This window comes from Dipodomys ordii, unplaced genomic scaffold (genome assembly GCF_000151885.1).
Source record: "Dipodomys ordii isolate 6190 unplaced genomic scaffold, Dord_2.0 Scaffold58, whole genome shotgun sequence".
Lineage (NCBI taxonomy): Eukaryota > Metazoa > Chordata > Mammalia > Rodentia > Heteromyidae > Dipodomys > Dipodomys ordii.
Genome location: NW_012267274.1, coordinates 8341018 through 8413106, shown reverse-complemented (window position 1 = coordinate 8413106; position 72089 = coordinate 8341018). Strand labels below are relative to the sequence as shown.

The following is a 72089-nucleotide window of genomic DNA, read 5'->3' as shown; positions in this document are numbered from 1 at the left end:
GGGGTGGGGTGGTCATGAAATGTGATGTAGGAAGAGTGTGAAAGATCCCAGGACAGACCTGAGTAGATTATGGAAAAGTTGTATCAATATCTTTACTCTGAATGTAATGCTTGTTATTAATGTCGTCTAGGACGGTGTTGGTTTTCAGTGTTGCCACATCACGCTGGTATCTCATATTGAACCTGGAGTTAATAGGAACTCCTTGACCTTTTTGTGTTTTACCTCCGATGACTTCTTAACTCAAGAAACCTCTAAGGTTTAAATCCGAATAGTTTCTAGCTGAGCTGATAATTGCTGCAATCAAGTGGTAGGTGTAGTCCAAAGTTTTCATAATGTAAAAAAACAAAAAAACAAGCAAATGTGAGATTTCCAGGCTTTAGAGTCACTTTAGTAGGGATCAACTAACATTTCTTGAATGACCAGATGGAAAGATGGCCATAGTGATGCAAAATTGTGGATAGGAGATCCGAAGGAATTTGCATAACCAGTCGGGATTAGGGCATCAGTCTTGAACACTGGAGAGAAGCAACATTTCCCTCTTTTGTACTGTGTCTTATGCCAGAGGACTTATCTACCTTTTCTCACTTTGCCTTTAAAACCAAGGTATGCTACCTAAAGGTCCAGACATCCTACAGTGCTACCTGGGGGAGGCTCAGCTCCAGCTCCAGGACAGGAACTGCAAACACATCTCTCTCCTACCCAATGTCCACAGATAGTTCTAAATGCAGAAGCTTCTATGTTGTCTTAATAATGACAATCAGCACTTAATGAGTATTGAGTATGCTCTGGGTCCTCTTCTAAGTGTTTTAAATATATGAACTCATTTGATACTTGATGACCAGAAAGATAAAGGAATCCAGGCAGGGAAAAAGCAAACGCCCTGCTCAAGTTCATGTACTGAATAAGTAAAAGTGAGACTTAACTAGGTGATCCAGCACCAATGTGTATTTTTAACAGCCACGTCATGCTGATCCTTATCTACAAACCTGAAGTCCAGAAATACCTGCATCTAGATAGGCATCGTCCAAGATTGCTATCTTCGCTTTCTTGTTTGTGTCTCTCCAACCAGAACCTTAGCTCCCATGTTTACTATCACACACGATTCTTTCATTTTAAATTACGTAAAAGATAATTGGGTGAATGGTCATCAGACGTGTAGAATAATCAGGTCGATTGTATGAAAAACACAGTGATTTTGCAGCTAAAGATGTCCACCCTGGATTTTGTTTTCTCAATTCACAGTTCTGGAGACCTCTAAAAGGAACCTTATTAGGAGGAAATGTGCTTTGTACTTAGGATGGATGGAACTGTGGATGGTATTGATTTTGGTAAGACAGCCAGTTAAGAACAGCTTTAATGACCTGGTCCTAGGGGCTGTGTGTGAATTAACGGTCAGAGAGCAGTGTCCTTGTCTATGCCAACACTTTCTCAATTCATTTCTATTGATAGCAGGAAACTCGATAGGGAATTGGTGTCCTAAGGAATAAATGGTGCTTGTTTGGATTCGAGAAGGAACTATTTTCATTGTCTATTAAGTCAACATCAGTAGTTCATAACAAAAAGGTGCTTTTCATTCCCCCTAGCTGGTGTTTGGCAGTCACCAGAGATATTTTGTTGTCTCACCTGGGGTGAAGCATGTGGCTGGCATCTAGAGGTAGAGATCAAGGTTGCGCTAAAGATTCTATACTGCTCGGGAGCCCTAAGGAATTATTTGGCTTAAAATATCAGTATCACCAAAGTCAGGAATCCCTATTCTATATACTACCACTAAACGTATACACATAGTAATGAGAACAAAGTTATTGAGCTCCCAATGCAGAAAATATTTCATAATAATGGCTTGATGTTGGTGCCCACGCTAATATCCAGTCCTTTGAAATGGATTGTAATGGCTGTAATTTAGTTAAAGACCAAAAGCAAGTTGACTGATTGGTATCCAATGGAAACATTCCTAGCTCTACTGTTTTTTCCCCGAAGAAATTGTATCACAGCCATTCAGAGCCATATTTCTGGGTTCTCACTACCTGTAACACACAGTCTTGGTGTTGACATAAAAAAACATGGAAAGATATTTGGTTTTTAAACTTGAAGATAGTTGGAGACTCCAGTGAAAACATCACCTATTGTTGACAAACTTGGGGTTTGGGGAGAAGGGCATGTAAGTCTCATGCCCCATACTGGAAAGAATGGAAAAATATTTGGGACATTAAGACTATAGCCTTCAGCCTCCTAAGAAGCCTCTTAATAAGCATGTAGATATCCTAAAGAATGTGTTGGTGAGAGATCCATTATTATAAGAGAAAATGGACACTTTAAACAGCCATTGGAAATTGCCCGATAATGTTTAAATGCTTAATAACAAGCCCTAAAATAGTTATGCCCCAGTCAATTCAATCCAAGACTTAGTCATTCTTTCCTAATCAAACTCAATTATGTGAATTAGATGTTCTTAATAAAATCCTGGAACTAGACAATGGCATCACACCTGGAGCTTTCTCTATTACCAACTGAGCAGCAGCTCTTTGAGACACAGAAATGACTCAATGAATCCTGAAATGAGATTAAAAAGAACATAAATAAAGGTAGAAATGAAAAAAAAACCAACATGTGAAACAATCTTCCAATTAAGTAAAGCCAAACAGAAGAAAAGAAGAGCTTAAGTCAGAATATGGAGAAGAGAATACTCTAACCTTATTGGTTTTATGCCACAAGGCAGATGCATTATGTTTCAAAAGGACAGAATGCACTTTATTAAAACAAAGAGTACATTCAATAACTGAAGGCCTAGAGTTAGAACAGATAATTTTTTTGGGGGGGGGGTCCGGTCGTGGGGCCTGAACTCTGGGCCTGGGCGCTGTCCCTCAGCTCTTCAGCTCAAGGATAGCCCTCTACCACTTGAGCCACGGCACCACTTCCAACTTTTTCCTTTTTGCTTATGTGGTGCTGAGGAATCAAACCCAGGGCCTCATGCATGCAAGGCAAGCGCTCTACCACTGAGCCACCTTCCCAGCCCCAGATAATTTTTTTTTAAACCAAGGCCAGCCAAATACCCCAAAGAAAATCTTTGTGCCTGTAATCCTAGCTACTCAAGAGGCTGAGATCCACAGGATCAGAGTTCAAAACCAGCTTGGGCAGAACAGCCTATGAGATTCAGTCTCCAAAATAACCAGGAAAAAAGGGCCTGGAGATGTGGCTCAACTGGTAGAGTACCAACAAAGTAATTGTGTATGAGTCCCTGAGTTCAAACCCCAGGACCACCAAAAAAGAATATTTTTGATTAAATAATTTTGGATTTCTTTCTTTTTCCTGAGATACATGGAGGCAAGATCAGCTATAATTGTACCCCTCTGTAAAACAGGAACTGTAGTGTATATAAAGATTTCAGACTCAGAGAATGCCTTCTAATTTACAAAGAAATGCTCTTTAGGAATTGCATGGAATGCTGCAACCAGGTCTAATTTCCCATATCAAATTCTATGGAATTCAGAAAGAAACTATTAAATGAACCTTCTCCAAGCACACTGCTGATGGACTCACACATTACAGCAACTCCTAAGCCAGCAGAGGTTTCCCAGGGAGCTAAAGTTTACATCCTTCTCTTTCCCTTTCTAGCCTTCCCCTCCCTTCACCTGTTCATCTACTCCTCTACAAAATCTCTTCCTGGAACTGGTTGCTGCGCTCTGGCTCTAGGATTTCCTCTCTCTGATGTCTGCCTTTGCTTTTACCTTTTCCTCCTGAACTCCTTCCCCTGCCCCTCCGTTTTGGATCCCGGTTAGCTCAGTGGCTGCCCACCCAGGAGCCTCCACAGCTGGCAGATCCACAGCTGGCAGGCTGCCCTCTGCCCTGGGAACCCTTCAGCCCACCCTGGCTTTCCTATCATGGTAATTTTGTCTTTAACACAGCCTTCCACCCAACACCACAGCTAGGCCAAGAGGGAGGAGGAAGGGAGGGAGCCTGTCTCTTGCATCTTCTGGGCAGAACTCCTCACACCTCCAGTTCTTGCATTATCCTGAGAAATCAGAGCATTGCCTTTCCAGTAGAGGAAAATGAGGCTCAGGCAGGGGCTGTGGGCTTTCTCCTCTCTGTATGTCCATACCCTGGATGATCAGTCAGTCAGGGGCTTACCATCAAGTTTCACTGGCCTGGACACATCCCAGGTTAATATGTGAATACTAAGAAAATGAATTCCACTGGGGACCTTAGCACTGGTTATGGAAGTCCAATTGCTTTAGGCCTTCCCGAAGCATTGCCTCGGGCCACTGGATGACTGCGGGACTAACCAGTAGCCATTTCCCCAGGCCCAGCCCACCCAGAGTCCTGACTCAGCAATGCATTCGCTCACCTGGATCCCAGGTGCTGGCCCCCCACATGCTGAAGGCAGAATTAGAGAGTGACAGACTCTAGCCTTCACAGCTGCACTTGCGTAAATATTCCTAGCTAGAAAAGTAGCCCTGGAGCCATGCTAGATGTTCAGGATTACATTTCTATCGAACACAGCCATGATCGTGGTGGACCTCTTTATACCTCGCCTCTTCTGCTTGCTCTGCACCAGCCCCACTGGCCTCTTGACTGACCCACAAATGCACAGAACATCCAGGAACTTAGGCTTGGTGGGGACCTATCTCCTTTGCTCCAGAACCTTCTGTCATACATCCATGTGGCCAGACCCACCTCCCCTTCTAGAGTTGCTCACACGCCCACCTCCTGAGGAAGGATAAGGGGTGTTCATCTGACAACTGCAATCGCTTCTCATGCCAGCGGATTGCATGTTCCCAAACCCCACACCTGCTCTGTGTGTCTATGTGTCTGGTATCATTGCATTCATGGTCTACATGTTCTCTGGCTTCATTTTGCCTTGAATGATCTGTTTCCACCTACTCCCTTCCAAAACAACCATGATTCTTCTCTGTTTGGTGGTACTTTCCTATCTTAAGCTCACAGCACAGCATTTGGGGCATAGCATCACTTGCACTCAATACAGACATGTGAGTGTACAAATCCTAAGCATGTAGCTTGGGTGGGGGACATTTCCTTGGCTCTGCGTTTCAGTGCATGTTTCTCACCACCTGTGAATCTGTTTTCCCATGCTATGACTGGGGAAAAGGACAGAAGACCTGGCCAAAGAATTGAGGTTTAGGGGACACCAGGGATAGCAAAGCTCATTCAGCTTCCGATTGTCCTGGTCTTTCAAATGAGTATTTTTATTGTGTTCAGTACAGGGGGAAGAGTGAGGACAGATAAGTTATCAATCTATCTTGTGGTTACAACCATTAACATGAAGTATAATTTGTATACATAGAAATAATTGACTCCCTTATCATTAGGGAGCAGAAAGAAGCAATAAAATATTCTATCTGTAAAACACACGTCCATCTTGTCTCCAAGGCTTTAAGCTTTTAGTATCCAAGCAGGTCTAATTTAAACACACTTAGAATAATAACTTTTACATCTGTCACCCTCCACCATTTGACCTTACTTGTTTGACCTTACTGGGGCTGGGCCCTCAACATGCTGAGGTCACCTGGAGCTGGCATTCCAAGCCCTTAACCCTTTCCGGTCTCACAGCTGGGCATCCAAGAGGCTCTCACACATACCTTGCTTAGAGGTGGGTCACTGGAGGTGATGAAGTCTTGTCGGCTCTCCTCTCCAGAATGGGGATGGTGACCTTAGGAAACTCCATGGGAATAGCTAGGCCCTATTTTCCCTTCCACCTTCTGCCCTGTGAGACACAGCATTTGCCACGAGGCCATAGAGGGAAAGGTTGGAAGGCCTTCCTGAGACTCTGGCATGCCAGGGATCTTGACTTCTTAGCCCCCAGAACAGTCATGGATAAATTTCTACCATTATAAACTCCTCACACTATCGTATTTTTGAATGACAGCACAAATGGATCTTAAGATGTCTAGCAGAATATAGACCTCATGTTAAAATATATAAATTGTGATATAAATATGTAAATTGTGATAAGGTGATATATTCATTTTTCATGGCTGTTGTAAACCAATTGCCACAAGTTTTGCAGCTTCAAACAACACAAATGTGTTATCTAATGATTCTGAAGGCCAAAGTCTGAAATGTGTTTCATAGGATTAAGTTTAAGACCTCTTAGCCAGGTGCTGGTAGCTCACACCTATAATCCTAGTTCTCAAGAGGCTGAGATCTGAGGATCACAGTTTGAAGCCAGCCCAGGCAGAAAAGTCCCCATGAGACTCCAAAAAACTACTCAAAAAAGTTGGAAGTGGCATTGTGACTCAAGTGGTAGGGTGCTAACTTTGAACACAAAGAGGACAGAGACAGTGTCTGGATCCTCAGTTTGAGCTCTAAAACTGGCAAAAACAAAAACAAAAAACTTAAAGCCTCAGCAGAGATGGCTTTTTCTGGCTTCCAAAGAAGCTTGTTTTCCCGTAATTACTTGAGTTTACCTAGAGCTCACCTCCATAATCTAAAATACTATTGTTATCTTAAGGCCTGAATTTTTTTGGGGGGGGAGGGGTAGGCCCGGTCATGGGGCCTGAACTCTGGGCCTGGGCGCTGTCCCTCAGCTCTTCAGCTCAAGGTTAGCACTCTACCTCTTGAGCCACAGCGCCACTTCCGGCTTTTTTTTCCTTCTGCTTATGTGGTGCTGAGGAATCGAACCTAGGGCCTCATGCATGCAAGGCAAGTGCTCTACCACTGAGCCACCTTCTCAGCCCCTCAAGACCTGAATTTTATATCAGTGCAAAGGTCCATTTTTCTGTGAAAGGTCACAGGGTCATCTTTAAGTGGGAAAGGCATTGTTTTTAATTTACCACAGATAAAAACTGCTTTCCTCTGTACATAATCTCTTTAAATCATTTAGCTCATTAGAAACTATTTACAATACACAGCCTAAGTACAACAAATAATGCCTCCCAGAAACACCAAACAAACAACATATTGTATATATATTTGACCTCCATCCCTCTCAAAAATAAAATATTGCAAATACATCCCAACCAACCCCCATTTTTTTCCTTCTTATCCTGCCCAAGGGGTGTATCTGCTATTTTTTTAGACTGATGTGAATTATTGCTAGGAGTTCATACTTTCTCTCCCTACCAAGTATGTTGGCTATTGTTTTCTATTTTTTAGATGAATGGTATAAGATGGTTCATCTATTTTGCTGCTGCACAGGTTTTAGAAGTACACTAGTTTAGTAACTTACAAGATCTAGTTCAGGCATCCATGCAATTCCAAGGCCTCATATGAACCGATAAGTGGGGGCATTTCCATGGGCTTGCCGTGGAATAACAGAGCTGTACTGGACACCTGTGCAAATAGATACTCTGTGGCAAATGCGAGTCTCATGGAGAGAGAATGTGTCGAAGGGGCCTCATTGCTGTCTGAAGTGACCACTTCCACCCATTAGCCCCACCAAGAATGGTACAGAGTCCACATTTCTATACATTGTCACCTATACTCATCCTAAACTGAGGAGTATGTGATTGTATCGCATTGTTGCTTCATTTGATACCTTTCATTCTTGTCTATTCCCTGATACCTGGACCCTGTGAATGCACTACTCCACATGGCCAAAGAGATTTGCCAATGTGATCCGGAAGATACAGGTGGAATAACCAGAGAAGACCATACCAGAACAGCAGACAGAGGTATCAAGATGCTAGAGCCTGCCTTTGAAAGAGGCCATGAATCATAGAATGTAAGAAATGCATCTCTAGATGCAGAGAGGAAGTTGGTTCTGCCATCCACTGGGTTCCAGCTGAAACCTCACATTGTGAATTCATGACCTTCACCAGTATATGAGGCTTGTGTTGTTGGAACCACCGAGCACATGACCATTCACCACCACAACCGTGGAAAATGAATCTGAACACCAAGCACGGCATGTAGCTGATGATCTGATACAACGTCAGGTCAGAAGTGGCGAGGCTGCTGTCTGGAGGGACATGTGAGGCCCTGGGGGTAGGGAGACGCCGCCAGGAGCCATGGACAGATGACCTAAGAAGGGCTGGACCTGGAGTACAGAGGAGAGACATGAAGCGGAGGGAGACTACAGAATGCTTCAAAAGTCAACAAGGGGTGCCAAGGGGTTGGTTTTTCCCTGCCATTTATTAATCTTTCTTTCTCAATGGCAAAGCAATCTACCAGCAACCTATCTCTAGGCCCAAGCCATAGAGACAAGAAGGAGGGGGAGAGGGAGGGGGAGGGGGAGGGGGAAGGGGGAGGGGGGAGGACAGGGAAGAGGAGTGCCTGCAACTGTGAACAGATTCCAAAATTCAGCGCTAACTGTTGTACAGCTTTGTGAATATACTAATACAGTGGATTTTATGATATGTAAATTGTATTTCCATAAAGCCAATAGGTAGGTAGATAAGTAGATAACTAGATAGATGGACAGACAGACAGATGGATAGATGACAAGAGCCCATTGCTCAAGTGGCTTTCATTCCATACAGCAGAGCCAGAGTCACCCGGGGCCTCAAGCCCTTCCAACTAAGTATCCTGTAGATCATCGGCGTTCCCTGGCTTCCTCAGAGTTCCATCTTTGACTTCCTGGGCGGAGGAGTGGCCAGTGACAGTGAAAACAGGATGAGGTATGTACGTTGCCTGGAACACTCTTGGGAGGAGGAAGGTGTATCTGCTTCTTTGCATGAAACAGAACGTGGAGTGGAGACAGAACAGCAGCCCGCTCTTCTAGGTTGACTTCCAACAGCAGGTGGCGGTTCCTAATTAGAAAAGAAAGCATGCTGCTGTGATTTTAGATGCAAAAAATGCAAAGCCAAATGCTCACTGATAATCATTCATCAGAAAGAGCAGATGGTACAGGTTGAACATCCCAGAGGGCCTATGCCGTAGGCAACAGGAGTTTACGTCCCATCCCTGTCATCATGGATGGGAAGCTGCGGCCAGAGTTCCTACAACTCTGAGGCTGAATAAGAGACAATTCTGCTTTTGTATAGGTTCTATTCTCACTTTTGTGAGGCACTGAGCACCTCAGTGTATCCATCTGTGAAATGGGAATCTTGGTTTCCATGGGCCAGACCCAATAGTGTTTTGAGTAGAGACACTCTCTCTTCAGACTGGACCTCTAGCAGCATAGAAGATCTCACACATGCCGGGTGCCGGTGACTCACACCTGTAATCCTAGCTACTCAGGAGGCTGAGATCTGAGAATCGCAGTTCAAAGCCAGCCCAGGCAGGAAAGACCGTGAAACTCCTATCTCCAATAAGCCACTAGAAAACCGGAAGTGGCGCTGTAGCTCAAGTGGTAGAGCGCTCGCCTTGAGCTGAAAAGCTGAGGGACAGCACCCAGGCCCAGAGTTCAAGCCCCATGACCAACAACAACAACAAAAAAAGATCTCACACGTTTCTTAGGTAAAATATTTGCAATTCCTGCCTATCTTACTCGGTACCTATTCATTGCTTGAGAAGTAATATCAACTAACTGAAAATAAGCTTCTTTAAACCATTATATCTCAGCTGATCGCTGGCCTCCTGTTTATTTAGTAAGCATGGCTGCTATTGTTGGTCAAAATTATACATTTTCTGAATTTGCTTCTCTGCTGGTAACACAGCCACAGCGGTGGGTTTTTGTGAGAGAAAGTTTACTTTGAATACTGTATTCATAGGATCAGTAATCAAAAACTTGCTTTGAGGGGATTGTGTCAAAATCATGTGGCGTCACGTAGGAATCTTCTGGAAGGAGTCAGAGCTTCCTAAAATCCAGCTTCTCAGTAGAGCAATCGCTGGTCACAGTAGGGACAAGGACCCCTTTCCTATCACAAGGCTCTCCGCCCCCCAAATGAGGCTCCTGCTTGAAGTTCAGTTCTCCCCAGCTTCTCCATAATCAGTTCTGGATGGAAACATGTGTCCAAATGGCAAAACATGTGTTTTGGGCAGGATTTATTTGCCACTTTCCAAACACACTATTTTCATCCTCTTCCATTTATAGAAGAATTAAAGAGTTGAAATAATACTTCTCTTCTGAACAGAAGATGAGGTGCAGAAGATCAGAATCCCCACATTCTAGGCCTCTTGGAGAATGCTGGGAATCCTGGGCCTCTGAAGAGGAGACATGTACCAGTTCCCTGCTCTCCTCTGACTAGCAGGCCCTATGGAGAGAGGCACTACATCCCACGAACCCCAAACAGAGGTCCAGACTTTAGGGGATATGAAAGGTGAGGAAATAGACGGCTGAGGTAAAGGGATAATGGAGTGTAAAAAGTCCAAAGAGGTCAAAACAATAGGAGAAAGGAGGTGGAAAGCTGATTGCCAAACCAGTCCTGGAGAGACCTCCACGGCCCCTCTAGCACTTCAGAGGCCACCTCAACTCTATGGTCTGCATCTCCACCTCTGCCATTTTGGCCTTCTCCACTCTCAGCACAAGGTGCCCATGAGATTGGATTATATAGCACACAGCTCACTGCACTGTCAAGTCTGCCATCTGGAAACAGAAGGGAGTGAGTCTCGGCCAAAGAGAGGAAGAACTCAGGATGTGTGGCAAGAAAAAATGGAGCGCAGTGAAGGAGAAAACTCCATTACAGACTCTCAGAGGCACCAGCATCATCCATCTTCCTCCTCTAGCTGTCAGTGCATTGCTCGCTGCCCACAATGGCCCCCATCAATCTCTGAAGGAAAGAGAGATCCATGTCATGATTATTCCCACTTTTAACTGCAGAATTAGAAGGATGGGTGATGATACTTTATGTCACCTTATAACTTAATTGTTCACTTTATCATGTCCTCTAAATGGGGAGGAGGGGTCGAAGCTCACTCCTTTAAGAGAATTTACCCCTCATCATAGCCTCTTGATCATTCATGAGTCTGTTCTGTCCCCTAGGCCTCCTCTCTGTTATTTCTTTATAAGTGGCCATACTAGACGTCTCTACTGCCCAAATTGTCTACTCTGAGCTTCCTAAAACCTTGTAGATTTTATTTTTTGTGTTCAAAAGAGAATTTTTTTTATAAGAAAAGTATAAGACCAGGCAATGTTTTACTTTATCACTTCCTGATTTTTTTTATTTCTCTAGAGACTGAGCACTGAGAAGAGGGAGTTCCCCAACCCCAGTGGGTCAGAGTGGATTGGGAGCTTAGGACACAGGCAATTACAGATACTTGTTATAGTTCCCCATTAGTGTCTCTGAATAAATCTCTTTCTAATAAGAGACAAGGCATCCTAGGATACATAGCCAGTAAAATCGCCTCTACTCATTTACATTCCAAGTGGGGGCAGGGCAGAGGGGAGGGAAGAAATGGTCTATAGATAATGTACCCACTTTGGTCACCTAACTGGCAATTACGGTAGTTTTCCAGGTTCTGCTTCATACATATTTGTATCCACAAGGGCATGGTGAACCTGTCTTCTGCTCTAACTGGAGGTACCCGCAATCCCTAGAAATCCAGCTTCCAGACTTACCCACTTGCTTTGCCAACCAAGAATCCCAGTCTCCTTGTGCCTCAGTTTATATGTCTGAAAAAATAATCACACATGACCTTCCTGCTGAGATGTTTGCCAAGAGAAAATGGATCACAGAAGAATCATAACTTACCAAAGGTCAAAGGACAAACTTTCAAAAATCTGTAACAAAACTGAAGGCAGACCAAAACCTTTCAGCTCTGCCCAATATCAACAGATGGCGGCAGGAGTGGTCAGCTGTGCGACTCGGGAAGGGAAGAGCCTCTGGGACGAATCTGTTCTGAGCTCTTGGAGGAAGCAGGTGCCTTTGGGCTGGGAAGAGGTGTAGCAGCACAGACGCACCTGCCCCCTGTAAATACCACGTATTTTACCCGTGAACTCTGTTGTCATGGGGTAATTGCAAAGAACACCTTTTTCCCACCCTGGTTTTGGAGTTAGGATATCTGGACATATATCTCCACCATGAATGGCACATTTTAGATACCATTCATTCACACAATGAATGTCATCATTTGTTGGCTGAATCAAGAAGTACGTTGCATCCTGGCTATGCAAGGAAATTGGGACAGTGTGCTCCAAACTATAGCACAGAGGGAACAGTGTTTGTTAGACTATGATATACTATAATATACTGCTCGGGGTAGAATGCAGGACCCTGAGACCAGCTGCCTAAGTAGCAAAATGATACTCTGCTCTGAAGGATTTGAAATCCAACTATATGGGCTTCCATGGGGAGAGATGGAGGGTGCTGGGAAACTAAGAGTGGAGAGAAGGACCAAGGAAAGGGTTGCATATGTGGGTGAGAAAGACACCTGTGAGCTGGAGGAACTAAGGCTGAGAGCGCGGGAAGAGTCAGACAGAGTCCTCTAGTGGAAGGAAGAGTCTTTTAAGAGCTTAGAAGGTAGGTGTTGATTTTGGAGCTGAGAGGCTACAATAGCACCTTCTGTGTGTGTGTGTGTGTGTGTGTGTGCGCGCGCGCGCACGCGCGTGCGTCCTGTGGGCTTGAACTCAGGGCCTGAGCACTGTTCTTTGGCCTTTCTGCTCAAGCTAGTGCTGTACCACTTGAGCCCACAGCTCCACTTGCAGCATTTTTTGGTGCTTAATTGGAGATGGGTCTTATGGACTTTCCTGCCCAGGCTAGCTTCAAACCCCAATCCTCAGATCTAAGCTTCCTATTCGAATAGGATGAGCCATTCATTAGTGCCTGGCTAAATAGCATGTTCTTTATCTCCCCTGAACATTATCAGGGCAGTTGATTCTACTGGCAAATTGTGTGTGTCTGTGTGTGGCTGTGTACAGTTAAAGGCAGAAGATTAAAAAACCAAACCCAAGTTAAGTTCTCTGTTGACACAGGTGTATAGAAATGGCAAACTAGGGGCAGGATTGGCACCCTGGAGACCCTGAGCTCACCAGAGACTGTGGCAGCGATATGAAAGGACTTAGATGAGAATTCCATACCATCTTATCTAGACCATGAGGAAAGGTGAGGCCCCACCTCCCTTCACCAACCATGTCATCTACCTCTCCTGGCTGCATTAACGGTTGTGCACATTTACAGACATAGAGATTCCTGAGAATGAATTCTTCTTAGCAGAGAACGATCTTTCTAAGGACAAACAAATAATCTCCTAAGGCAGGGGTGGAATCCAGAAAGAGGAAGGCCTGCATCCTGAGCGTGAAGGATAATTCCATTTCAAGTCTATGCAGATGAGAGCACTGATTTGGCCCTATACTCTCCATACATTTCTCCAGCCTCAGTCTCCATTACAAGAGGAGAAGTGGAGGCCTGTGAAGGTTAGTTAATAGACTTTTATTGAACAGGTACTGTCTACCCAAGCCTTACATGTATTAATTTATTTAAATGTTTCCCAGAATGCTTTTAGTCAGATATCAACTCTGGCATACCATGATGAGTCAAAGTCTTTCCACATTTTCAGCTTAATTAGACTGGTATACTAAATGATAACAAGAAAATCAATATTAATTTGCCAAGAGTAACAAGTATCCATAAAAGTAGCAGGTAGATATTGCTGTCTGCTGATCTGTCTCCTAGATCAGCTTTCTCCAGACACAAGGATTTGGACAACAGAATCCCTGCATTATACAAAACTGAAATCTCTCTCTCTCCCTCCCTCCCCCCCCTCTCTCTCTCTGTGTGTATGTACTAGGGTTTGAACACAGGGCCTAGGTGCTGTCCTTTAGCCATTTTTCCCCATTCAAGGCTGGAACCCTTACCACTTGAGCTCCACTTCTGGCTTTTTGGTGGTTAATTAGATATAAGAGTCTCACAGACTTTCCTGCCTGGACTGGCTTGGAACTGAGATCCTCCAATCATCTCAGCCTCCTGAGTAGCTAGAATGGATTACAGGAGTGAACCATTGATGCCCAGCTTCAGATTCACTTTAAAAAGATACAAAAGTAAATTGAAAAAGGTGACCTTTGCACTGAAATGCAACATCATCTATTAATGTGTGTGTATCAATTAGAATAATCTCAGCTAAGTTCACCTGTGGCATATGCCCTATATTTTAGAAATGCTCCCTTACCTAATCCTTAATAGACTAAAAATTACTTTTTTATCTCAGGTTTGCAGATTAAAAAAACCTCCATGTTTTAATGACTAATTAAGTGCAAAGAGACTAATAAGAGCAAACAGAATTTGAGTTCAGGCAGCCTAGAGTGAAGTCCCTTGCTCCCCAAATAACCTTGAACAGCACGAAAGGACACTTCACTGATGGTGTTTGCTGTGCCTTCGCTCAGAACTGTTTTGCAGTTTACATTCCTCAATAGTTATCTCTCTTTCTGCACTGAAATGACCGTTTAGTGGATATTTACTTGGTAGGAAAGGCACACAATTTATCTCAAGCTAGATTAGGCAAATGTAAATGTGTAGGTTCACATAAAACCCCATTTAAAATGCACCATTATTATTTTATGCAACAATAAGGAAGGATGCTGCCAATTAAGTTATATCAAGCTATCCACTGCAAGATACATTCAATTTTAGAAATGTTAAAAACATAAAAACAAAGTGTGGGAGATGCCAGCACAATAAAAAAAAAAGATAAATTAAACCTCCCCAGGAAATCTGCCCTCTAACAGCCAGGAAAAGCAAAGTTGTCTAAAGCAATGGTTTTTCAGGCTTGTAGAAACTAAGCAAAGCCTTATGACAACTTGGCAATGTTTATTGAAGAAAAACAGCTGATTTCAGTAAGAACGTGTGGCAGTCTCTTTGCCCTCACCTATCCTCCACTATCTGGGTTCATAGTTCCCTTGAAAAAATAGAAGCTCATGTTCCCAGTGCAGACTGTCAGTCACCAGACACAGGAGAATGAAGATTGTACAGCATAGAAGAATGCTTGAGTACTGATACTTGGTGAAAAACATAAAACAATTTCTCATGCATCTGGGGGCTAGACAATTCAAGGTCAAGGTTGCCAGCATATGGTAGAAGGTTGTTGTTGTTGGTTTTTTTTTTTGCTGCATCCTTACATGGTAAAAGGTGAAGGACAAGAGTGAATGAACCACACACACACACACACACACACACACACACACACACACACACACGGGTCAGTACTGGGGCTTGAACTCAGAACCTAGGTTGTTGAGCTAGTTATCTACTATTTAAGCCACAGCTCTACTTCCAGTTTTATTTTGTTTGTTTGTTTGGGGGTTTTTGGGGGGTAGTTTTTGGAGATAATCTCATGGACCTACCTGGACTGGCTTCAAATCATGATCCTCTGATCTCAGCCTCCTGAATATCTAGGATTACAGGCATGAGACATTGGCACTCAGCCCCAAAGTACTTTTAAAAAAATATTGTTATTACAAAGGGGTGATGGTTACATAAGTCAGATAAAGAGTGCCTTTCTTTTTGGATAATGCCGTTCCTTCCTCTCTCTTTCTCCCAGTTTTTCCCACCTATCCCCACCCACAAGCTGTATAGCTCATTTTCAACATAGTGTCTAGTGAGCACCATTGCTGAATTTAATCACCCTTTGTCCCTTCATTTCTGTACTCCCCTTACTCTCCCAAAGACAGATCAATGAATAAACAAAACAAGAATAAAAGGAATAAAACCCTTCTTGTTTCCATTTCTTGGAGTTCATGTTGATACACATTATTTTATATGATCAGATGCACCTAGGCAATGTGCTTTTGTGTTCTTCATTGTGTTCCTAAGAATATGCTCCTCCTAAAGCACTTTTAAAGAAGAATCAGTACACTCGTGGGAGTGAGGTCCTCATGACATAAACCTCTCCCCCAAAGCCCTACTTCCTAGAACACGGTTGTATTAAGGATTAAAATTCCAAACCTTGAATATTAGAGGTATGTAGCTCTTTCAAAGACCTAAACAATTGTCTTATCTATCATTATTTTGCAAGGTTGTCTACCTTGCAACACACGCACGCGCGCGCACACACACACACACACACACACACACAGACCACTAAAACACACACCACTAAACTGAAGTACTTTTAAAAGAAAGAGAGAGACAAGTCCAGTATAATGTTTGAGAATGGACAATTCCAGGGCATCAATGGTGTCCTCAGGCCGAAGCTGCCTGTAGCTCCAGCTCTGCTTTTCTCTAGGCAGTGCTGCGCTCAGGCTGCCTGCTAGACTTGGAGGCCCCCACTGCCCCAGGCTTATGGTCTCCCTGCTTTGTGTAGAGCCCAAACAGAACATGACAGTTCCCATGGCCATCCCTGAAGGAGTCATTGTGGCCAAAAGTGGGCCTGAGTTACAAAATCACGTGGGTAGTTCATGGGGTGAGAGGAGAAGGCACTGGCAACCAGGGGCAAGCCAAGGGTTTAGGGCATTTTTACCAAGACACAGGCATTTTACACAGACACAGGCATTAACCAGTTAGAAGCAACAAAGGCTACCTAACTAGCTGTTTGACCAGAAGTATTGTACTTGGCTTCCTTATCACAAGGTCAGATGAATAGTAGTACCTATCTGTATGAGCTGAAACATAAAGAATTAAGTAATATGAATGGACACATAAGGAATTAAGTAATATGAACTGCCTACATACTGAGTAGTATATAGTGTTGACTACCCTTATCATCATTATTATTATTGTTGTTGTTTTTATGTGCAACTTCATCTTCTCCTAGATTTCTATAATTACCCTAGGTTATTTACTTCCTCAGCAGAACGAATCTTTTTTTAGTTGTCAGCAGTTTCTAGACACTGCTTAGCAAGAGTCAGCTCTTGTTTTTCTGTATAAAATGATTCTAAAGCATTTTGTAAATTTCTACAAAGGAAATTGAAGCAATAATAATAACAGCAGTGATTCTGGTCAACTTGATAGGATAGTGCTGCTTTTCTAAATATGTTTTGTCCTAAGTCTAAATTCCAGGCTTTCTTACTTTTGTGTATGAGTGCCAGCCCTCCAGGCCCGGATGCTATCCGTGAGCTTTTTTGCTCAAGGTTAGTACTCTACCTCTTGAACCCTAGCTCACCTTCTGGCTTTTTGGTGGTAGTTTATTGGAGATGAGAGTCTCATGGACTTGCCTACCCAGACTGGCTTCGTACCATGATTCTCAGATCTCTACCTTTTGAGTAGCTAGGATTATGTGTGCTCCACCAAAGCATTCTTCCTTTTAAAGAGTTCCTACAAACAGAATCTAAAACCTCACAGGAAGGCATGTTCTAGGCACGTACCTTAGTAACGAGAATGTGCAATCTAGCTCCTTCCTGCAGTTCCTTAGAGGATTACCATCTCCACGTGAAAGAAGCCCCTTACCAATTCTAGGGCCCTTTAATTATTAGTTTGTTTCCTGTCATATTGGAGAACAAAGGCAGGATCGAGTTCTACAGGTCATCTTGCATTTGTGCTTGTATCTCAAGACAAGACGGATGGCCCCATTAAACACTGGGAAAGCCTTCGTACGCTTGGACAACCAGCTGAAAACACAAAAATTGAATTTCACACTCAAGGCACAAATTCATCTTTACAACACAGTTCTCAAAGTGTTTCCAGGGATTATGTGTGAATAGTTGCAGAAATATGATTTTAAGATAAGACTACTTGGGGGATAGGCAAGTGGGGGAAGAGTGATTGTATTAGTTTTGTCATGGTGACCTGATGGAAGAAATCAGCAACTCTGCAAAATACAAATAAACTACAGTCCCTATGTGCTATGAGACATGAATGAAGGCCAGATAAGGATGCCCAGTGCTGGCGGCTCATGCCTAGCATCCTACTATGGAGCTTGAGGATTGCAGTTGAAGTCAGCCTGAGAAGAAAAGTCCATGAGACTCTTATCTCCAATTAACCAGCAGAAAGCCAGAAGTGAAGCTGTACCTTAAGTGATAGAGCACCAGCCTGGAGGAAAAAGAAAGAAGGTGAGGCCCTGAGTTCAAGTCTTAGTATCAGCACAAAAACATAGGTGATGGATATGAAGAATAGAACCTGCTTCCTGGTACATATGAGTTGTTCCCGTTTCTCCTTCCCTTCTTCAAAGAAGGAGGAGATTCTCAATTCCTCTATAAACCACCATGGGGAGCTACGGTAGTCTACAAATTCCTGTCATTGCGATTGTAACAAGTGGACACATACTTTTGTCTTTTCTTTTTTTGCAGAGCCAAGGATTGAACTCAGAGCCCACTTGCCAAGCAAGTGCTCTTCTACTGAGCTAAATCCTCAACCCCAAGACATACATATTTAATCAGAAACACACTCAGTTTTCCCTGTATTCTAGTGTAAAGTATATATAGAGAAAAGAATAGAAAATTCCAAGAGACCTAGGTGAGTTTCACCTCTCCTTGTCATGTGTGGTATGATCACTAGTGAGCATCCTGCTCAGTATGACTCCCGCTTACTCAGACAATTCCATTCTCACAGCTACTTCCAGCTTCACTGTATGTTAGTGGATTCTCATACCTGGCCAAGGATATGTGTAGAATAAGCCTTTCCGGAATTGTTGGTCTGAATCCCTTCCTTTTCCTAGAGATTGTTTTTCCTATCTTCATAGCCAGGCAGATCCCTGACTTCCCCTGGCCAGAGACAAAGTTTCCAGATACTGGATCCAACAAGAATGAGTCAAACTGGTGTCCAAGAGTTGTTTTGGAATTGGGAAAGCACCACAGATGTACCGAGCTTCAGACTGAATTTTGCTGCTTTCCATCTTGCTGGTCATTTTGGTAGAAAAATATTTTGCAATGCGACAGAAAAAGTCAATGAGGCTGGGGGAGCAGAGAGGAGAGAAGCAGCAAGAGGCTCCTTGTCAGATTGGACTCCCTGGTTCCCGTTGTCTCCAAGGTCCACCGGAACGCTCTCCTCCCTGGACCTGGATGTTTCCTTTCTTGGATCCTACGAGCTTTGAATTCTCTTTGGATCAAAGCTAGTTTGTGTTTGGTTTCTATCACTTCCAACCAAGCATCCTGACCTTAAGCATCCTTTATATTTGATCTAAGCATTCTTGTATTCATCTGAGGTGGTATGGCCTCCTCCTCCTCCTCCTCCTCCTCCTCCCCCTCCCCCTCCCCCTCCCCCTCCTCCTCCTCCTCCTCCTCCTTTCAGTAAAATTCAGCTTAGGGTAAGCCTGAGTCCTTCAGTGAGGTATCTCCTAACAATTCCAGGCCCAACAGACACATTGCTGTGAGAGTCCAGAAGAGAAGAACATTCCAGAAAGCAGGTCAACACCAGTCTGGCAGGGTGAGGGGATGGAGTGTACTGGAGCCTCACAGAATTCATACTTCCAGGGTTTGTCTGTCTATGACAGATTATATCTAACTTTCTTTTTTTGTCAGTTGTGAGGCTTGAACTCTGGGCCTAGGCACTGTCCTCAGCTCTTCAACTCAAGGCTAGAGCTCTACCACTTGAGCCACAGCACCACTTCTGGTTTTTTTCGGCTTATGTGGTGCTGAGGAATTGAACCCAGGGACTCATGCATGCAAGGCAAGCACTCTACCACTGAGCTACCTTCCCAGCCCCGAGTATATCTAACTTTCTGAGAAGTGAGTGTAAATTCTTTCTTTGGCAAGTTTGCAATCATTTAGGCAGAAGAAAAAAATCTATAGTGACTCTAGGCATTAAGTTCTGCTTGCTAGCCTGGCAGAGTGGGGTTACTCTGGTGGCGTGGCTCTTAGATGAAGCTCTGTGCTTTCTAAAGTAGTAAAAACTCAATATTTCCCAACAAAGTTTCAAGAAAAAGCTTGTTTCCTAGGCAACAGCTTTTCACTTGTCTTCCAACTGGCTCCTGGCAAGTTCGTCGTGAATATCAATGAAAGCACTGCTCAGAAAAATGACTGGTGCCCTGACCTGCCCTGTTGGGCCAGCAGTGGGGAAGTTGGGAATAGATGAGGTCCTAAGCAAATCAGTGGAGCAGCTGGAAGCTGAGTGTCCAGAGCCCAGGTGCAACGATGCCAGTCACCCCGGCTGGGAACACATGGTGTCTTTGCCATGCTTCCAGGAGGAAGGCCATCTTTCATCCACCTTCTGCACTGACAGCACCCCTGACAGGGAGTGAGCTGCTCACTGGCTTTGAAGCCACATGCATGAATTGTTCATGCTCCAGCTTAACGTTTGAAAGGAGTAGGTTCTTCCCGCCTCTCGGTTCTTCTGTCTGAGTCAACTGCATTCTGGGATACACATATACTTCTCACAGCAGCTGAGACACCACCTCAAGCTCACAGCCAGGATGAAAGGAGAGTCACCTCTGGAAGTCTGGCAGAGGGCAAGGAAGGATGTCCCCAGAGAGTTAATCCAGCAAGATACCTCTGTTTAACCAGAAGCATAGCACATGATGATTCCTGAAGAACCCCCTACAGTAAGGGGAGAGGGTCCCCCTTAGGCCAAGAGGCCTACTCCAGAGCCAAAGATGGCGAAGTCAACATCTCCTAAGGTACACGGATTTGAGAAAGGGTGGATAACTGAGTTGAGTCTGGTTTCCACCATAGCCCTCCGCAACAGCAACTAGCTTAGTTTGAATGGGTCTCTTTCCTTTTCAGTGGAAAGGGTAATGGTCACTTCACTGAGCAGGGCTTTCATTTACCGTCATGATGCACTTGCCAGGGGCCAGCTGGAAGACAAATGGAAAGCTGCTGCAGCTTCAGCATAAGTATGTTTTCTAGTTCAACCCCTCAGTTCCCTCCTCTCTACCACTTCCCCCATCAGAAGCATGAGGGGCAACGTGAGAAAAATGCTCACCTAGTCCTGAGAGGCTTTCTCTTACAGACTCAGTGTAGCACAGTGAACTCTTCACCCTGAACACGGACATCTTCAACATCCTGGCTTCAAGCATACACGGTACAGCAGAAGTGGTCACACTCCACAGTGCAGGAAATTTTGAGGATCAAAGACTGTCACCTGGCTCCTGGAGATTTCAATGCATGGACCCAAGAACCTGACATCTGCATGCAGATCTTCCCGGGGTCACACTGAGAAACAGTGGCCTTGGGCCATGTGTGATCTTAGCTTGGGATCCCAAAAGCAGATCCAGAACTATGATGATCTGGCAGTATCTCTAAGAAAAGCAGTGGGAAATGGAAAGTGGGACCTGCCAAGGAAGGAAATCGTGACAGAAGGCAACACCAGCCAAGTCCCATGGGGCCTAATCTTTGATTCAGTCCCTTAGAGGAACTCTGGAATCTGCAGGAAGAGCTTCCCGGATCAGCAATGAAGGCAGATGGGACATTTATACCCCACCTCACTGTGTGCTTCTACTATTGGTTAAGGGCTGAGCCCAGAGTGCTGGTAGCTGAGAGTAGAAATCCTACATCAAGAATCAGTGGCCACTAAAGTAGGAAAGGGGTGGGAGGTGTCATAGACAAGATACTTACCTATATTGTCTCTTCTACATATTGCTCAGTTTTATATATATTTAAATGCACTTTAAAAGAGTCCATCTTATATATGAATTATATCTCAAAAGAGTAAGTTATGTTTGAACCATAGATCCAAGTGGACTGACAGATTAAAGAAGTCTAACTCTTTACCCTGAGCTCTACAGCAGACCAAGAAACCATGCAACGGACCAAGGAAGAAGATGGTCACACTAGATGCAGGCCAGAGAGGAGACTGGTCGGTGTTCAACACCGAGTTCTGACCTGGACATTATGGCATGGCAGTCAGTCTACCAATTCACCAACTCAACAGGCTCTGGTACAAAGGCCGAGGAAGATGGGGTGGCGCTGGTGAAAGGGATCAGGGAGGATTGCCAACCATTTCTGCTGCTGCCCCTAAGGCTTCATCTGGAGCCAGCATTGCCACAGGCAGCCCTGTCCCTGTCCTCCTGGAAGCAGTGTCTCATCTCTGTGCTGTTTGGAACATCACAGTCTGATGACTGGAGGGGTTGAACTTCATGTTCTCAAGGCTCTTACGCCAGGTACTCTCAGAAATGCATCTAGTTCCTACAAGGCCATATAAATATTTTTCTCGAAGTTATGATTCATGAATGGGCTCAAAGAGATCATGTGGCTCTCTCCAGGTCACACAGTAAGTGGGAGAGATGAGCACCAATCCTAGGTCTGCCAGGCTCCAAAGCTCACATCGCTAACCATTACAGCACATGGTCACGTGGTTCAAAGTACACAGCAAGTGGCACAAAGTCTATACATTTCAGATCATCTCTCAGCACAAGGACCTTAGATTTCCATAAGCCTAGGCCACCCCAGTACCGCCATAAGGGGCTCTGAGGAGTAAGAATGCACAGCCTTGGCCTAAAAGAAGCTTAACTATCCCCAAATGAGGGAACAGGAAGTGTATGGAAAAGCACAGGTAGGGAAGGGTTTTAATTATGTGGGACTTTCTGGCAGCCAGCCTGAGTTCTGTGGGCTGTGCTTGCAGTAGCCAATAAGTGAATACCATGAGGTCAGCAGTTTCCTTTGGCCACACTGTAGAAAATGATTACATTGTAGACTCTGAGGATTCTGGATCACCCTGGGAGACTGAGACCCAAGGCAAAAGCTGCCTTCCCTTCCTTCCTTCTGGTGACTCATATTCATGGCTGGTTTGGGTTGTGCAAATATTCAAGGGAAAAAAATACAGAATGTTAACTATCTGTGTAACTCTGTGTGCCACTTTTAGGTTTTTTCAGAGCAAAGATCATAGACATCACAGTGAGAAAGAGAGCTCCCTTTACGAAAGAGAAATCACACAGAGAAGAGACGAATAGGTCCGTATCTACCCCTTCTCCCTGCAGTCACGGCTCTATGGTCAGCTTTGTTGTTTTTAAGCATGAGAAGTCTACCATCCCTCTGGGAGAAACTGTCTATCCTGGAGCCAGGCTCTTTCTTTCTTTTTTAAAATTGTTATTGTAAAGATGAGGTACAGAGGGCTTACAGTTACATAAGTTGGGTAATGAGTACATTTCTTTTTGAACATTGTCAGCTCTTCCTTCCTTTTCTCTCAATTTTTCCCTCCCAAATTCTCCTCCTCAAGTTGTATAGTTCAATATGTTTAGTGAGGATGACTGCTGCATTTGTTCACCCTATGCCCCACCATTTCTGTGCTTCCCCTTTCTCTCCCCCAAACAGATAAACTTACATACAAGACCAAAGGTACAGAAAGAAAACACAGTAACAAAGGAGAGAGAGAAAATAACAAAAATGACAAAGAAAAACTTCTGTTTCCACTTCTTGGAATTCATTTCCATAAACCTAATTTAAATTATCATATGCACATAGCTATTGAGACTTTGTGATCCTCTCCTAAGAACATCCTCCTTAGTTTTACTGTGTGAATGTTCAGAGACCTGTATAATTTACCATGTCCCAGTATATATATACACACACATACACACACACACACACACACACACACACACACACATATGTAATCATCCAGTGTGTTGACTTAGATTTATACATATGACCTATGTTTCCTTGGGCTTGGCTTATTTTGCTTAATATATGTTTTTTTCTTTCAATTTCCTTAAAAATGGTGCAATATTATTCTTTCTGATGGAAGAACAGAATTCCATGGTGTGTGTGTGTGTGTGTGTACGCGCACACCTGTCTTGGAGCTTGAACTCAAGCTGTCCCTGAGCTGCTTTTACTTAAGGCTAGTGTTCTACCACTTGAGTCATTTCTGGCTCTACTTCTGGCTTTTCAGTGAATTGGAGGTAAGAGTCTCATGGATTTTTCTGCCCAGGCTATCCTCAAACCATGATCCTCAGATCTCAGCCTCCTGAGACGCAAGGGTTACAGGCATGAGTCTGGAGCCTGGCTCAGTCTATTTCTTGAATATGTATCCAGCCCTGGTAAACATCTGGACAGTGGTCAATCCTTGGACATAAATGAGAGGGCAGCACAGGCCAGCATTTCCCTCTGCCTGGTACTCTCTCCCTTCCTTCCTTCATATAAACATCTGTCTCTGATAAACACTTAGAACACCCAGCCTTTGTCAGCATCCACTCCAGAAAAATCCACACTGGGTGAGTAGGGAGGCTTCAAGAAGGCCTCCTGGACAAACTTTTGCCAGGGAAATTCTGAAAGGTTGAGGGAAGAATTAGACAAATAAGGGAAGGACACTCAGCACTGAATGGTTAATAGAAGCCCCAATTTCAGTTTCATCTTGAGCTTTTACTCTTCTCTGTTGAAGGCTGTTTCTGGCTTGCACATGAGAAACAATGTAGTTCACTCTGCCTGAAATGGTGTCAGAAGAAGGATCTGCAAGAGATATAAGGTACCCTGTGCCTAGACTCAGAATGTGAGAGTGTTTCTGCCTTGTTAGAATTTTCATTAAAAGATACCTACTGTGATTCTGGCTCTCAATAATGGGGGAGGACCAGTATCCTCTCTGAGAATATCAACAGACCTTCCCCAGCCAGCCCAGAATAGAAGCTGTGCATGTGCTGTGTGACATGGAATTAAAAATGGCCCTGGCTGGCCACTGGTGGCTCACACCAGCTATTCAGAAGACAGAGATCTGAGGATCACAGTTTGAAGCCAGCTTGGGCAGGAGAGTCCTTGAGACTCGTATTTCCAAATTAAATGCATGTGTGCACGCGTGCATGCACACACACACGTGAGCCAGAAGAGCTATGGCTCAAGCAGCTCTTTTTTTCCTCAAGGCTAGAGTTATGGAGGAAAAAAAGCTCAGGAGGGTGGTGCCCAGATCTGGAATGAAAGCCCCAGGAACAAGAGGTCTTGTTGAAACAGGAGGCCTAGACTTTATGTCCCAGCTCTGTCAGCTGGAGACCTGAGTGCTGGAGATCCAGAAATGCTAGGGTTGCACGTTCCACTGTATCTTTTCAGTCTTTGCTCAGCCGATTTGGGACAAATACTACAACACTGTAAGTATGAGGGGGGGAGGGGGAGAGAAAAAGTGGTGCTGTGGCTCAAGTGGTAGAGTGCTTGCCTTGAGCAAAAGAAGCTCAAGGACAGTTCCCAGGCCTAGATTTCAAGCCTTATAGCCAACAACAACAACAACAACAAAGATATATATAATAACAACATGGGCAAAAGCTTGAACACATGCTACAGTCCAGTGCAGTGGTGCATGTCTGTAATCTCAGCACTCCTGAGGCAAGATTGTGAGTTTGAGGCCAACAAGGGCTAGTGAGGCCATGCCTCAAAAAATAAAACAACAGCAAAAAAAAAAAAAATCCACCATCAACAAGAAATTATGAGAAGTGGAGAAAGTCAGGCACAGAAGACCTCATATTGCACGATCCATTTGTGCGAAATGTGCAGAATAGATGAAAAGTAGCTCAGTGGTTGCTTAGGGCTGAGACAGAGAAGGGGAAGTGAAAGACATGGTGATGAATACGAATAGGAACCAGCGTGCTTAGAGAAATGGGGAAATGTTCTAAGATGTGATGATGGCTGGGAAACAGCTATTATAGAACCTACCACCTTGTATGTATGAAATGTACAGATTCCATGTTGCACATAAATGTCACCTCGGTGAAGAAGCTGTGGGCCTTTGTGAAGGGAAGGTTCTTACATACGAATAGCAGCTACCACAAAAGACCCTTCGTGCCCAAGTCCATTGAAACCTTCGTTCAACTCAGACTAGTGCCCGCTTTGTTGCGAGCATCTTCTCCCAGGCGGGGTGTATAACGGGACGATCATTGCTGTGGCCGCGGTCTGCCATTCCCAGACACAGACCCACGGTTTTGGAATGCCCTGTCTCTCCTCGCTCTCGTTGAGTTCACCAGTGGAAAGAAACCATGGCCTTGCAGGCCCCGGTGCTGTGAACGGCGTGTGAACCGCGTACTGACCGCACTGCCGGGGAGAGGCCGCGCCGCGCCAGCTCCTCAGAGAGGCGAGGGTTCGGGGGCCTGCTGCTGCCCAAGCGCCAGGGCGTGGTTCCCAAACCGGGGGTGCGCGTCCCCTGCGGCTGCGCATAGGTCGGCCATCGGCTCCTCGCGCCCCGCAAACCCCGGAGGAGCAACTGAGGCTGGTGACCTTTTCGTCTGGACTCCCCGCCCCGTGCGGTAGTATTTGTTCCCCATCGGCTGAGCACAGGCCGAGGAGGCACGGCGTCTCCCGAGCTCCGGCGCCCGGGGCCCCGGCGGGAGGCGAGCGGGCCGGCCTGCGGGCAGCGGCAGAACGGCGTCGCGGGCGGAACTCCGGGCGGGCGGAACGCAGGAGCCGGCGGCTCTGTTCGCCGCGGAACGTGGGGACGGCGGAACCCCGGATCCAGCGGAACCTCGGATCCGGCGGAACCTGACGGCGGGGCCGCGGCCTCTTCTGAGCCCGAGCGCCGCGTCCCGCGCGCGGGGTGGTGGCGGAGCGCGCCGTCGGGGGCCGCCATGTTTCCCTTCACAGTGAACTTCAAGGTGTCGGCGCGCACGCTGACGGGCGCCCTCAACGCCCACAACAAGGCGGCGGTGGACTGGTGAGGGCGCGGCCGCGGCGTCGGCCGGGGGGCGCGCGGGGAGGGGAGGCCCGGCGGGGTCGGACTCGGCTCCCGGCCGTCTTCCCGGCTCCGCCTGCCGGTGACCCCGTGACCTCCCGTGACCTCGCGCGACCTCTCCGCGGACCCTCGCTCCCCGCCCGCCCCCCACCTCGCCCAGCTGCTTTCTGCACCGGAGGCAGACGTGCCGGTCACCCGTCCGTCCCGTCCCCGGCCCCCGGCTTCGAGGGCGGCCTGTGGACGCCGTGCAGCCTCATCCCCATGAATACAACCAGCTCCGGAAACTAATCATGAGATGAGCCTAGAGCAAAGTTCTGGGCGTAGTTGTCGGGAACACTGAAACTGCTCACTTACTTTGCTCTTTGTGAATACTGCGTTGTGAACAGCAGTGTCGTTTGGGGGAACTGAAAACAGTAATAAAGAGTAAAAGAATAAGAAGGGTCAAAATGCAAGGATGTGCCTCCAGAGATAATCAGGAGACACCAGGAGCTGCTTTGTACATCCTAGTAGCTCTCTATACCGTAGACACCTGCATCCGAATGATAAATGAGTCTAGCAAGCAATTGTCAGCTACACCTTTTTAGCTGGGATATTATTGTAGGCCTTTTGTGTTTATCTGGGTCCTGGGCCTTTAACTCGGGGCCTGGGCACTGTCCCTGAGGGTTTGTGCTCAAGGCTGGTGCTCTACCACTTGAGCCACTTGTAGTTTTTGGTGGTTGATGGAGATAAGAGTTTCACAAACTTTGCAGCCCATGCTGGCTTTGAGCCACAATCCTCAGATCTCAGCCTTATGAGTATCTAGGATTACAGGCATGAACCACAGGCTCCCCAGCAGGCCTTTGTGTTTAACTAATAAAAATCTTATTCAGAGTCATACATATGAATAGATTTATCATTCATTTAGGATTGGCAAGAGAGAAGTTGAGATTTGCTTTGTATTTCAGTCATAATATTGTTGTTTCTCTAGGGGTTGGCAAGGATTAATTGCTTATGGATGTCATTCGCTTGTGGTGGTAATTGATTCCAATACTGCCCAAACTCTTCAAGTTTTAGAAAAACATAAAGCTGATGTTGTTAAGGTAAGTCAGATCTCATCTTGACCCTGTAACACACTGTTTAGTCTGAAGGTTAATATACCATTAAGTTCTCATTAAGTCATAGATCTCAGTGTTGAATAGTGTTTAAATATAATTATTTGGGGTTGCTAGCATTTACATGTATAAACTCATTACATGTATAAACTCATTAGGTCTTGAGTATTTAAAACCCTGGGGCAATTTATTATCTTGTGGGAAAGGTTCTTAGGTAGGTAAGACTTGCTCCGTATAATGTGGGAAGAAAAAGGATCTGTATGTCACCTAATGGGGATGAGGGAGTCACAGAAGTCTTCCAGTTGAGGTTTTAGCAAATGGTAGTCAGGCAAATGAAAAAGCAAGGGAGAAACATTGCAGGGAAAGGGAAGACTATAAAGAGAAGTGGTATGCATAAACATGGCCATGGGTGCATTCACTTAGAGGATGGATGACAGGAGCAAATTGTATTGCATCAGAATTCTGTTCTTAATATTGCTGAAGGTATGAAACATGATTTGTTTTAGAGAAAAATCATATGTTTTGTGTGTATGTGTATGCTGGTACTTAAACTCAAGGCCTTGTACTCAGGATTCATTTTTCATTCAAGATTGGTGCTCTTCATTTGAGCCACAGCTCCACTTCTGGCTCTTTCCTGGTTAGTTAGAGATTAGAATCTCATGGATTTTTCTGCTCTGGCTGGCTTCTGACCAAAATCCAGCATCCAGCATGTGTAGCATGATTGTGAGAAATACAGCCAGAGATTTGTGTTTGCCTTAGGTTTTCCTGTTTTAAGATTTTTTTTATTGTTGTTATTGTTTTGATTTTTTTTACTCGTTTGTTTCCTTTTAATTAAAAATAAAATACATAAAAAATCTGCTTGGCAGTTTATCATTTTAGATCTTTTGTTACAGTTAGATTTTACAAAAACTGAATTCCAAGGTGTTCTAGAGTTTCACAAAGTGTTCTGAAGGGTTTTCTGTTTCTTTTTTGTTGGCTATGGGGTTTGAACTCAGTGTCTTGGCACTGTCCCTGAGCTCTTTGCTCAAGGCTAGCACTCTACTACTTTGAGCCACAGCTCTACTTCCAGTTTTCTGGTGGTTAATTGGAGATGAGCTTCTCACAGACTTTCCTTCCTATGCTAGCTTCAAACCACAATCCTCAGATCTCAGCCTCCTTTATAGCAAGGATTACAGGTGGGAGACACCAGCCCCTGGCTGGGTTTTTGTTTTTTAACCTGAATTTACCAGAATATAAAAGCTATGCATTATTTTCCACATTTTAAAGACAGGGACATTGTAATATTTTCAGAAATATTTTGAGTGCAACATTTTAAAATAATGAAAGTAAATAAATAGGAACATTAAATAATAATTATGTAACAAAAAAGACTGAATAATGAGGTGTAATTATTAAATAATAAAAATGTTTTTAAGTTCCAAATGAAGTCCAGTTTCTTTTTTTGGGGGGGGGTCCGGTCGTGGGGCCTGACCTCTGGGCCTGGGTCCTGTCCCTCAGCTCTTCAGCTCAATGCTAGTGCTCTACCCCTTGAGCCACAGGGCCACTTCCGGCTTTTTTCCTTTTGCTTATGTAGTGCTGAGGAATCGAACCTAGGGCCTCATGCATGCAAGGCAAACGCTCTACCACTGAGCCACCTTCCCAGCCCCATGAAGTCCAGTTTCTATTTAGTCATGCTAACATTTTTTTCTCTAATACCACTGTGTCATGAGTTTTGGTTGGTGTCTTGTGAAAGTGATGCTTCGTTCATCCCCTGTGAGGATTAATCTTGTGTGATTTCTTCTTGGTACCAGGTGAAATGGGCTAGGGAGAACTACCACCACAACCTTGGCTCACCCTATTGTCTGCGCTTGGCCTCTGCTGATGTCAATGGGAAGATCATCGTTTGGGACGTAGCAGTGGGAGTAGCTCTGTGTGAGATCCAGGAGCACGCCAAGCCTATCCAGGGTGAGCGGAGTGCACTTTGCACAGCATGTGCACAGCTTGGGGTGTATGTGCTCTGGAGTGCTTTTTTTTTTTTTTTTTAATTCTTTTGAGTTTATCACTTCCAAGTTAGTTCCAAAAAGTGTTCAGCCTTTTCTACTGATCTATATCCATCTTTCTTTTTCTTATCAATGCATAGTTCTGCAGGTCTCAAATACTTTACATTTTGGTACAAGTCATTAATTTTAATGTTGTCTTCAATCAAGCATGATGAGAGAATTAAGTGCCCATAGTCTCAAAATCTAAGCTGTCGTGCAGGTCAACTTGGCTGAACTGCTGTTATGGAGTACCCATCAGTGTTTTCATTAATAGAGATGAGCAAAACTTTGTTCTCATTTTCATGTACACTGCTTACTCATGTCTTTCTAGTCCTCACCTGAAACCAATACAAGATTATTTAGATATAAATCCTTAAGATTCATTTTGTATGTGTGTCCTGGTACTGGGGCTTGAACTCAGGGTCTCACGTACTCACTTGGACTTTTCTGGTCAGGGCTGGTGAACCAAACCTCTACTTCCAGCTTTTTGCTGGTTAATTGGAGATAAGAGTCTCAGTTTCTACCTGGGCTGGCTTTGAACTGTAATACTTAGGTCCCAGCCTCCTTAGTAGCTAGGGTTATAGACAGGAGCCATCAGTACCCAGTGAAATTCATTTTTGACTGAGTAAATTTCTAAATGTGGATTTTAAAAGTCTTTATGAAGTACTTATTGTTTACTAAGCTACATCTTCATTCAGTTTTATCACTTGGGAAAATCATGAAAAGCTGTAGTCTTACTAAGTTATTGTCCAAAAACATTAGAGCTGTATAACATCTTGGTCATGGTTGAGAGAGTCTTATATAACTATTTTAAAGTAATGTTTAGCCAAATTATTTCCTTTAAAGTAATAATTCATGTTACTTGAGCTTTAAATCAAACACTCAGTTTTATATGAAATTAGTTTGAAAAGCAAGCATGTATATCACATTTGGGAAAGGATGTTAAGATTTTAAGGATTATACCTAAAAAACAACTAAAATCTAGGACAGGTAGCCAGGTGAACGGAAGTGGACATGTTCTGATTTTGTCTTTCTTTTTCTGGTCTCTGAAGATGTTCAGTGGTTGTGGAATCAAGATGCTTCTCGAGACTTGCTGCTTGCCATCCACCCACCAAATTACATTGTGCTCTGGAATGCAGATACTGGCACCAAGCTGTGGAAGAAGAGCTATGCAGATAATATTCTTTCTTTTTCTTTTGACCCTTTCGATCCCTCACATTTAACTTGTGAGTTAAATTAATTAAATGATGCGTTAATAACTTAATTAGTGGTCCATACATACAATGTGCACATGGTCTAAGCTAAGTGGGGAAGCACATCTCTCTATGTACAGTAAACCTTTGTACTACCAGTACAAGGTTCTGAGGAGATGGCGGCTGTTTAAGTGATAGATTTGTTCAAAGGTTCTTTTTTGGTTTGAGAGAATTCCCATAACTGGGACCTTGTTCTGTGGGAGGCAGATTTTCACAAAGTTAAGGGCAGGGAAACACTCAGCAGGATTAGACAAAGATTTAAACACAACCTGCAACAACATGGAGCTGACCAAAAGCTTGTCTTTATCAGCTGAACTGCACACATGTACACAAGAATTTAAAAGTTTTGTTGTTGAAATTTCTTAGATTTTTATTTATTTTTTCTTTGATCATGCTTGATCAAAACCATATGATAAAACCCTTGGAGAAGATGAACTTATAATATTTCTAGATCCCAATATACACAGTAAATCTTTACCCCATATTGTTTGGAAATATGGTAAGAATTTGCCAGGAAGCCATGCGTTTGCTGTGTTGAATTTGTGAATACCATTGTACTAGCTAGGGACAGAAAGCTATTGAGATGTCCTAATTCAGACTTAAAGATTCCTTTCAGTATATGGCCCTATTAAGTTCTTGTCTTCCTAATTAATGATATTATTTAGTGCTTTAAATTGATGCATATAATGAACAATTAGCCCAAGAGAGCATTTTCTTACAGAGATGGAATTTGGTGTTTTATTGATCATATGATCTTAAAATGAGAAATGTTTTAGACAGATGTGTTAGGGGACTGAATTATTTAGAAAACATCTTCTTTATTCAAGTATCCAGAAGATATTTTTGAGCTGTTAATACTGTTCTGGTAACCAAGACAAAGGTGTCTGCCTGCACAGAGAGGCACTCTAGTGAGAGGCATTCAGGTCATGAGCTGTGACCATAATGAATACACACTTTCTAGAATATGAAGAGGTAATAAAAAAAATAAAGCAGGATGAAGGGATGTGGAGAAGTGGGGACTGAGGGTGGCTGAACTGTGTTAAAGTGGTCCAGATGCCTGCCTGTTGGTAGTGGTCAGAAGTTTGAAGGAGATAAGGGACTTAGTGATGGTCAGGATGTTTTCCCTGGGTTGGAATGACTGATGCTTATGTTTTTGTCCACACTTAGTGAGAGGTGGGGTAGAGGAAGGATGGCAGGTGATTACAGCACTGTCTGTAGGATGGTGGTTCCAGCCTCTGTGTCTGCGAGTGCACTCGTTCACCAGCTTGCTGACATAAAAAGTGCTGTGGGAGCACAGTGCAAGGCTGCCTCAGCATGGGAGGAAAGGCAGCTGCCTCAAACAAGGGAAGAGGAGTCTGGAACCCCAAGAGCAGACGAGGCTTGAGGCTAACTTGATTGTGTTCATTCTGCATCTCTGTGTTTTTTGCTGGTGAAAATGTTTTGAAGGGCCAGCTGTCCTAACACGTTTATTTACTTAACATGGAATGTGCTGGAGTTGTCAGAGCTCGAATGCTTCCTCGATCCTTGTGCCAAGGGCAGCCTTTGTAGCTGCCCGGACCGCATGGGGATGAGTTTCTCCTGCACAGCCCCAGTACTGGTTATTATTTCTGTGTCAAAAAAGGGCATAATTACAAAACAGGATGTTAAAATATTTTCATGCTTTAGACACTTAGTCTTAGTTGGCAAGACTTTTTTTTAAAATTTTTTCATAAAGATGCTGTACAGAGAGGTTATGCTTACATCAGTAAGGTAATGAGTACATTTCCTGTCGGGCATTGTTACCCCCTCCTTTGTTGTTCTCCTGCCATGCCTTCCCTCCCCTACCTTCCCCACTCTCCTCTCCCAAAGTTGTAAGGTTCATTTCCAACATAGTGTCTTGTGTGTATCTTTGTTGCAACGGGTCATCCTGTAAAGACTTTTTTTAATGTGAGGGAAAAAATTCTCTTATCCCAAGGTTTGTTCTGACGTTAGAGAGATAAAAGGAAGTACATTTAGATTGAATAGCTCATAATAACCTAATAAAGTTAACACTGTCAAGTTAGATTTTTGAATCTAGCTAATTGTCATATTCAGAGCCTCATAGGGGTTTCTTCCTTCATGTGTGACTTACATTCTAAAAATTATTTGAGGTTAAAGTTATGGGATATAATAAGCAAAGGTTTTTAGTGAGCATCTTTTCATGGAATTTATCTGAAGAACAAATATTTATTTGTTCTTTGCGCCGATTACTTTCTAGAATCTTTTATAACCTAAGATATTTTTTAGGATGCTCAGCTTGAGGACTCTATGAATTGTAATGGGCCCTGTTTCTTTTTAAGTTGGAGGAGAATGTTTCCAGAATGTTATAACTGTTTAACATTGCCAGTTCTATATCATTAAAATTATCATTATCTTGTTCTCAAATTATATTGGAATAAAAGCCTGTGCTGAACTTGATTAAACTTTAATCAGAGTTTTCTTCTTTTAATAGTACTCACCAGCGAGGGCATTGTGTTCATCTCCGACTTTTCTCCGTCCAAGCCTCCCTCAGGCCCTGGGAAAAAAGTGTACATCTCTAGTCCTCACTCCAGCCCAGCTCACAACAAGCTGGCTGCAGCCACAGGAGCCAAGAAGGCTCTTAATAAAGTCAAAATTCTAATCACTCAGGAGAAGCCTAGGTAAGTTACAAGTGTAAGATAACATCATTCATCAGGAATTGTACTATGATTGATTTTTCTCCTCCACATCATTCTATTCTCATTCCATTCTATTCTCATTCTTGTATTACAGAAAAAAAAATCCTTTTGTCACCTCCTCTGAGGAGAGATCCAGCATTATCTGGTCTCTTTGCTTCAACTAGCTGAGCTAATCTCTCTAATGATTTTTATAGATTACAACTTTACCTCTGATTATTACTTCTCTTATTTGAGATTAAGCTGGGTGCTGGTGGCTTAATCCTAGCTACTTAGGAGCCTGTGTTTTGAAGGCAGCCCAAGTATACTCTTATCTCCAATAAACTACCAAAATATAAAAGCTATAAGGGAGGTATGGCTCAAGTAGTAGATTTCTAGCCTTGAGCAAAAATACTCAGGGTCCTAGGCCCTGAGTTCAAGCCCTAGGATCACAAAAAAAAAAAAAAAAAAGATTATTTTAAAGTTATGGTGATTTGAATACTTGAAAAGTTTGTTGTTCATTTCAGCGACTTTTCCAGGCCTAAATATTTTGTGGTCTCATTATAATGACAGGAAAGTGGGAATGTCTTTCTCAAACAGATGAAGATGTCTCTTGCTGGGCTCCAGGCAACTTGTTGATCAGGTTACAGTCCTAAGATGAGAAACAGAGTTTATAAAATGACATGGGATTATGAGGAATATTATCTGACACATAGGATTGTTACAAATACTAACAGACACAATGATGTTTGTGAATGCTGTATGAAGTGGTTGAGACTTCATAAACATTCACTTAGAGAATGTGAACCATTGTTTAAGAAAACTCAATTGAATAAAATGTTAAGTAACAAATAACTTTATCCATGAGAAACAGGTTTTTATCCTTGAACTGTGATCTCACATTTTTATTGCACTGGCAGATTTTTTTTTGCATTCATTTTTAAGTAACTTTTATCTTTGACATATTAAGATTGTTCTATGTAGACTTTGTGGCTAATTACCAGAAAATGTATGGTAAACATATAAATTGCACTACAGATACTGTCAGCCTTTGCCAAGAAATACCATTTTTATATTTTAAGCCATAGTCTGGTAAAGCTTTCCAGTTAATTTATCTTCCACCCTATGCCACGATGATGTAAAGTTGTTCCTTATGTATCTTATAAGGACTTTCTATTTTTCATGGAATTCCTGAATACTTTTGTAAGTTATAACTTGTCTGTTTTATGTCATGCAATCATATGCATCTTGAGTATTTATCCCTTAAATATTTATCCCTTAAAATATATTATTCCTTTAAATACAACTGACCTGAGTACTTTCATGTCCATTTGTTCATGTTCTCGTTGGTCCTATTCACATTTTACCCCATACTGTTTTAAAAATGTTACTCAGGCTCTCCCAACTAAAAAATGGCATCACAAATCTCTTTCTAGTCCTCTAAATTTATTTTAAAATTGAAAACCTTCCAATATTATATAAAGCATTTTCTTTGTTTTTTTTTTTTTGCACTCGTTTAAAATAGTAAAAATAAAATGCTAGGTGTCAACAGTTCACACTGTAAATATTAGCTATTTCGGAGGTAGAGTTTGGGGAAATTGTGGCTCAAGGCCAGCCTAAAACCCCCATTTCACAACGAGTAGCTGAATGTGAAGGTATTTATCTGTCATCTCAGCCATGAGGAAGTATAAGTAGGAGGATGTGGTTCAAACTAGCCTAGGCAAAAAGCAAGACTATCTCAAAAATGATCTGAGCAAAAAGAGCAGTAGAGATAACTCAAGTAATAGAGCACCTACCTAGTAAGCTGGAAGCCTGGAGTTTATACCCCAGTTTTTGCAAAATGAACTCTGTCAAAATTTGGATTCTGTTAGTAGAGATCTAAGTTTCAGATTCTAATCCATGTTGGTCATTTCAGGAAACTGTAGTACATTTCTTTCTGGCAGTTTTTATGGTGAAGTACAAATTTTAACCTTTCACCAACTCTTTTTCTGTGACTCCAGTTCCCATACTGGTGCTGAATCAGTTTTTCTCTTGATACCTCTTCCAGTGCTGAGTTTGTAACTCTCAATGACTGCCTCCAGTTGGCCTATCTGCCCTCCAAAAGGAATCACATGCTGCTGCTTTATCCTCGAGAGATTTTAATCCTTGACCTGGAGGTGAATCAGACAGTGGGTGTGATCGCAATAGAACGGACAGGAGTCCCATTTCTGCAGGTGTCCACAGTTTACCAGTTACATTCCTAAAGCTATTATGGATGCTATTTAGAAGAACATAATCTTGTGAACTGACTAATTCTACCATTACTATTTATTAAGTAATTGTGTTATTTTGCATTGCTTATTTTCTGTATTTCTAGTTGGTTTGATTTACCTAGAAATTCTTCTGACTGATAATTACTGAATTGCATAGATGAAGATGATTTTTGTCAGGATCATAAGTGGATTTTTTAAAATGTATATTTAGTTTTAGCGTTTGGGGTGATAAAACCTTTTGCTTCTTTTTCTATATTCTCTAAATAGGAGTTTTGAGTTTTATAGCATATACTATATATATATTTCTATATATATTATTTTACTTTATTGTAAAGGTGATGTACAGAGGGGTTACAATTACAGGTACATAAGGTACTGAGTACATTTCTTTTTGAACAGTGTTACTCCCTCCCTCATTTTCTCCCTCTCTCCTCCTGACTTCCTTCCCCCGCAAGTTGTAAAGTTCATTTCCAACAGTGTCCAGTGAGTATCACTGTTACAATGGTTCACTCATTGTCCCACCATTCCTGTGATTCCCCCTCCCTAAATCAGATAAACTACGTATATGACAGAGGGAATAAACTAAAGGGGGAAAAAAGAAAGCAAAAAGAAATAACTACAAACAGTACACTGGAAACAACAACAAAAAAACCCAAAACCTCTTGTTTCCATATCTTGGAGTTCATTTTGCTTAGCATCATTTTATATGGTCATATGTACATAGCTATTGAGCTATTGTGATTCTCTGCTAGGATTGTTCCGGACATATACTAATTATTACAAATGAGGGAAAACACGGAGCCTGTGTTTGTTTGAGTCTGACTTACTTCACTTAATAGGACTTTTTCCAAGTCTTTCCATTTCCTTATGAATTGGGTGATGTCATTCTTTCTCATGGAAGCATAGAATTTCATTGTGTATACACCACATTTTTTTGATCCATTCATCTACTGAGGGGCATCTGGATTTATTCCATATTATACTATGGTAAATAATGCTGCAGTGAACATAGTTATGCTGGTAGCTTTAGTGTGGCCTTGTTTGTGGTAGCATATACTTCAGTACTCTACTGTGTTCTTAAAAGTAAATGTGTCATCTGTTTAAAGGTAATACCCTGCTTTCAGCGTGATGGTTTATTTTGCCTACATGAAAATGGTTGCATAACCTTACGTGTTCGAAGATCTTATAATAGTATTTTCACCACTTCAAACGATGAAACAGGTGAGTTTAGAGCTCACAGTAATGTTAATTATCATTTTTTTCAAAATGGTTTTATAAGACTTGATGTGGCCTGGGTGCTGGTGGCATGACTATAATCCTAGCTACTGAGGAGCTGAGATCTGAGGACTGTGGTTCAAAGCCAGCCCGGGCAGGAAAAGTCTGTGGGATAGTAACCACCAGAAAACGGGATGTGGCCGTATGGCTTAAGTGGTAGAGTGCTAGCCTTGAGCTGAAGATCTGAGGGACAGCTTCTAGGCCCAGAGTTCAAGCCCCATGACTGACCAAAAAACAAAAAAAACAACTAACTTCATGTGACAAATGGTAGCCAAGTGTTAATGCTAATCCTTGCCTGTAGAAAATGTTAGGATATAGGTTTATTATGAGACATGAAAAATACAAACCAAAGATTAATCTTTAGATTAAGATTAATAACAGTGTGCAACAGGGACTTGACCTTTTGAATTCCTTCTTGATTGGCCCAGAGACAAATTAGATGTTACCTTTTGTGAATTCTTCTTCAGTCTAAGTCTAACCTGTGTGCCTTTAGTATCAGTACACATTGTTAAATGGCAGTTAGAAAATATTAGAAAGTCACTTGTCAGACATGCCTTTTGTGGAACTGAAATAAAGTTTTTATGACATGCTGTAGTAGGAGTAGGTGAGCATGCATTTCACATCTTTTATAGAGTACCAGTGTTTTTAGACTTTGTAGATCACTGCAAAGATGATAACGTATTACTCATCAATCAGATGTCACTGGAAATCCTTCTATGACCAGTTTATTTAGAAAACAAGGTGCCTTGATCATATTGTCCTTGCAGAAGTTAAGCCTGAGTACATTCATTAAATGAATTATCTTTCTTGTCTGAAGAAGTTAGAAGTTGTAAATTGTGAAACTCTTCATCTGTTTGCACTAATGATAGAACCATGTCTTCTTAGTAAAGTTTTAGGAAGTTGACACAAATGCTGGTGATTTTGACCTGTTTTTTTCTGATGTTGAAAGAAGACATTTCTTTGTTAAGATCCAGATCCTGTTCAGGAGCTAACCTATGATTTACGAAGCCAGTGTGATGCCATCCGAGTGACAAAAACAGTCCGTCCCTTCAGCATGGTGTGCTGTCCTGTCAATGAGAATGCGGCTGCCCTCATTGTGAGTGACGGCAGGGTCATGATCTGGGAGCTCAAGTCTGCCGTGTGTACTAGAAGCTCACGGCACAGGTAAGTGAAACTGTGGATTCAGGCTTTCCTGGTTGCTTTCTGTTTCCTTCCTTTAAAAAAGTTACCAGAGTCATAGAAAATTAGCTGGGCCATGTTTTCTATAAAATATTTTAATTTGTTTTTGTTTTTGGTTTTGTTGGTTGGGGGCTTGAACTCCAGGCCTGAGCACTGTCCCTCAGCTCTTCAGCTCAAGGCGAGCGCTCTACCACTTGAGCTATAGCGCCACTTCCGGTTTTCTGGTGGTTTATTGGAGATAGGAGTCTCACGGTCTTTCCTGCCCAGGCTGGCTTTGAACTGCAATCCTCAGATGTCAGCCTCCTGAGTAGCTAGGATTACAGGCGTGAGCCACCAGCGCCCAGCCCGGCACTGTATAAAATACTTTAAAAAGATAATTAAGGCTTTAGACCATTACAGAATTATGTAAAACTGGCAATCATTCATTGACCTATGGATAAGAATAACAAACACTACTATGTAGGTAGAATGCCGTAACCTTTGAGCTGCTAATATGTAACTAAAACTGTGGTCATTGTGTCGTTGCAGCAGTTCTGGTGTGTCACCTTTGTACTCACCAGTGTCCTTCTGTGGAATTCCTGCAGGAGTGCTACAGAACAAGCTCCCAGACCTTTCTCTGGATAACATGATTGGTGAGCTTGGCTCTTTCCTTCTAACTTGCATCTTAGATATTCCCTTTGAAGGGTAACATGATTTCAAAGTCAGTGGGCATACTTGAGAAGACTACCATCTAGGACCATTTTATCCTAAATAAGTCAGAGGATTATGAACTATTTAACTAGAAGTGGCTGAAGTGGCACAGATAGGCACTACAGTGGTTAGACATAGAAAGCGCTTGTTCTTAGGAAATTCTGATCTCAATGAAAGCGATGCTAGCAGGCACCTGGATTCTGAATTTAGAGATTGAGGCCCTGGCTGGGTTTGCCCCTTCCTCCCCAGGATCTGCATGCTCATTGGCCTTGGCTTGAAATTCAATTCATGCTTTCCTCATTCAAAATTCAAGTCACATTTTGTGTTATGTAATCTCCCAAGTCTGATTTAAATGTTCTTGTTTTGTGGGCCTTAATAGCTATCAGCTGTACTGTAATTTTGGTTCTATTTCTATTTCCTCCGGTAAATTACAAGCTCTACAATGGTGGGACAGTGTTTGACTCAATTTTGTATTTCAGGGGCTCGGACCTCGTAGATATACACTTAATATTTGTTGAATGAGAAAGTAACCGAGCAATTGCAGAAAAAATTTTTTTTTAACTTTTGGTACTAGGGATTAAACCCAGAACCTCTTGCTTCCTAAAGGGAAGCTCTATTACTTGAACTGTGTACTCAGCCCTCTCTTCCTTTTCTAAAAAAGAAATGATACTGTTAACTTTGTCCAGGTTATCCTAGAAATTGAAATCCTCCTGCCTCTGCCTCCCCAGTAGCTAGGATTAAAGGCATGTACCACTACACCCAAACAGATTTTGTTATTTAAAGAAATTTTGGCTTTTAATAAATATTTATAGATTTTAAAATGTTATTTAATTGTCATGGGACTGGTATATAATAAAGGAAGCATGAATTGTGGTGGCAAATATCATACAACTTGAAATTGTAAGACTGTAACTATGCCAAGTAATTCCTACCATTTAATTTTTTTAAATGAATGTGGCTTATACAGAGTTTTCTGCACCTTTGTGTATTATTTTATGTAATTGAGAATAGATATTAGATTTTTCTTTGTTTAAATAGCATTTGCTGGTGTCTTAATTCTGCATCAAGTGCTGTACTACTAAGTATGTATTAATAGAGTTCCACAACTGTCAGGTGGGTGGTATTTTCTCTATTTAATACATGTGGCAGCTGAGGACAGAGAATAGCACAGAGACTTTCCCCAAGCTGCCCAGCAGTAGGTGTAAGAGCCAGCCTGTGAACCCAGGACTCCTGGTCCTGGAGCCAGCTCTTACCATGGCCACTGGTCCTGCCTGCTCCACTATCATCTGGGGCAAGATGCTCACATCTCCAGGCCTCAGTTTCCTCACAGATCCTGCAAGCAGTATGGTCCTTTGACCAACTGGGCTGACTTTTGTATCTAAAGTTTGGTGTTTACCATCAGACATGAATCCGTGCGAGGAAGCTTAGACGCACGTAGTTTTGCAGAATTTTTTTGGTAACACAATTTTCTGGGTTAATTGACCTTGTCTGTTTGAAATATGAAATTTTAAAGTGAAAAGTGTTATAATCACTTATGAACAGAGCTATCCAATAGTATAAAGCCTGTAGGAGGTGAAATTTTATGCTGTTTAGGTAGCTAAGTGATATAAATTACAGTATTTAAAAAACAAAATACAGATTATATAGCAGTTCTTGACAAAGTAGTAGATTTAAGTGTTGAATAAATAAAGCTTTGTCACTTGAAAACATTTTAATTAAAACTTTTAATTTGAATTTCATTGTGTACTTAGTGATAATTGAAGGCAATTCAGTTAAATACAGGGGCTGATTTGTATTCATTGGATAAAGGCTTCTCCTGTTAGAGCCTAATCCATTCTACCTTGTGAATTGCCTCTTACAGGAAATACTTGAAAACACTGCAGTTCCTGGGAGTCACCACCAAACTAACTGATGGTCTCAGGAGCCTCGCTGTTAAGCTTCCCTTTCCTTACTATCCCATTTCTGTGACCAAAATAAGCAGAGAGATTGCTATCAATTTTATGATCAGCCCTAAGGAATCCTCTAAGTGGATTAAGTTGTTAGCTAATTTTTCTATATAGAACATCAATACATTATTAACTAGCATTAATAAATTATTAATAACTTCTAATAATATTAAAACAACTTTATATAGCTTCAAAGGATTGTAGTCACAGTTTTATCCCCATGGAGCAATTTACCTTTCACTTTCTCAGTCTGTGTGTAATATGTGTGTGGTAGCTCACAGACTGTATTGTGTACTTTTAGCAAGTTCATATTGAGTAGTGGTTTACAGGGAAGAAGCTTTGTGCCTTTGCTAATGGACAGAATTGATTTCATTGTACTCTTTATTCATGTGTTTGGTAGAGTAGTTTGTATAGAGTAGTTTGAGACTACTTACAACCAATATTTATATATGGAAATAATATCATTTAAGACTTTACTATCTACAGCAGCAGCTTCTATAAGGTATTACTTGTTAATATGTTTATATATTGTGTTATATAGAAAGTAATAATAAGCCTTAAGCTTTGTTGTAACACATTAAGATTCTTACTAGACATCCTAAGTGGGTTCTTTGAACATGTTCTTTTGCGATTACCTGTTTTGTGCCCTTTACAGAGGAACCAGGCTGCAAGTAGCCTTGGGAGTGGGGAGGAGGGGATAGGATGGGGGCGATGCTGCAAACCTGCCCCTCCTGCTTTGTTCTGCAGCTCGGGTTGGTGCCCTCATATCAGGAGGTTTGGGTAAAATAATTGTTTAGAAGACATAGGCCCCTGAATCCTGGGGAGCAGGTGTTCATGTTGCCATGTGTGGAGGACTGTGGCCCCTCTAGCTACGGCCACTGCAGTGCTACATCACACCGCTGCTTCCAGACCCAACGAGTGTGTCCCTGTAAAGCTACTTTCAGTTTCTAAGGTCAGCATGCCTGATAACTAATGTGCTGTATATTTGATGGCAAATTAGGACAAAGTGCAATTGCTGGGGAAGACCATCCCAAAGGCTCCATTCTGCAGGAGGTGCACCTCAAATTCCTGCTCACAGGACTGCTCTCAGGACTGCCTTTCCCTCAGTTCGCCATCCGCATGTGCCCTCCACTGACCACAAAAAACATCAAGATTTATCAGCCACTGCTTGCTGTGGGTGCGTATTTGACCTGCTCTTTAAAACTCATTGTATAAGATAACCCTTCAATCTGGGGGGATGCATCAGGTGGCTGAGTGAACTTGTATGGATTCTAGAACTGTTTGCTTTTTTTCCTGTGTTGTCGTTCCCAATGTTGCAGTGCATCTCAGGCATCTGAGACTGGTCTTTCTAGTCTCAGTTACTAGCAGTAGGTTTCAAGACTGTCAGGGGATTGTCCCTGGATGATGCGGACTCCAGACTCCTTGGCTATTCTTCCCAGTCTTTCTATGCATGGCATTTTGTTCATTAATAATATAGTCAATGTGAGTGGTTTAAAAATCATACTGTCCTTAATTTGCTAAAATGTATGTGTTGACATGGGTTAAATAGCTGGTGATCCCTATAACAGATCTGCATTTTGTTCAAAATTGCCTGTTTTTTTATGTTATAACTAGAAGAATTAGTCTGTGGGTTTCAGTTAGCTATTACATTAACTTCACAATAATGACCAAGCCTAGTTTCCTGAAGTGAACACCAAAAATTATTTAAGCACGCAAAGTTAACAAACATTTCTCTAAATTTTTTTCAATGGTTTCATTTTTTATTTGGTGAACCTTTCCTCTTAAGATGCTTTTGGTGAACTTCTGGCTTTGTCTTCTAGTCCACAAACATATGACTTATGATTCTTTTCTTTTTCTCTTTCCTAAATGAAAACCTGACCCATTCATTTATATTTAACATTTTATTAGGATAAATTCATTGTACAAAGGGGTTTCATTATGGTATTGCTGACATGTATGCATATACTTAGATCAAACTCATCCTACCCACTACTATTCCTACTATTCCCTTTCTCCACTCTGAATGGTTTCTGATGGGTTTCTTGTTATTGTTTGTTTGTTTTTTACTGACTGGTATCATTATGCTATTTGCATGCATATCTAATATACTTCTACAATATTTATAACTCTTTTTCTTCTCCATTGGTTCTCCTGTTGTTCAGCCTCACTTTGCACTCATGCCATTCTTTGAAAGTCTGTATTCCCTATATGAATAAAACCACACATTATTTGTCTTTCTGAACTTGACTTAACCTCCTTTAACATGATGATCTCCAGTTCCATCCATTTCCTTGCAAATGACATAATTTCATTCTTCTTTATGGCTGAGTAATACTCCATTATATATAGGTACAACATTTTCTTTATCTAATCATTGTCTATTGGGTACCTAGGTTGGCTCCATATCTTGGCTATTACAAATAGTGTTCATAGATGTATAGGTATCTATTTTGTATGTTGATTTATATTCCTTTAGGTATAGCTCCAGAGTGGTATAGCACAATTATATGGGAGTTTTAGGTTTAGTTTCTTGAAGAATCTCCATACAGAGATTTTTTTTGAAGAATTTCCATCATAGCTGAACTAACTTACGTTTCCACAAACAGTGTATAAGGGTTCCTTTTCCCCTCATCCTCATTAGCATCTGTTGTTGTTTGTGTTCTCGAAGATGGCCATAATGTGGCCGTTTTGACTAGGGTGAGACATACTTTAGGAAGAGTAATGACTGCAAACTGTTGGTGACAGTGATGACTAACAGTAACTAACCAGTCAGTACTGGTAACCAAGTGCTCACTCTGTGCCAAGTGTTTTACATGGGCTTTTTCCCATTTAATCTTTAGTAGATAGATTTTCTATTACCCCTCTTTTAAAGAGGGAAAACTTACAGATTTAGTACTAAGGAATTCACCCCAAATACAGAGCCAGTTCATGAACCCAGGCCTCTTCAACCATGGAAGTCAGCTTAACCTCCATATGTTACTGTCTTGTCATGACTTACTTAGTGAGACAAAAATAATTTTTAACGAATTCCTAAATAAAAACAGAAAAATGTGATCTGTGAGAGCAAATGTAACCAGTGATGTGGGGTTGCCTATCTGAGAGACCACATATTCTGAATCTCCATAGAAAAGCTCAGGAAAGTTGTGCATACTGATTCAGGTTTCAAAGTCTTGCAGTTAAAAAAAAAAAAAACCACTATCTAGATATAGGCAATTTGGGCTCTTTTTGTCCAGGAGAACCACAGAGGAATGCATTTTTTTATTTATTTTATGAGAGATAAATGTAAAATGCTTTGCTCCAGAGAAATGACTTGTTGGAAAGAATTGGTGCTCCCACTAACCTCATGCTCTGGTACTTGGTCATTTGACAGGTACAAGCAGTGGCTGTGTCCTGGTGTACCACCTCACCAGCGGCCTGCTACACAAGGAGCTGAGTGTCCACTCGTGTGAAATCAGGTGAGTGTGTCATTGGGACATTGAAGCCCACGACGTAATATAATATCCGCTCAGTATCTGCAACACTGGCTAGACACGTGAGAAACTTCAATAATAAACATACACATCTGGCTAATACCACATTAATTAAGGATAGTTCAGAGTGCTTGCTTTTGAAGTTCATGAACAGTGAACATTTTGAATTGCTTCATCTTGTTTTTTTTTTTTCCTAAAGTCTGCTCTCTCTCTCATTGTGTTGCCTTGCTCAGGTTTGGTTTACTTTTCAGTTTGATGAAGACTCATCAGTGAGACTGCTTATGACAAATTGGAATAGGCATTTTAATGGTTACTTATCCTCATTTATTTCTTTGCTAAAAATATGAAGTACAAGCACATTGTTACTTTGTGTTTGAATACCAAAGTCTTCAATAACTGGTTTATTACTCAAATGTTAAGTAAAATTTGCAGACTGAACTAGGCAGGTGAGCATCTCCTACATACACGACTTGCCTGTGCTGTGACAGCAGCTATGGTTATAAAACACTGAAATTATTCATAAAGTGGTAGAGGAATACTGAACACTCCGGGGAAAGGCTACGCATAGGCAAGCATTGGGAATGATCAAACACAGATGCTCCGTTTTTCATGAGTTTTTCCTTTTAATTGCCATTTTGAAGAGAATTCATTTTATATTCAGAGATGCCACCCAAGAGAATTCTAAAATCCTGTTATCTTTATGTTTCAATTAATGTAGTTTTAGTATTTCAATTAAAAACTATTATAAAGTCTTCACAGATGTGTTATAAAAACTTCAGCACTGATTAGCAGTAAACTCAGTGCATTCTAGTTTTTATTTGCTAATTATGACTGTCTTTTAGGAAGTTACTTTCCTTACATGTGAGTCCTGTGCATCCAGGTGCCCAGGGACAGTATAACTGCAGACAGTTGCATAAACTGTACAGGTTATTATTTAAAAAATTTTTTTTGTTGTTGTTGGTTGTGGGGCTTGAGTTCCTTTGTTCAAGGTTAGTGCTCTACTACTTTGAGTCACAACATCACTTCTGTGTTTTTGAGTAGTTAATTGGCAATAAGGGTCTCATGGGGATTCTTCTGCCCAGGCTGGCTTTGAACCTCGATCTTCAGATCTCAACCTCCTGAGTAAGTCAGATTATAGACGTGAACCACTGATGCCCAGCAAAACTGTACAGTTTTAACAGGATGCTGTACAAATAACAGCTGAGAATCTTCTCTGTCCCTATAGACAAGAGATTTTGAGGCTTCTAATCTACTGGAATATATCTAGAAGTAGGTAGAGTGGATCTGTTGATTTTCTTAGATCATTAGTTTATGTCTTGGTCCAGTATGCTGAATTTAAAGTAGTATAGCTTAATACTGTTTTATTTGTTAAAAAGATTTTTTTTCTTACTGTTGTTTAGTAATTGTACAAAGGCCATATAACAAAGCAGTTTATAAATACAATGTGTCTTAAGTAGTGTCACCCCCTTCAACATTCTTACCCCATTCTACCCACCTTTAGTACAGTTTTAAATGTCAGAAATATTAACAGTAGTTTATGTTAGTATTGGAACACAAAAGTCAGCATTGCTTTGACCACACTGATTTGTAGAAAGTAAACTGGTCTCTGTAATTTGCAGAAGAATCATAATATACTATGGCTCTCAGACGGGGGTCTCTCACCTCCACCCTACCCCCCATGTAGCCTCTGTAGGACCCAGAAGATAGTTAACAGGCCCAGTTTATGGGCCCACACAAATCAGAACCCCATTCTCCCAATGATAAAGTAATTATAAAGTTACAGTCACTCAGTGGTTAAGAATCTTAATCCCTTTCTCCCAAAATATACTATTGATTTTCTTCATCTTTTAGAGACATTAGTGAAAAGTTAAACCTAATATTTTAATTCTGAGGGCAGAGTAGTGCTGAGCTGTTTGACAAAAGTTTTCATTCTTTTCTTCTGAGAAATACTCCTCTCTTTAGCTCATCCACTTTTTTTTGGGGGGGGTGGGGATGTCAGTTATGGGGCTTGAACGCTGAGCCTGGGCATTGTCCCTCAGCTCTTCAGCTCATGGCTAGTGCTCTACCACTTGAGAACCACTTCTGGTTTTTTGATGGTTTATTGGAGATAAGAGTCCACAGACTTTCCTGCTCAGGCTGGCTTTGAACCACCAACATCAGATCTCAGCCTCTAGAGTAGCTAGGATTATAAGCATGAGCCAACAGCTTCCAGATAACTCATCCACTTTATTTATATATTTATATTTCTTATTCTAGTCCTGGGATTGAACTCATGGCCTCAGGAGTTGTCCCTGAGTTTTTGGCACAAAGCTAGCACTCTACCACTGGAGCCACAGTGTTTTTTGTTTGTTTGTTTGTTTGTTTTTGGTAGTTTACTGAAGAGTCTCCGGGCTTTCCTGCCCAAGCTTGCTTCAAACCCTGGGTCTCAAATCTCAGCCTCCTGAATACCTAAGATTATAGGCGTGGCCTTGGGGCCTAGCTGCTAATCTACTTTAAGGTCCAGTTTAAGTTTACTTTCTTCAGCAGGAATAAGATACATGTCTAGGGTGCTGTTGTAATCTGTTCAGAAGTAGTATGTTCATAAACTGGATGGTGTTATGTCTTGCTCATCTAGAAATGGGGGTGAATACATGTGGCACTAAACAGACATAAGGAGTGCTAAGCTTTCTTGGAGAGGATTGATTTAACTTTCCTAAACAAAGGAGGAGGCAACAATGCTTGATAAAAAATGTACTCATTACCTTGCCCATGTAATTGTAACCCTTCTGTACGGTATTTTCACAATTAAAAAACCCCACAACCTTCCTTGAGTAGTTGTCACGTGCCTTGAGAAACATGACATGTCTCCTCCCTGTAGAGAGAGGCCGCAACCTGGAGATGTAGCTAAGTGAAGAATGCACATTCTTCTGGCTTTTTGCTGATTTTTAAATTAAATTGTTTAATAACATTAGGTCTTCGAGCCAGTTGGTGAGAGTTTATGCCTGTAATCCTAGTTACTGAGGGGACTAAGATCTGAGGATTACTGTTTGAAGTCAGCTCAGGCAGGAAAATCTGTGTGACTCTTATCCAATTAATCAGCAAAAAGCCAGAAGTGGAGCTATGGTTCAAGTTGTAGAACACTGGCCTTGAATGAAAGAGCTAAGGGACAGTGCCCAGGCATTGAGCTCAGACTCCGGTACTGGTGTGTATGTATGTGCACGCTTGTGCGTGCGTTCCCTGCCCCCCCCCCCACGCACACACAGATAGGTCTTAGAAAAACCTGTTTTTCAGATAAACTCTTCAAGCAGAAAAATGTATTTGAATAATCTTTGTTTGATTTTAGGGGTATTGAATGGACAAGTTTGACCAGTTTTCTGTCTTTTGCTACCTCAACACCAAACAATATGGGATTAGTAAGAAATGAATTACAGTTGGTTGATCTTCCAACAGGTTTGTATATTTAGATTATCCAAAGTTCCAAAATAACTTGTCATATTGATCAAAGATCTGCTGCTTATGAAAAAAAATTAAAAAAACTTGCTTTAAAATGCTTTTGACCTTGCTGGCTTTTTTACAATCTGTTTGATTGTCCACTTTGATTCTGTTATAACCGCCCTAGAAAACAGTCTCACCATTGTTTATATGGAAGTATTATTAACAATGTACGCAGTAAAATGACAGAACATTAGTCTAAACAGCTAGAGTCATACAAAACAATAGTACCTAGTCTGTTTTTAAGAACAGTGTGTCATAGATAATCAAAAGATAATTTAAAATAACTCCTGTACCTAGACTTTTAGATTGTCTGTTTAAATGTTTCCTTTCCAGGAAATTCTTAAAAGCCATAAATGTTAAAGATAGTTTCTAAGAGCTCAAATTTAAAACTTTTGCTAGTTACTAAATAGAAAAGATAATTATTAAATAGAAAAACTTAATTTAGAAGTTTGAAAACGACAATAGAAAATATTCTAATAAAAGAACTTGTTCAGTGTTTCTGAACAACCAAATGAGTTTCAAAATAAAATATTAGACACTATAACAGGGTGAGAGTTGTAAGTTCATATTTTATATAGAAAATACTGTATATTATGGCATGTTGAATATATATTGTAGACTAATGTATAATATATATGTTCTAGGGGGCTGGGAATGTGGCTCAGTGGTAGAGCGCTTGCCTTGCATGCCTGAGGCCCTGGGTTCGATTCCTCATCACCACATAAGCAAAAAGAAAAAAGCCAGAAGTGGCACTGTAGCTCAAGTGGTAGAGCTCTAGCCTTGAGCTGAAGAGCTGAGGGACAGCACCCAGGCCCAGGGTTCAGGCCCCACGTCTGGACCCTCCCCCCCAAAAAAAAAATATATGTTCTATATAGAATATAGAATATTTATTTTATATGTCCTATCTTATATGAAACGTAAGTATTAGTAATTAAATATTAAATACACATTATATTTCTAAGCCATATATATATACATATATATATATATATATATATATCTTTCTAAGCTGTGAAATTCAGTTGTTTTTAATTCAAAGAATCAGCTCTAGTCTCAGTAAGTAATCTGCCCCATATCCCTGAGCCCTATTTTTGCTTGCAAACACACTGGCATTGCTCTTGTGAATGACACTATCCCAGGGCAAAGGGTTGTTTTGCTCTGTCATTCATGTTTGTTTTCCCCAATAGGCTCAAGATCAGGATAGCAGTCTTGACCTTGCACAGATTACTTTTTGAAGCTCAAATACCTAGAGTGATAGTTACTGGCTTCTTTAACCAACACAAGTAAAACTTTTTATATAATAAATACTTGAATATAAGTGATACATTATTGATTGTTACCTTGTAGTATTTTATTTATTTATTTATTTTTTGGTCCGGTTGTGGGGCCTGAACTCTGGGCCTGGGCACTGTCCCTCAGCTCTTCAGCTCAAGGCTAGCACTCTACCACTTGAGCCACAGAGCCACTTCCGGCTTTTTTCTTTTTGCTTATGTGGTGCTGAGGAATCGAACCCAGGGCCTCATGCATTGCCAGGCAAGTGCTCTACCACTGAGCCACCTTCCCAGCCCCACCTTGTAGTATTTTAATGTTTAACTTAATTAGGAATAGCTTAGAAGCAAATGGAGAAATGAAAGAAGTGGGAGCAGAGGGGCAGGAGAGGCGGGCAGAGAGGCAGAGTGGTCACGTCATATTGGTCTGCCTTGTTACTTCATATAACTTGCACATGCCTCCTTACAACTCTTTAATATTTGCAATTACAGGTAGAAGCATTGCTTTTCGTGGCGAAAGAGGCAACGATGAGTCTCCCATTGAAATGATTAAAGTGTCTCATTTGAAGTGAGTTTCAACCTCAAGAATTCTGTGGTTATTGTAATGGAGATCTTTAATTTCCAGGGAAGTGGAAGATTTAACTTCTTAGTGATAGCAAATGGTGATATGCAGTCTATCTAAAAAAAAAATTAGACTACAAAATTAAGTAGTTACCATTTTTAATTTTTCAGGTCTAAAATGGTGATATAACCTTTGTGTAAATCTTAACTTGTCCTGAGAATGGTAAAGCCAGAGACTCAGTTTGTATTGTAGTTGAATTGATACAAGCATACATTTATCTCAAAAAAATTATTTTTTATCTAGCATGGCATTATCAAATGGAAGATTTCATTTTCTTTATAATTTAGACCCTTTCAGCTTCCTGTAATGTTTTAAATTTTTGTGCTGCAATAGAAAATACTTGGTAAAGCAATATTATTAGAAACAGAAACTGAATGAAAACCAAACTAAAAGAGTGAGTTTTCTAAAATAGTTTTTAATATTGTTTTGCTTTTTTTGGATACATATGAATTTTAAAATCAGCTTATTAGTTTTACTGCAAAATTGTCTATAATTTATTTTGTCATTGTTGTTCTTGTTTATATGTTTGTTTTGAGGCAGGACTTTGCTCTATAGGCCAGGCTGGCTTCAAATTTAGTATTGTAGCTCAAGAGATCCTCTTGCCTCAGCCTCCTGAGTTCTGGGATTACAGGTGTGCACCACTACACCGCTATAATTTTTTTATAAGGTGTGTTTTCACTTTATTTTATAGTATTTTGATATTTATACCACAGGATATTAAAAAAAACATGTTTTTAACTCCAAACTATTTGATTGTTTTTCTAGATAGACCTTTCTGACTTCTGTTGTCACCAGAGAACATATTTTCTATGCTTCAGTCTTTTTAAGTTTCATGCAGTTTGTTTCATGGCCCAGCATATGGTGTATCGTAGTGCATGTCCCCAGTTGTTGATTATGGTATTCCACAAAGGCAGCCTGTTTCTTCAAGGTTGGAATTGTGAATTAAGTCTGTTCTTACTGATTGTCTGCCTGTTTTTTCTGACTTTCTGAGAAATGAGTGATGTCTCAGCTTTAGTTGTGGACGTAGTTATATTTGTTCTAAAGAACTCAAGTCCTTGCTTCTGGCTTTTTGAGGCTCTGTATGTAGTTAGGGATAAAGGTATTTAGAATTGCATGACCTTTAGGTTAATTAACTTCCTAAGAGCAAATCCTCTTTCTCTTTTTATTAGTCTAATACTAATAGCCACTCTGGCTTTCTTTTGGTTGGTATTTGGTTGGTACCTGAAATATTTTATCCTCAGGTATGTCATCTACCTGTGTCTTATACTTAATTGTTTTCTTGTAGACAGACTGTTACTGGGCCTGTCCAGTCTGATAACCTCTCCCTCCTCATTATAGTGTTTAAGTTATAATTAGTATAACTAAAAATATGGCTGGATTTAGATCTGCCATCTTAACTATATTCTCTTTTCTCTTTTTCATTTTATATGCATTAAGGACTTTATTTGGTTTGGTTTCTAACATGCAGAAGACTATTTACTACAATGTATACAACGAAAGCTCTTTGAAGAGCCTTGGTATCTTTTAAGAGTGCAAAAGAGTTTGAGACTAAAAAGTTTAAGAATTGCTCAAATTTTCCAAATCTTGATTGCTAACTCTGCACATTCCTGCTAACCTCATAAACCTGAAACAACTGATCACATTTCACCCTACTTTAAACCCTTCAGTATAATTCACTATTGTCTGTGGACTAAGTCCCCAACCAACTAAGCATGGCATTTAGGGCAGACATTGTGGCTCATACTTGTTTTTCCAGCTCTGTGGGAGGATGGAGATTTAGGTTCAAGGCTAGATTGGGTAAAAAGTTAGCAATACTCTATATCAGTTAATGAGCTGGTATGAGGGTGCATGCTTGATATTACAGCTGTACAGAAGGCCAAAGGCTAGAGGAGCTCCATATGAGGCCAGACCTGGACAAAAGTGTGAGACCCTATCTGAAAAATCACTTAAAAGCATAGAGGAGCTATGGGTGTGGTTCGAGTTGTGAAGTGCCTGTCTGGAAAACATTGGGCCTTGAGTTCAAAACCCCGATAGTGTCAAAAAGAAACATGTTACAACATGTTCCAAAATTTACATTTTAGTCTTCCTGTCTTTTGTCCCTTCTCATAATTGTAACTAGAATGCCATTTTTCTGTTGTCACAGTGTTTTACAGTGAATCTTTGAAATAGCTACCACATCTGTGCCTTTATAACAGTATAATATATAATCTATCATAGCACTTAAAATTCTTTCCATATACTGTCCTTATTTTTTCAAATCCTTATAGTATTTAGGGAGGTAACTCTGGCAGGTTTTATTAGCACCATTTTAAAGCTAGAATAAACCTCAGACAGGAGTTCCATGGCTTGTCAGAAGTCTCATAACTGTGCCGACTCAGACCCCTGGTGTTCTGGGTCCAGGATGCTCCTGTTCTGTCGCATGCCCTTGGCGTCAGCCCTCACCCTCCTCAGTGCTTACTGAGAAATGGAGGCTCAGCTCCTGTTTACTGAACTGCATCCATGGGCTTTGTTCTAGTAGCATTTATGGCATACTGTGGCAGGATGGTAAGAACCTTGCATTATTTTGATCTAATTTGTACCAAAACCTGCGTCCCAGTTCATCGCGGTAGGTTGTATATAATCCTCCATCAGCTGTGAGCACTAGGGGTTGTGGCACAGGATTTGAATTCAGGCCCCTCATTCTTCTCAGCTGGACTCTGCACTTCAGTTCCAAGGTCATCCCAGAGCTTTGCCTCCTGGTGACAGGTACTGAATGTTAGTACACCCACCTACAGTGCTCAGGACTTGCCATCTGAGCTCTCAGTTTATACTTATTTGTTCAGAAAGGGACTTTCCGTAATTTTCTCTCTGTTATTATAATTTAGGCAGTATTTGGCAGTTGTATTCAAAGATAAACCCCTGGAGTTATGGGATGTTAGGACTTGCACCCTTCTTAGAGAAATGTCCAAGAATTTTCCTGCAATAACTGCTCTGGTAAGTTTTGCTTAAGAATTGATTTGTGTGTGTGTGTGTGTCTGTGTGTGTGTGCTGGTACTGGGTCTTGAACTCAGGGCCTTGCCTTTTAGTTGGCTTTTTTGTTTAAGGTTGGTACTCTACCACTTGAGCCTTATATCTACATCTACTTCTTACATCTACTTTTTGCTGGTTAATTGAAGATCAGAGTCTGATAGACTTTTTTGTTTAAGCTGCCTGTTAACCGCAATCCTTAGTTCTTCAGCTTTCTGAATAGCTAGGATTACGGTTGTGAGCCACCAGTGCCTAGTATAGAAGTAATTTATTTAAATATGTGTGTATGTGATAGATGTTTTTACTTATTTGAATTGACATCATTTCTGCGTGCTTACTCGTTTAAAATGTGTGTTCAGACAAGATAGTGTAAATAAATGGAAATAACTTTTATTTTCTTGGGTCATCAATCTGGTATTGCATTAGTACATCATTGTACTATTTTGAGGAACACAGTCAAGTTTATGAAAAAGAAAGGTTGTAAGTGGATACCCTATTCTTAAAAACACAAGGAGTAACTGGGAGGTGTAGGCCCTTGCTACCTGATATTAAGACAGATCACAAACCAGTGCCACATTGATGCAAGAACAGGAAATGGAGCTACCTGATTAGGAGCTCAGAACCAGACCCGTGAATATTTAGGACTTAATTTACAGTAAAGCAACAATAAATCAAGGTGGACAGGAACACTGCTTGGTAGACAGTGTTGGGAAAGATGGCCCATCTTAGTGGAGAAACATACTGGATCCTTGCCTGATGCCATCTTCAAAATGAGCTCAGTGGGACTAAAGGGAACTAAACTTAAAAAGAGAAAAAAAAAACTAAAACAATTATTGTAACTAAATATAGAAGAGTATTTTTTTGTAACCTGGAGACCAGATGATAGCAGAAGCTCAAAACGAGGAATAAAAATAACAAATCTGATTACATCAAGATAATCACTTCTTATTGATGAAGGACATCATCATCAAAGTTACTAGCTTTGGAAAAGTAACTTTCCAGTGTCTAAAATCATCCAGGAGTTCCTGCAATCACCAGTGAATAAACAAACTCCAGTGGAAAAAAAATGGACAGGGTTTGTCAACATTTAATGAGTGTAGAGAAACCTAGAATACCAATAGCATGTGTAAAAGTTCAGGCTCACTGTGCACAGTGGCTCACACCTGTAGTCCAGATGTTGGGAGACAGGGAGTGGAAGGATTGGGTATGAGGCCAGCATAACCCACTCTCAACCCCCATCCCCTCCCACCCTCTGCCCTCCCTCCTCCCCCCACCCCCACCAGCCCTTGTCTTCTATAAACAAGTGGAGGGGAGTGTTGTGTATTCCTGATGCCAGTTATTCACAGGGCTATAGGTGGGAGGATCACAATCTCAGGCCAGAATCTGGGCAAATCTCTGGGCAAGATCCTGGCTGAAAAATAGCTAAAGCAAATATGGCTCAAGTGATAGAGCACCTGCCTAAGGAGTACAAGGCCGTGATTTAAACAATTAGTGGGTACACTTGTGGTGTACTAAGATCATACAGATCATAAGATGATAGATAGGATCATAAGATCATATAGAAACAAGGAGTGAACTTAAATAACTTAAAAACAATTAAAACTAAGAAGAGTAGTGTTTGTATAATTTAGGAATATATGTATATGTGAGCGAGGCATGGTGAGAATGTCTGTAGTCCTAGCACTTGGAGGCTAATGGAGGAAGATCTACCTGGGCTATGTAGTAAGCTCAGGCTACCCAAGGCTACGTAGTGAAACTCCTTATCTCAGAAAACAAAACAAAGTAAAATCTTAGACATACATGCACGTGAAATAACTACAGGGATATTGGATGAAACTCACTGGAGTAGGTGGAAATACAGAAGAATAAGTAACCGAGCAGTGCTGGGTGGATCTCTGTCTGATGTCAGGCTCTGACTGGAAGTGAATGGGACTCTCACCCTGTGCAGGTGAAGGGTGGGGGCGGGGCTGGGGGGTGGGCACAGGACATAGTATAATTGAATTCGTTGTTTTCATTTTGTAACTGAGAAAGCAGAAGAACTTCCTCTGGAGGATTGCTGAGAAACTTTCCTTTGAGCAGGGATCAGTGGAGCCAGGCGGCAAGTGTGCTAGCTGTTCCCAAAGGTGCTCTGGCATAAGAAAGAGAGCCTGGCACTTGTAGGTGTGTCTGCTTTTGCCTCACAGGAGTGGTCTCCATCTCACAACTTGAAGAGCCTAAGAAAGAAACAGCTGGCCACCCGAGAGGCCATGGCCCGCCAGACTGTCATCTCAGATGCAGAGCTGAGCATCGCTGAGTCGTCTGTGATCAGGTAGTGTGCTGTGGCATGTGAAGTACTTGTATCTTGGCTGCAAGCTTGAAAAGTGCCATCCACAGGCATCTGGGAGTAGCATTGGACTTGGCTTTTGAAGCACACCTGGTTTCATAGTGAGGCCTACCCTCACTATGAGTTAAACTGATGGTGTTATGCAGCACAGTCAGTGATGCGCCGTGCTGCCCACCTGCCAGCATCCCTGGCTGAGTGTGACGGTTCCAGCACCTTTTCACTGTTACCTCTGCCTTCTCACCTCAGATGAGCTAGATAACCCTGGGGATTAGTGATAGCACCACGTGTTGGGAATTCTGGGTTGTGTGCTATCCCCAACAACACCAAATTTACAAACAAAAGCTCCAGAGGACTGGGAAGTGCTTAGTGGTGGAGTGCTTGCCTAGCATGCATGTGGCCCTAGGTTCCATTCCTCATCACCACATAAACAGAAAAAGTTGGAAGTGGTGCTATGGCTCAAATGTAGAATGCTAGCCTTGAGCTGAAGAGCTGAGGGACAGCGCCCAGACCAAGAGTTCAGGCCCCATGACTGACAAAAACAAACAAACAAAAAAACACACAAAAAGCTCCAGAGACAAAAACAGGCCACTGCATACCTCTCTAGAATTCTGCAGCAGCAGTGCTCGTGCTCGGTGTACATCGCTACTTTCCCTTGGGCCTGTAAGCTTCCTTTTTAAGAGTGATTTCTATTTTTCCATTATTAGCGGGGCAAGATAAATTTCAGACTTTTTTTAAAGATAGTTTTGGACTTTTTGTCAGTGGATTGGTACTAGGGGCAACTCACTTATAGGGCAGTACTCCCAGAAAAAGAGGCTATCTTCATTTTATTTCTCTCTGACCCATAGCTTGTTGCAGGAAGCAGAAAGTAAATCTGAACTCAGTCAGAGCATCTCTGCTCGCGAGCATTTTGTCTTTACCGATAATGACGGCCAAGTGTATCATCTCACTGTGGAAGGAAACTCTGTGAAAGACAGTGCTCGGATTCCACCCGATGTAAGTCTGACTTTATATCAGATCTCCATTAGGAGTTTCTGTCCTGGAATTTGTTGACCTCTGTCCAGTGAAGGCATAGTTAAATTAAAACGCTTTGGAAAAACTTATAAGTACTATGTAAGGAGACATTAGCACTGATGAAACTTAATTCCATAGTGCTAGAGAATAACAAGAATTTTGGTTAAACATTTACCAGTGTTGCTCACATTTATCACCATGATAATCCAGCAGCAATTACCTTCATTTTATTTCTAAGGAAGTTAAAGGAAAATACGTTACTCTGCCTGGGTTACTGGTCTAGCAGTGTGTCTGAGGGGTGTTGGGGCACAGCTCTAACTTGCACGTCATCTTGTTGCCATCTCCTGTGTTTCCCTAAAAGATGGGATTTAGTGTCCAGTACTGTTGAGGGTAATTATAATCTGCTAGTGGTAGTATTCCAGTCTTGTGTACTCCTTAAAGTTTTATAGTCAATAATTTGTGTCAATATACATGTTACAGGCTGTTTTTAATAGATAACAAAATGTTAACTCATGGAAACTACTAGAGTGGTTAAGTAGAGACATGAGGGTTTTTTAAATGTGTGTTTTAAATTGTCATCTACAATGAGATGTTCTAGTAGAAGGCCAACCCTGTGTAGCTGGCCCATCCTGGGGTTGCAGGTGGCAGGCTGGCGGGGCACGGGTGATGAAGTCAGCCAGACAGGCACCTCCGTGTCTAGCACCGTGTGTTTCTGTGGCTGCAGCAGCTTGAACCATGGCTCGTGTGAGCGGCCTCTGCGCTTTCTCATGGGACCTTGGTGACTGTTAGGCCTTCACCTTTATAGTGTATTAGCACTTAGAGGAACTCTGTAGTTTCATGAGCTTGACTGTGAGTGAGAGGTAAAGGACTAAATGACAAAGGATAGATAAACACGGGCAAGTCCCACTCCAGTCTAAGTGGTGAAGAGCCCAGGCCGCTGAGCTCCCTGACACCTCGGCAGGCTTGGCCTGGATTTCAGTATAATAAAGCAGCACTTGATTAGCATCGCCTACTGCAGGGCTCCCTGTGCATTCAAACGGTACATGTCCTTCAGAAACTATCTTTCACCTTCATTACTCCAGAAGTTCCCAGAAAAGCTCTGGTGGTTTGTTCAGTTGAAAAGTTGCTGCACAATTAGTTTTGAAATGCATTTGTCTTTTAGCAGCGAGAGATGAGGTACAGCGAATTCTCTGGACTTCCATTGTTCTCTTCTTCCTTCTTTTAGGTTTCTTTTTTCCAGTTTATTCCTAAAAGTCAACCTTTCTCCATAAATCTAGCTCCATAACAATGTTTATCATATTGAAATCTCTTCAGAGTTAAAATTGATATGCTGCATAGCTTTCAGTGTCTACTTTATAATCAGATACCATTCATACTGAAGTAAAAACCTTTATAATTGAGCATAATTAAACCATCTTAATTACACCACCATGGTCATCAAGCAAAAATATTCCTCTGTTCTGATGGTCTACTGGTGATGGTCTCCTGTTGATGTCTACCATTATTGATGTCTACCGTTAATAATCTGTTGTTGATGGTCTGTCATATTTTGTTTTCTAGGGAAGCATGGGCAGTATCACCTGTATCGCTTGGAAAGGGGATACATTAGTGCTTGGAGATATGGATGGAAATTTAAACTTTTGGGATTTAAAAGGCAGAGTATCCAGGTATGAGCCAAAAATGAACTCTGTTACAAGAAAAGTACCCTATTGATCATGGCTCCATTGGAAGCTTATGTTTTGTATGCAGGACCAGTAAACATGGCAAAGCTCGGCCATTGCTTGGCTCCTTGGTCCCTTGTCACCTGAACTTGGGAGGAAGGGCCCTGAGCCAGGCTCTGGTTCCCTTATAATAGACCCTTGTTTTCAGATGGCCCACACCGGAGCCCTGGGACAGTGGTCTAGCAGACATTAAAGAGTAGGTTCTTGTGTCAGATACAGTCCCTACCACAGAACATAAAGTGGCTCTCCTATCATCAGACCTTACCAGTAATGGAACCAGGGATACACTAGACACAGATACATCAGTGCACATCATGTGGATGTTTTTGTGTGTTTGTCCTCAGAGGAATACCCACACACCGAAGCTGGGTGAAGAAGATTCGCTTTGCCCCTGGCAAAGGAAACCAGAAATTGATAGCGATGTACACTGATGGCGCAGAAGTGTGGGATACTAAAGAGGTGAAAGGCGACATAGATGACGCTGTCATCACTGGAGCTGGTTTTGTTTCCTCCCTTTTTCCTAAGTTAGAAGAAGAAAACTTTGAAATAAGAATGTCAAACTTCTTAAAATTTGTTCTTTTTGCCAGTTACTCACACTTGTATTCCTAAAGACTCAGGAAGCTGAGATCAGAGGATCATGGTTTGAAGCTAGTCTGGGCAGGGAAGCCTGTGAGACTCTTACCTCCAATTAAGCACCAAAAAAACTCAGAAGCAAAGCTGTGGTTCAAGTGGTAGACTGTTAGCCTTGAGCAAAACAGCTCAGAGACAGTGCCTAGGCCCTGAGTTCAAGCCCCAGAACCAAGACACAAAAAAAACTGCTCATCTATAAATTTTTGCTTTTTAAGGCTCAAGTAGTAAAGCAATGGTCTATAAGCATGAAGCCCTGATCCCAGTCTGAATAAAATAAAAACAAAAAAACCACTTGTTTTTATAATACTTCTGTTAGACTGAATTTTCATGTGATCCTGTGATTATGACCTTTAAAATATGGTCTACATGTACAGATAGGTTGGTTGGGAAAGATAGGTTGTAGACATGCCATGGGCACTGTCTTCATTGACTTTTTACCTCATCATGTTAAACATTGTTCTTGTCAATGCATCCTTGCAGGTTCAGATGGTGAGCAGTTTAAGAAGTGGGAGAAATGTGACTTTCCGGATTTTGGACGTGGACTGGTGCACGTCAGATAAAGTGATCTTGGCATCAGATGATGGCTGTATCAGGGTCCTAGAGATGTCTATGAAGTCCACGTGTTTCAGAATGGATGAACAGGAGTTAACTGGTAAGGTCTTCCCGAGTGGGTGCTTGAAGCCAGTGCTGCTGACCACACGGTGCTACCTTCTAGAGGCAGAGCTGCTGCCCTTTCATTCTAGCCTTATCCAAGAATCTGAGCTTATGAAAATAAGTGGACTTTTGTGGGTCAGCGTGCAGCTTTTGCTCGCTTTGGAAGGTTCTTGTGGAGGGAACAATGACTCTGATTCTAATTGAGGCAGGACTTCCTGCATTGACCATTCTCCCAGCTTACCTTTGGTGTACCCGGTGTCCAGGCTATCTGAGTTATAATTCTCAAGAGACTCATGTCGTCATTTTGTGGGAATCTTTTGTCTCTTTGTGGAGTCAGAAGTAAGCACTTTGAGAGACAGTGAGGTGTTGAACCCTGCCCTGACTCTTGATGCTCATGTTCCAAGCACTGCCAGTTTGGGCAGGCTGCCTGTGACTTACATCATGTGGGCTTTGGCTTTTGTCACTGCCATACCCTGTCCACCACAGTTGGTTACCAACACTGTGACTTTGCAGATGTCTGCCATCAGATGCAGCCAAGTGCATCGCTTCCCAGACTTGACCTGATATGTGGGGCCTCTGCAGGATGGTCAGGGCTCCTCCCAGGGAAATGCAAGCAGAGGTGCTCGCCCTGCAGCCAGGGGGCCGAGGAGGCTGAGGGAACTGAAGAGGGCTTTGCTCTTAATTCAGTTCCCAGTTCTAGGTAAAGAAGCGTGGGAATAGAATGTTTGAAAAGCTTTTCACCTTCTTTTAATGTTGAATCCATAAAACTCCAAACCCATGGTAACTTGTTCTTAAACTCACTGCAGAAGTAAAGCTTCAAATTAACCATTTTTAACATCTCACCAGAATACCCGTTGCGCAGCCAGTTAGATCACATTTTCCCAGCAGTTGCCTAGTGGGGAAAGGTCAGTAAGCTTCTGCATCCATTCTACAAGTTGAACTTCACATTGAGAGCAGCATATACATTGATACATCAGTATTTGATATATTTTCTTAGGTTTTCCTTCATAATAGGAAACATAGCATCTTAGACATGCCTCTTCCGAACAGGAGTCATTTAGACAAATTTAAATTTTTTAAATTATTATTATAAAGATGATTACAGAGGGGTTACAGTTATATAAGTAATGAGTACATTTCTTCTTTTTTTAAAAAAAATTTTTGTTGGTCATGAACTTAGGGCCTGGGTGCTGCCCCTGAGCTTTTTTTGCTTAAGCCTAGTGCTTTACCACTTTGAGCCACAGCGCCACCTCTGGTTTTGTGGTAGTTAATTGGAGATAAGAGTCCCACGGACTTTGCTGCCAGGGTTTGGCTTTGAACTACGATTTTCAGATCTTAGCCTCCTGAGTAGCTAGGATTTCAGGTATGAGCCAGTGTGCCCAGCTTATGTTTCTTTTTGGACATTGTTCTCTCCCAGTTTTTCCCTCCCTTCCCCCTTCACAAGTTATATAGTTCATTGTCCACATAGAATCTAGTGAGTACCACTGCTGTATTTGTTCTCTCTTTGTCCCTCTATTTCTGTTCCCCTCCTCTTTACCCTCCCAAGACAGATAAATGAACAAACAAGACAAAAAAGAAAGACAACAACAGCAACAAAGGAAAAAAAAAAACCTCTTGTTTCCATATCCTGAAGTTCATTTTGATACAGTTAACACAAATCTAGAAGATTAGAATTTCTCTTTTGGAATTGGAGAATGGTTCTTGTCTGCTGCTTTATCAGTGACCTAAATGTCATGATAGTACAGCTTAGAGTCTTTTAGCAGCATGTAACAGGAATGCCAGGGTGAGATTTGAGTGATACAACTCTAGTGTAATCCAGTTTCCACACACTTCCAGTGGTGCTGGAAGAGCTTCATCCTAACTCCCCTCAAGGCCAACGCTGAGCACATGAGAAAGAAGTCTTCACTAGGCTATTGATTTGCTTTTCCCAAGTCCAGGGCTCTGTGCTTACTAAACATGCATGTTGCATCCCCACCCTAAAGGCACCCTAGACTATTTAAAAGAATATACCCTTCAGCTGAGCACTGTTGGCTCATGCCTACAACCCTAGCTACTTAGGAGGTTGAGATCTGAGGATCACAGTTTGAAGCCACCAAAAAGACTTGGAAGTAGAGCTGTGGCTCAAGTGGTATGCTACCCTTGAGCATACAAGCTAAAGGACAGCTTTCACGCCCTGAGTTCAAGCCTCATGACGGGCACAAAAAAAAAAAAAAAAGAATATAGATCTTAGAATATTTGCGGAGTAGCCAGGAATTTTTTAATATGGACTGTGATTTTAATGAAAGTAGTATTGCAAAGTAGAATTGCAACTCTTAAGTTGAAAAGTCTTCATAAAACTTATCTTTTAATTAATTTTTACTTAATTTTATTAAGTTTTCTAGAGTAGCATTGCATAATATAATGAGCCATAGGTGTAAATTTAAATTATCTAGTAATCATGCTTAGAAAAGTAAAAGATAAAATTGATTTTAACCAAGATTTTATTTCAGCTGATATATCAAAAATTTAGCATTTCAGTGTGTAGTCAGTATTGATAATTACTGTGATGAGATTTTTACCTTTTAATACTCAAAGTTCAATAGGCATTTTACATTTATTACAAAGTAAATTAATTTACCCTCTCAGTTCAGGGGACAGATTTTCAGAGGAAATACTTTAGTTGTATTCAGATTTTATAAAAATTTCAGTTGAAAAAGTAGTTACGTATTCAAGTTATTCCAAACATACTTGAATTGAGTATCAGATTTTTTTATTTAAATAACATAAACATTCACTTCTTTGTAATAGCTACTTTTCAAGGATTAATAGCCACTAATGGCTACTGTGTTAATAGCAGTCTGAAGTCTGTGTGAATCACTTTAAATAAGATAGCACCATTGAGAGACTTGGGTCACTTTAAGAACTGTATCTGAGCCAGGTGCTGGTGACTCACACCTGTGATCCTAGCTACACAAGTGGCTTAGATCCGGGGATTGTGGATCAAAGCCATCCAGGAAAGTCCATGAGAATCTCTATTGACCACCAGAATATTAGAAGTGATGTTTGTGGCTCAAAGTGGTAAAGCACTAATCTTGAGCAAAAGAGCTCAGGAACAATGCCTACTCCTTGAATTCAAGCCCCACAACCAACCAAAAAGAAAAAAATAACTACATCTGTTCAAGGGGTCATAGAAGAAAAGTAGATTGTGAAGCTGTGTTGTAGAAGCCCATGGCCCTTGGGCATGTTGAACCAAAGGTGGGAGTTCCAGAGCGGCTCAGCACAGCTGGTGGCACTGGGGCTTGTGGTCTCACCTGTGTCCATGCAAACACGTTGCAAAGCAGGCAACTCTTTCTAGGTGTACTGACTTAGCCAACCACAGGCTGTGAAGGACACCAGCACCCTGAATTTGTAAGAATGCTGGGAATGCCAGCATTCACATCAGAGGCCGCCCACCCCCCTTCAATACTTCAATCCATGGGCCATGTTTAAAGTCTCAGAAAAACAAAGACACAGAGTGGTACAAGTGATGCATATCAAAATTGTTTTAACATTTTAAAATAATGAATTTAATTGGAATCTGTTGGGTCTTTATCTTGAATCTTCTATTCAAGAAGTACTACAGTTTTATATCACACAGGATACTTAAATTTTAAAAAGTGGAAAGAGAATATATTAATCAGACCTGAATACAGAGAGCCCCAGCTTAACCCATTTCCCAAGTCGGAACCACATTTCCCATTGCACCTGGCTGAGCTCTCCACTGATGTCCTGCAGGTGGCCCATAACTAGGGCAATTCTGTTTGAAACAAAAGCGAATTTCTTTGTCGTCCAGAACCTGTGTGGTGCCCGTATCTCCTTGTTCCCAGGGCTGCCCTTGCCCTGAAAGCCTTCTTACTACACCAGCCGTGGAATGGGAAGTATTCTTTGGACATTTCTCACATGTGAGTGATTTCAGTTTTGTTTTCCTTTCACATTTTACTGGAGGTTGGAAGACATCCTTGAAAATTAGCACAGCCTGTATTGAGGTTAAAACAAATGGACCATAAAAACTAATCAGAGAAAAGCAGATACTCTGCTGGGGTCACTAGTCAGCCTCTGGCTTTTATCACAGCTTTGTGGAAATTGGAGGTCAGGTCAGTATGGAGTTGCAAGTATGTAAGTTTTCCTCCGGTGTTTGTGTGGCCTCACAGTCTGAATGGAGCTTCGGGTTGAGGGCTGCTAGTGGGAGACTCAGACCTTTTGTAAATGAGATGAAATGTTTATTACCTAAGAACTACCTAGAGAAAGAGAAACCAATGGCCATTCTGCTGGGCAAAATGTGCAAATGCCTGTAGTCAATGTTGGTTCTGAATTAAAAGAAATATAAGCCTGGTTTACAGAGCCTGCTAGTAAATGTCCCTGGTCTCTTAGAGGCCAAGGAGACTTTATGCATTTCTTACTTTGACTGTAAGGTAAAAGTAGTTGGTAACGATGATTGGTGGGGTCCTGGTATACTGTTGCTACTTTGGTCTATAGCCATCTCTTTAACCAAGGGCTACAAAGAGGTTATTTCTGTACTCAATGTTTTTCTGGTAAAAAAGACAAGTAGTTATAAATGAAAAAGTAACTCATTCAAAATCTTCTCTGTACAGTGATTATCCGGAAAATGAAGAAATAAAGAATCTCCTTCAAGAGCAGTTGAATTCATTGTCTAAGTAAGCACACTGTATTTTATTAAAAGCTAAGACTATTTAAGCACATTATCTTAGGCTTTACAAAGTCAAAATAATTTTTAAAAATATTAACGGCCCAAAGAGAAGCCCTTCTAGTCACAGCAGTTTGTTTCCCTTTGGCATATTTGTTCATCTACTTAACAGTTACAGGGACATCATGTTCACAATGACCAGACTGCTCTGCTCTTGTGTCAGGTCAGCCTGGAGATGTGGTGTGAGTGTCTTTCTGTAGTTCAGCTGCCCTCACCATCCCTTCCCCATGAAGCCCTGTGCTGGAGGGCACACAGGTGTTTCTTCTCCGTCTCCTTCCCTCTTCCAAGCTGAGTTCTACACTAGGCACTGTGTGTGGGGGGGTGTGTGGGTGTGGATGTGGCTTTGGTGTCATAATTAATATGTTCCTTTGAGCCAAGAGCAATAGGAATAGGAGAAAAGTATGAGTCCACATGGAGTTCTTGGTAAAGTTTTAACACATTTTTGCAATCTAGAATCTGCCACCTGGAATCATAATACTTAACAAATTAAGCATGATAGCATGTTGTTTCATTGATGAAAAATTCAACATAATTACTGTTTTCTGTTAATCCAAAGATTAACATTTATATTTAAATGTGAAGCTATTGATTTAGAGAATATCTTCCACTTGACTTGTGACTATTCTATATTTAGCTGTCTTAGAAACACCAATATATAGAAATACTAGCAATTCTTCCTTAAATATTTTACTTTTGAAGTTGTTTGAGAGTTGTGAATGCCATCTTCTTTTAAATTGTACACGCTGTTTTTAGGATTACCAAAGGTGTATCCAGCCGTGGTGTCCTTGCTCCTGTGGTCAGGTAGCTGGGTGTACTTGAAAAGCAGGAGTTGCGGTTACCATCCTGCTGAGTTAGGTCAGCGCTCAGCCTCCTGTGGTGGCTGCTAGGTTCTGCTTGTCAATGCCCCATGCATCCCCCGCCAGTTTCACAGTGCTGGGTCATGCACAGCCAAGTCACATGGCTTTTGTAAGTTCTGCACATGTACTTTGAGTGAACTTTTCCCTTTTAAGAATGTATTGGATATCTTGCTTTAGTGTTTGATTCAGAATGTTTATCTTACCTCTGTCTGGATTTTTGTCCATAGCGACATAAAGAAACTCTTGCTCGATCCAGAATTCTCTCTCCTGCAGAGGTGCCTACTTGTTTCCAGGTAACACTGAGGGAAAGTCTTCTGTAAGAGATGGGAAATTTAAGTTTAACTAATTTCTCTTATTAAGGGTTTATACTGCTTAGACTCAAGCTGTCCTATATTTTTAAAAATGAGTTTATTTGACTTTTAAGTAATTTTAAGAGTAGTAATTCAAAGAGTGGGATCATCAGGTTATATTTCAAACATGAGATATCTGGGCTTTAGTACTGAAAAGACCTTCCCCCATAGCAGCTCTGTAAACTGTGCTGTGAAATACCAGATAAAGCAGTATGTACTTAAATCTGTTAAGTCACATTTAAAATCCTAACCTGCACTTTCTCACTAGACTGCAGAGTTGTCACCTAGAAGAAAGGCATTTCCTGCCATGCTCTGCTCCAGAGAATAATCAGCAAATTACTTTTGCACATTCTCTAGCCCACTTATCCCAAGGGCAATTCTTCCTCCTGTGAAGCTGCCACCGGAATCACATGCCAGTGGCAAACCAGCCCGCTCATTGATCTTGACAGGGCAAGGTTATTGGGGTATGCAGGGCTCGGTGTCCCTGGAAAATGTGATAAGGCTAGAGAACTTGCTGCCTCCCCCTTTCCCTGATACCAGGCCAGTGCCTGAGGCCACTTCTGACAGTTGCTGTGAGGGCCATGGTGACCATGTCTCAATCCTCCCAGGCTCTATGGCGATGAGTCGGAGCTACACTTCTGGACAGTGGCAGCCCACTACCTGCACAGTCTGTCCCAGGCCAAGTTGGGGAGCCCAGCGGTGACTAAGGAAGCCACTTCTCGGGACAAGTTGAACAACCCACTGGACATATGCTATGATGTCCTCTGTGAAAACACCTACTTCCAGGTGAGCTGTTGTGGCTTTGCAGGTGTTGTCGCAGTCATCCTGTCTACTTCCGGGTGAGCTGCTGTAGCTTTGCAGGTGTTGTTGCAGTCATTCCTGTCTACTTCCGGGTGAGCTGCTGTGGCTTTGCAGGTGTTGTCACCATTATTCCTGTTTACTTCCAGGTGTGCTGACTTGGCTTTGTGGGTGGTGTTGCCATTTTTCCTATTTACTTCCAGGTGTGCTGCCTTGGCTTTGTGGGTGGTGTTGCCATTTTTCCTGTCTACTTCCAGGTGTGATTTTTTTTTTGATTGTTGTTTTTTGATTTTGGGATAGACAGCCAGGCTGGCCTGGCCTATCTCCCTGCCTCAGCCTCCCCCATGCTGGGGTTACAGTGTGCGCTACCAGACCCATCTTGGCAGCTGCATAGTTAAATCTCCAGCAGAATGCTCGAGTGCACAGAAGACTTTTTCATTCATTCTATTAAGTGTCCATTTCTGTAAGCAGGTAAACATGCATATAAATGAGAGAGTATGCTTCAACATGCTTTCTTTTGATGTTTATATAAAACGTTCGAGTTTCTATAAAGTTAACTAGTAAATTCTAAAGTCAAAGTAATGTTTCCTGAGATGACCTTATTAAGTATAGTTAAGTATAAATAGTTCAGACATCTTACGACTTTTCTTTTGTATTGTTTTTTCTACAATAGAAATTTCAGCTGGAAAGGGTTAATCTACAAGAAGTGAAACGGTCAACTTATGATCACACTAGGAAATGTACTGACCAGCTGTTACTCCTGGGCCAAGTATGTCAGTGTTTGTACTTCTCTTTATAATTCATGGAATTGCTAGTTTATTCGTATCTCAAAGCATCATTATGCACACACATATATGTATATGTGCATAGCTGTATATAGATCTATCTCTGTGTATATATACAGACACGTATTTCATGTATGGTAGGGTTTCTCTCTTGAGTGTATTTTCTTCCTGTACAGACATGCTTTTTTAAAAAAAATAATATCACCAGATTATGTTTCAGAGCTCATCTAAGATGTACTGTTATGTTTTTGGGGGTGGATATTTTTCTTTGAGACATACCAGGAGAAATTCTTGGTTTGGCCAGCTGTAACTTTGGCTTTCATAATGTCTGATGAAGCCCAGGTATTCATTTTGTTTTGCTTCATGTTTCTGCATTGCTGGCCACTAGAGCACCGAACAGCTATACATGGGCCAGGATTTATGTTGTCCTGTGAGAAGAGGTAGGGGACTCTGGCTTAAGTTTTATTTTTTTTGTCGGTCGTGGGGCTTGAACTCTGGGCCTGGGCGTTGTCCCTCAGCTCTTCAACTCAAGGTGAGCACTTTACCACTTGAACTACAGCGCCACTTCCATGGCTTAAGTTTTATATATGTGAAAAAAAAGTATTCAGAATGTGTCTTTGAAAATGACTGTCTTTCTGAAGCTGTAGACTTTGGTGTTACACCATATGAATTTTAAGAGGTTATGTTGAAGGGTACTGTTTCCCTAATTACAAGACTTGTTTCTCTTCCTAGACAGACAGAGCTGTGCAGTTGCTGTTGGAAACAAGTGCAGATAACCAGCATTATTACTGTGACTCTCTGAAAGCCTGTCTGGTCACCACTGTCACCTCCTCAGGCCCCTCTCAGAGCACCATTAAGCTGGTGGCAACTAACATGATTGCTAATGGCAAGCTGGCAGGTAAGACACACCTAGTGGCAATGCACAGTGGTGTTGATGACAGGATACGTCTTTCTTCTTTATGCATGCTGAAGGAAAATAGAAAGAACCAACACTGCTAGCTATTTGTAAGATGGTGATAATTTACATCTAAACCAGAACCCGTGGTAAACGGTTGTGAAGACAGTATGTGTATGTTGGACAGGCCTGAGCAATTGAGAGCAGTAAAACCTGTGAGTGAGTGAGGTGTGCCCCACCTATTTATTCTCAAGACTGTGCTTCCTACCCTGCTTACTTGCTTTAAATCAACAGCATCTCTATTGTGACATATTTGAGTTTTCCTTAGCTGAAATGCTAAGACCCAAAATGTTTCAGATGTGGGAATATTTGTGCGTGCATGTAATAAGGCAGTCATTAGGGGTGGAACCCAAGTCTGAACATGTAATTCAATGTTCCATGTACACTAGACACATTGAGCCTGCATGTAACAAGGTTTTGTGATGTGGAATTTTCACATGTGGTGTTTCAGAAGCAGTTGGCTTTTATATTTTTGGGATAGGGATACTCACCCAGTATAAAATGCTTGGGACTAAATAGAGTCAGGTGGTGGCTTTCTTTTTTAATGAGTTGTCAAGCAGAGTGTTGCTATGTCATGTGAGGGGTCTTCTGTCTTCCAGAGGGTGTGCAGCTGCTCTGTCTGATAGACAAGGCTGCAGACGCCTGCCGCTACCTGCAGACCTATGGCGAGTGGAACCGGGCAGCCTGGCTTGCAAAGGTGGGAAATGCGTGTCAATGTCTGCAGCATTTGTGATACAAAGATTAGTCTTGAGCTCTGCTCCACGAGTTGGGAAGCATTCTTTGGCTTGCAAAACTGCTTTGGAAATATTTTCTCGCAGCTCTCATCCTCCTTCTTGTTCTTTGAGTTTAAGTTACATTTCTTCCAATGGAAACAGGAGCTCTCATTGGTAGTAATTAAGTGAAAGCAGCCGCCTCCTCTCAGCTGGGGCCTGCTCAGCAGCCTGCAGCCCACGGGCCCTGCAGGCTCAGCTCCTCACCACTCATGGTAACAGAAGCTTCCAGGTCGTGATGTCCCCATTGGTTTAGGAGGAGCAGTCCTCACTCACTTTGGTTACTTTTCCGTGTTAGCATGTTTGTGACACAGGCGTCTTTCTCAGGTCCGACTAAATCCTGAAGAATGTGCAGATGTTCTCAAGCGGTGGGTTGACCACCTTTGTTCCCCACAAGTTAACCAGAAGTCCAAGGCCCTCCTTGTCCTTCTCTCTCTGGGCTGCTTTTCCACCGTGGCAGAGACACTCCACAGGTACACACACGCAGCAGGCTCCTTCATGTAGGCTGATCAGGATTGCAGTGGAGGGTCACGTGGGCTGCTCAGGGCTGTGGGTGGAGGGTCATGTGGACTGCTCAGGATTGTGGGCACTGTGGGCAGGCTGTAGTGGAAGGCGGTGGCACTGATAGTCAGTGAGTGGAGAAGTGTATGACTTGGGCAGAGAGCTCTTTTTGTTTATAATTCTTTGTTTGGTCCAGGAGTCATGGTATTTTAGCCTGCTGGTCTAAGCCTAATAGGTACTTAATTTTAAATAAATATAAAAATCTTCAGAGAATTGAAGGTTCAGCTTTGAGAAGGATAGCTAGAGGAAACCCACAGGGGACAAAGTAAGGCGGGGGGGGGGCTTTCCTCTCTGAACCCATCACTTCTGATGGGACACTGATAAAACAGATTGCTTATGAAATGTGGACCATGGGTGCCTGGTCCTTGACATGGCTCTAGATACGTCTGTGACTTAGCTACTTGGTAATGTTCTGAAGTAGCAGTAACAAGACTTGCAGCTGGGGACACCCATGGTCTATCAACCTGGGCTTAGAGCAGGCAAGGTGCTGGTGGGACTCAGAGCTCTCACCTCCAGGGAAGTAGGAACATCCTCAGACGTAAATGCCTCCTTGGATGCATCTCCCTGCCCAGGACGGAAGTCACAAAGGGTAACTAACTTTCACCTTCTTCCCTTGAACAGCATGAGGTACTTCGACAGAGCAGCCTTATTTGTGGAAGCCTGCCTCAAGTATGGTGCCTTGGAGGTCAGCAAGGACACAGATATCCTTTGCAAGGACGTTTACGCCGGGCAGCATGAGTGGGTTTGGACTCCCTCCTGCTTGTGCTGCCGGGGCCATGTTCTGATTCTCCAAGACCAAGAGGGTTGGGGGCGGAGCCACCCTGCTGGTGGCTGTCTATCCTGGGGTGGATGGTAAAGGGAGGGACCCCCTTCCATAATGAGTGTGCGAGCATAAGGGAAGGCAAAGGAATTTCAGCTTCGAAAGGCATAAGAGTATGTACTTTAAAAGAGTATTTTTTTCAAAACAAGACATTCCATGGAGTAAAGTATATGTCTATCTGGAAAATGCAGAATGAAACAATGGAGAAAAATTCCCACTGCACTAGAGGGACAATCTGATACGAACAGGCAAGAGCCTAGACGTTCATTCCCACAGGAGCCACAGTGGCCACCCGCGCCCACACACATCCCACGTCTTCTGTCTGTCTCTCAAATCGCATTGTTTTCTTTGATAGGAATGAGCTTGAGAATATAGCCCCCAGGCTCCTGTGTTTGCATGGCTCTCCTTTTTTCTCATTGTACTTTTTCTTGGCCTCATTTCTACATGTCAGGTCTTTTCATTCCATGAAAATGTATTTTTTAAAGCTGAAACTGAAACTCAAGACCATACATCTCGTTATGGTGACGTTGACTGGCTCACCGTGCCCATTAAAGATGTCAGAACACGGCAGAGGGACTGTCTAAAATCCTAGTGCACCGATGTGTGCTGTCCCAGCCTCTCAGAGACGATCCTGAGCCCTGCTGAGCGAGCTTTCTCTTGGGTCAGCTTCCTGTTTCCAGTCCTCAGTTGAGGGTGGGGGTGGGAGTATTTGGGGGGATGTTGGTTGGGTCCTGGAGGAGAGCAGTGGGCTGGGCTGGTGTGAAGTGGGTGATGGTGTGGATACAGACACTGCCTCCCCACAAAGGGTTGCTGTGCTCACCACCCACAGCCCACTGGGCCCCAGGTCCCTGTGGAACACCAGGCCTGTCTTCTGCTCTCACCCTCCTGGGAGGAGGCTCAGCCGCCATTCCTGCTCTTCTTCTCCTTAATTGCTGAGCACAGAGACTCATCACTGCCATATATGCGGATTATGCCCGAAGCTTGAAGAACCTTGGCTTTAAGCAGGGAGCAGTTCTTTTTGCTTCAAAAGCTGGAGCAGCTGGCAAAGACTTGTTGGATGAGCTTGCATCGCACAAGGAAGAGCTCACCGAGGAATGACAGCCGATGTGCTGGGACTGTAGACATGGAACCTGAGGGGCTCTTGCTGGCTGTGGTCACAGTCGTGGTCCAAGTACAGATGGATGTGGGCTGGTCCAGCCCTTGCTCAGGCCGTGTGTGCACAGCACTGCGGGCGTTTGCTATGTGGGTTGGGCGCTCAGAGAAAAGTGGAACTCTGTGACATTTTATACTCTTGACGAGAGAGCTTTAAGATCCCTGGAAACACTTTCTAACTTTTTTCAAGAGATAGAATTTCTCTTCTCCCTGGCTAAATGTCAAGTGTTTGATAATTCTATAGTTAGGGAAGTTTGTGAGACCAATTTTCACAGACCTGGTGTTATACAAGCGCTCGAGATACAACCAGGACAGAAATATTTAAAGAAGCTTACCAGAGCAGCTTTCACTTTCTTACCTTGAAAATAGAGTTGACTCAGTTCAGACGCTCACTGAATTTTGTAATTTTAGTCTCCTGGGCTCAGGGGAAGGTTTGAGCGTTGTGTGTAGTGTCAGGATGCGTGTATTTAGAATTTTACTCCTTTGGTGCATTCCAATAACCTCAGTCTCAAAGTCTTTTTGTCATTTAATTTTCTGTCTTTGTGTTCTTCCAATTGCTGAGATCTGAGAAGTAACTATCATAAATTATTGCTGAGAATCTAAATGTTTATATCCACAAAAATCATAGAAATAAAAAGATTCCTGTCCCCGGAATTTGTGGGTTGTTGAGTTTTGGAGTTCTTTTGAGCCAGGGGCTTGCTCTGGTGCCCATGCCGGCCTCAGGTTCAGTCCTCTTCCTCAGCCTTGCGGGTGTCTGGACTGCAGGTGTGCTTTTCCGTCAGGCCTTTGTATGCTCTGCTCTGTACCGAAGCCAGGTGGTGACTGACTCTGCAGGAGTCATCCAGCTGCTCAGCCTCCAAAGTCAGCATGGAGCAGAACCCACACCCACCTGGGCACGGCTGCCCCTCATTTCTCAGTGAAAATATGATCTGCCTTCAGCTCTCAGACATAAGGCAAAGACATTTCTCTGTCGTTTCCTGGGCCTGCACGGTGGCACATAGCGATACACTTACAAGGAGGCATTACTTTCAGACGCCCCTCTCCAGCCTTGCAATCAGCCAGTTTACTCCTTTCTGCAAAAATCAAGGGAATGGCCTGCATTGGAATGCTTATTCCCAGGCCGGGGTGCAGCGCTGAAAGAGATCCTGGGCTCTGCACGATCCTGCACTGGGCTCCCCTGCTACTCCTTTCTCAGCCTAGGCAGGATACACTAGAAGTTGCAGAGGCCGTGGTCTCACTCCAGGGCTTTGAGGTGAATGGCGTTGGTTCAGCCGTCGCCCGGCAGCTTGTGCCGCCATAACCACACACTCTTGTTTCTCAGCTCTGGTGTCTGCAGATTGGCTTTCTGGCTTGGAGCAGGCCTTGCTCGGTGTCCTGGCCTGTCTCCCTGTGTTGTCAGGTCAGGGCACTGATCCTCCATGCATCGCTTCCCAGAGGCCCGCCCCCAAACCGTCACTGTACACGCTACATCCATACCTCCAGCAAGCCCGGGAGCCAGAGGACATTTCACCCCAGAGCTGGATATTTTGAAAGCTAAATTGGTGTGTTTTGAGGCCAACACAGGTCAT

The 72089-nt window shown here is 42.2% G+C and overlaps 1 protein-coding gene across 1 annotated transcript; it reads left to right on the top strand.

Annotated features, from left to right (window-relative positions):
- The first annotated feature begins 26040 nt into the window (after positions 1 to 26040).
- On the top strand, positions 26041 to 71175 carry Wdr11 (WD repeat domain 11). Its single transcript, XM_013021934.1, has 29 exons — positions 26041 to 26198; positions 27184 to 27295; positions 29098 to 29251; positions 30378 to 30551; positions 33049 to 33235; positions 35277 to 35442; positions 36588 to 36702; positions 37725 to 37920; positions 38464 to 38567; positions 41572 to 41748; positions 43942 to 44026; positions 47364 to 47470; positions 49276 to 49351; positions 52270 to 52378; positions 54595 to 54719; positions 55580 to 55727; positions 57306 to 57412; positions 57811 to 57925; positions 58577 to 58748; positions 62562 to 62670; positions 63361 to 63423; positions 64558 to 64623; positions 65289 to 65466; positions 66152 to 66247; positions 66996 to 67161; positions 67818 to 67915; positions 68316 to 68461; positions 69171 to 69250; positions 70310 to 71175. Exons 1-29 carry the CDS (start codon positions 26113 to 26115, stop codon positions 70465 to 70467), a joined length of 3675 nt encoding a protein of 1224 aa, XP_012877388.1. The 5' UTR covers positions 26041 to 26112; the 3' UTR covers positions 70468 to 71175.
- The last annotated feature ends 914 nt before the right edge of the window (positions 71176 to 72089 follow it).

Bases quoted from the DNA above. Each gene is read 5' to 3' on its own strand.
- Wdr11 (XM_013021934.1), top strand. From the start codon at position 26,113: ATGTTTCCCTTCACAGTGAACTTCAAGGTGTCGGCGCGCACGCTGACG. The intron at 44,027-47,363 runs GTGAGTGTGTCA...GTTTGATTTTAG, and splicing joins GTCCACTCGTGTGAAATCAG to GGGTATTGAATGGACAAGTT. The intron at 47,471-49,275 runs GTTTGTATATTT...TTGCAATTACAG, and splicing joins GTTGGTTGATCTTCCAACAG to GTAGAAGCATTGCTTTTCGT.